The 72,089-nt window shown below is 40.5% G+C and overlaps 3 protein-coding genes, 2 long non-coding RNA genes and 2 pseudogenes across 6 annotated transcripts; 5 read left to right on the forward strand and 2 right to left on the reverse strand.

Annotated features, from left to right (window-relative positions):
• Positions 1 to 965: 965 nt before the first annotated feature.
• LOC117524874 lies at positions 966 to 7,163 on the reverse strand (annotated as a pseudogene).
• Positions 7,164 to 7,199: 36 nt separating this feature from the next.
• Positions 7,200 to 13,749, forward strand: LOC117525336 (annotated as a pseudogene).
• A 2,572-nt stretch (positions 13,750 to 16,321) lies between these two features.
• On the forward strand, positions 16,322 to 17,964 carry LOC117524875. The gene is made up of 3 exons (XR_004564887.1): positions 16,322 to 16,409; positions 16,602 to 16,689; positions 17,932 to 17,964. It is a non-coding gene; the product is annotated as an uncharacterized LOC117524875 (long non-coding RNA).
• A 3,236-nt stretch (positions 17,965 to 21,200) lies between these two features.
• On the reverse strand, positions 21,201 to 35,029 carry LOC117524544 (major facilitator superfamily domain-containing protein 9-like). Its single transcript, XM_034186347.1, has 6 exons — positions 34,804 to 35,029; positions 27,779 to 27,866; positions 25,155 to 25,198; positions 23,077 to 23,206; positions 22,687 to 22,896; positions 21,201 to 22,607 (listed from the first exon to the last, which is right to left on the reverse strand). The coding sequence occupies exons 1-6, from the start codon at positions 34,891 to 34,893 to the stop codon at positions 21,754 to 21,756; spliced, it is 1,416 nt and encodes a 471-aa protein (XP_034042238.1). The 5' UTR covers positions 34,894 to 35,029; the 3' UTR covers positions 21,201 to 21,753.
• Positions 22,805 to 41,077, forward strand: LOC117524545. 2 transcript variants are annotated; one of them, XM_034186349.1, is made up of 3 exons: positions 22,805 to 22,918; positions 38,745 to 39,091; positions 40,428 to 41,077. In XM_034186349.1, exons 2-3 carry the CDS (start codon positions 38,771 to 38,773, stop codon positions 40,830 to 40,832), a joined length of 726 nt encoding a protein of 241 aa, XP_034042240.1. In that variant the 5' UTR covers positions 22,805 to 22,918; positions 38,745 to 38,770; the 3' UTR covers positions 40,833 to 41,077. The 2 variants fall into 2 exon arrangements, with proteins under 2 accessions (XP_034042240.1, XP_034042239.1); XM_034186348.1 differs by lacking the exon at positions 22,805 to 22,918 and adding an exon at positions 36,720 to 36,866 and having other exon boundaries at positions 40,428 to 41,052.
• LOC117524546 lies at positions 26,801 to 42,292 on the forward strand. The gene is made up of 3 exons (XR_004564794.1): positions 26,801 to 27,187; positions 33,412 to 33,415; positions 42,281 to 42,292. It is a non-coding gene; the product is annotated as an uncharacterized LOC117524546 (long non-coding RNA).
• A 3,990-nt stretch (positions 42,293 to 46,282) lies between these two features.
• On the forward strand, positions 46,283 to 56,493 carry tmem182a (transmembrane protein 182a). The gene is made up of 5 exons (XM_034186428.1): positions 46,283 to 46,653; positions 52,482 to 52,605; positions 55,508 to 55,606; positions 55,694 to 55,831; positions 55,919 to 56,493. The coding sequence occupies exons 1-5, from the start codon at positions 46,495 to 46,497 to the stop codon at positions 56,143 to 56,145; spliced, it is 747 nt and encodes a 248-aa protein (XP_034042319.1). The 5' UTR covers positions 46,283 to 46,494; the 3' UTR covers positions 56,146 to 56,493.
• Positions 56,494 to 72,089: the final 15,596 nt, after the last annotated feature.

The following is a 72,089-nucleotide window of genomic DNA, read 5'->3' on the forward strand; positions in this document are numbered from 1 at the left end:
ATCTGATAGTGCCGTTTAATGCTGCGTTCACATGTCAGCATCAGAAAAACAATCATAGTGATCATTATAGCAGGAATTTCTGTCATCTGTAGCAGCAGACATGCAGCGTCATTTTTTTAACGCTAACAACATGGACAATAATTGGCTTAACTGAAAGATACAGTTTTAGTGTCATCTTAAAACCCTGGCTGCAATGGCAGCTTAAAAAGTTAACTTTTTGTGAGCTTATAAATTAAATCCTTTCTGTAATATCACACAAATTATTCACGTTACCCATTAAAACTATGTGACTGCATTTAAATAAACCATCTCTTGCTGTCCGTTTTTTGCTCCTCGTTAATGATGACACCTGGTTTGTCCTTGTCACTGCGGGAAGTGGCAAAAGTTGAAACTTTTTAACTTTTGAAGGCAACTGCTGTTTATGCACGGCTGCTGTGTTCACCACAAGAGGACACAATTTTCTGTCAACCTCTCATTGAAAACCGTGAAACATCTGGTTTTCTGTCTGTCGCTTACAGTCGACGTGTGAATGCAGCATTAATTCGGATGTGTTGTGTGTGAACCTTATTGGCCTCCACAGAAAACAGATGCATGGACAGAACATATTAAGGTGACATGATACTGCTGAGACTTAAAATGTGGGAACAAATAACTGCTACATATGAAGTGTCTTTACTTCTGTGATGACTTTTATGGGCCACATTGACTGACAGGGTCTCATTCCACTTGGGTACCAGACACACACCCAAGACAACTGAAAAATGTCCCATTCTATGACTGTTATGTTCACTCAGACATCAGCACAGCAGGAACCAGACCGTACTCTGCAGCCCTCTCCTTGGCACATCAGGTAAATTTTGAATCCCTGATAAGGAAGACTGCAGCTCCAGTGGTGAAGACCATTTTAACTGGTGCTTCAGCACACATACAGTTTTGCAGAGGTGTCACGTCAGAAAAGAGCCCGACTCTGCTGCTTTTTTTTTTTTTTTGGTCGACCTTCACCGAGGACAAAAAAGAACACTTCTCCAAATGGTGGAACTGGACCATTATTTAAAGTGAGTCGCTGACTTGTTGTCAGAGTGTGGCTGTTTTCACCTTCCCTCGCCCATCCCACTTTGGGAGTCGAATGAGCAGTAAACACACAGCCGCAAGAGCCAGGACCACTCCGAGGCTCGGGGTCCGCACGGGCTGAACTCCTGAGCCAGGCCAGAGAGGAGAGGTGCCACCACGCGACCCACAGCTGTAACCGATTGCCCGGCTCCGATTAGAGTCCCGCTAGCCTGGGCCCCGCCCCTCCTGCAGCTCCAGGTCTGTGATACACGTCCGTCCGATGGTGGTGGAAATGGCAAAGAAGGTGGAGGTGAGCAGACCTGCCACACACTGGGTGCAGTGGCGTAAAGGAAAATAAGGGAACATGTGAGCACCGTGGAGTGAAGCAGCAAAGCCGACATGTTATTGCCATAGAGTTTGGTGACTGGCCCCACAAGAAACCCTGCAAGGGCCCCTAAGGTGCTGCTGTAGCTGATCAGGTAGCCCGTCATCTTGGGCTTGAGTGAAAAACGCTCCTCCATAGCCAGGGAGAAGTTACTGTAGTAGAGCATGATGGCTATGGCCATCAGAAGACGCACTAACAACACGTCCCACATGTCTGAGGTAGCCACCATGGGATCTTGGAAGCCACTGACGACAGCTGTCTCCAGGTGGTTTGGGGAATAGACAAGTCTCTCCACCTGAAACCACCTTGATCCTTCAGCGAAGCTTTTGCATCCACCTGTGCTGCGATGGCGGGGTGGCAGGCGTTTGCATGAGAACCATTGTGTGTAGATTTGTTATTAAAGTTGTTGTCGTGACAGACTGTACTCGTGCTCGAGGTTAGCATCAGCACGGTGGATCACCATCTCGCTCCATGGAAGCATCCATACCAGCCCTGAAATGACCACAACACCCACTATGTTACACAAAATACTCAAAACATGTGCACGCTTCCAAGTGTTTCCTTCAGACCCACCAGCTTAATGAGGAAGATGGCTGCGCAGGTGAAGGACGCCGTGTAGAAGCCGCCTTCGTGCTCCGTGAGGTATCCGCCCACCACAGGGCCCAAGATGAAGCCAAACGCTAGAGGCTGCTTAAAATGTCCCATCACCAGAGGGCGCTCTGATGGTGACCCAAGTCAGGACAGCAGGGCTCTGCAGATGGAGAGGGAGTGCTTGAACAGCCCTGAGAGACAAAACAGCACAAGGTGAGGACCAGCAGCTGGCAGAAGGTGCATTCTTGCCCAAATATGTTGTTACCAGATTATTTATATTTTTTACGATTATTATCATTCAGTTATGACAGCAGCTGAATGTTTTGGATCTAAATGCACATCAGTGTTTCGTCTTGAGGCCGAACTCACCCACAGGTATCCGTGCAAGAACAAACAAAGTGATGCTGGTGGACATGCCCAGCAGACCGTAGCCTAATGCGCTCAGTAGGAGACAAGTCAGCAACGAGTACTGCCGTCCCACCACGTCGCTCCAGCTGCCCTGCCAATCACAAACATAACAAATGACAACTATGCTGTGTTCTCCAAAAGTGATTTATAGCGCAGACTAAATGTGTCTAACTTTTCTTATCAATCAACTGGGCAAATGTGTTTTTAGATACCCCTAGGTGAATTATACATTTCAAATTCACAAATAAAATGAAAAAAAAAAAGCCTCTTTGCAAAAACATTTTTAACAGTTATTCTTGATGTCAAAATGAAAACAAATAACTAGAACATGATATAAATTGGTGATTGTGTGTTGAGGCCCTCTGGTGGGCTGTGAGAGGTCATTAAAAGTAAATGAAAATGTCTCATTTCAAATTTTGTAACAAACTTTAAAATTACCCAAATACATTTTAATATGTAATCAGAAATAATAATTTAAAAAACCATGGGATTTAAATGATAGTATATAGAGCTTTAAAACAGTTTTAAAATGATACCAAAATCAGCTCTGTAGCTGATATATCTTTGGCAATTTGGGCATTTAAAGTCTCGACGGAGTGCTAATTTGATGAAACTTGGAAAGAATGTATCTCACTAAATAAGAGGGCAAGAGCAAATATGAGAGTTCTGAGCTTTACTCCTGAATCCCAATCATACCAGAAAGACTGACAAAATTCTAAGAGATGATGGCAGATTTGTCGATGATTTGACACGGAATGACACAACTACAACTTGTAAGATTCCACTGACCTGCCTACCAAGCCTAGATACCAATTTACTCAGGTGTGCCAAACAGTATCCTTAAACAGAAAGACAACTAAATCCACCTCTTAAAAATCAACATTTTGGAACAACAGACATCAAATTGGCCCTTTTTGGACTTCAGGAGACTACGTGCTAACACCATGTGATTATTAGCATGAAAAACGGGGTAACTCGAAACACCAAAGAGCGTGGCAACAGGTATGAGAGTTGTATCAAGTGTTTGTGGCTACAGGTACGATGCGTTTCCATGCAGCGCCGCACACCAACACTCTGAACGACTATGGGACTGAACCCAGTAGCTCCATGCGGTGATTAAGAAAAAAAAAGAAGGTATTTTTGTGAAACTTGTCTCCATTTTGGTTTTTGGCAGAAATCTTGCATGATATGGCAGAAAATTTGTAAGATTTTCTATTGTAGCCCCAGAGAGTTAAAAACACCAACCCAATAAGGACGATAACCACGTGGCATTACTGGCTTAGTTGTAGTTACACTGTAATATGTTAATGCTATGGGTTTTGTCAAAGCTGTGTGTCGGGGCATCACTGTTCAGAAATATCTCGCACCAACACCAAAACCCTACATTTACAGTTGTCCAAATCTTTATTACATTCTCACGCTCTGACTCACACACAACTGCCTGACAAAATAATCAAATTACGAACAACAGAGTGTGCTGTTGTGGTCATAATCATCATAGCCAGCTGTTCACGTATGCTTATCAGGATCCACCCAGCCTGCACAGTGGAAAGTAACAAATCATCCTTATCTCTATAATTGGTCGCATGACCTCTGAGAATTAAACCAATTTCAGGAGCCGTGGACAGCAGAGGAGAGACGCGGAAAGCCGAGAATCTCGCATCAGATACTGTGCTTTTGTATTACGGATTCTGAGTGATAACTATATGGACATCACTGTGTGAATCATCAGGGCCATTGTAAGGGGTTTGCCACAGATAAGACAAAAACGTCTTCATCCTCAGGTGGTCTAAAAAGAAAAACTTTCAACTGTTGTGTGCCAAACTTGCAGCACTTGTGATTGTGCATGTTGTTTAGAGCAGCGCATGTGTGTGAAAACATTGAGACTGAGCGTATTGTCTGACCACAGTCAGCCTAAAGTGCTTATTGTTTTGACAAAATTCCAGCGTTGACATGGAATGCAACGATTTTGTCCGCTATGTCAAACAGGCAACACTGAACAAGGTTAGAAACGGGAGGAAATGAAGGCATTACTTACAACTAGTGTGCTCGAGAACAGCTGTAAGACCCCATATGTGGACCCTGAAAGAGTTTCATATTATTGTTAATGTAAAAACACACGTGCAATACACATCATGTCCACTAGTCTAATATCTGACACATTAAAAGGTAATATTCATCCTTTAGAGTAGGTGGAAGTAAGACCTATACAGGCCCTGAGGTTCACTGGGCAGGAGTTTATCCCCAGTTACCACTGCATGAAGTGGATGAAAGTCTATGACTCCACCTGGATGGGACGTCAGTCCATCGCACGTTATTCCCTAGCCTTGGCTGTCCCAATTTACAGACAGACTGGGACAGTGTAGACAAAGTGTCTTGCACAAACCAAAAACACAGACATAGAAGTGAACTCCAATCAATATACAATACCAGTCAACAATTTGGCCACTTTCCCACTCAAGAGGTGAGACTGAGATGGTATGGACATGTGTAGAGGAGGGACCCAGGGTATATAGAGAGAAGGATGCTGAGGATGGAGGCCAAAGAAGAGGTTTATGGATGTGCTAAGGGAGGACATGCAGGTAGCTGGGGTGGCAGAGGACAGGGTAAGATGGAAACGACTAATCTGGTGTGGCAACCCGAACGGGAGCAGCCAAAGTAAGAAGAAATAAGAATAAATGCCAATTATAAAAGTACACTATAACATCGTGCAAAAATCCCAAATTAAAGAGCTGATAGAGGAAAAAAGGTGTAACTTAAACTGCAGAAATGTAGCAGTAGTTAGTCTCTGGCTGACACAGCAGCTTAGTACTTAGTATGGGAACCTCACACCAAGAAGGTCCAGGGATCGCTTCCCCTGGTCCATTCTTTGTGGAGTTTGCATGTTCTCCCTGTTTTTGCGTGAGTTCACCTCCAGATGCTCCGGCTTCATCCCGCTTTCAGGTAAGTGGAATAGGTGACTCTAAACTGACTGTAGCTGTGAGTGGTACTGTGATAGACTGATGGCCTATCCAGTGTGTACCCCACCTCTCAACCAATGACCGCTGGGATAGGCTGTAGCCATCTCACCACTCTTACCTGGAATAATCAGGTCAGAGGAATGCTGGAGCTCTGACAGAGTGATCATCGGGTTCTTGGTCACCTCCCTGACTAAGGCCCTTCTACCCCGATCGCTCAGTTTAGATGGGCAGCCAGCTCTAGGAAGAGATCTGAACTTCTTCCATTTATGGATAATGGAGGCCACTGTGCTCATTGGGACCTTCAAAGCAGCAGAAATGTTTCTGTACCCTTCCCCAGATTTGTGCCTCGAGACAATCCTGTCTCCGAGGTCTACAGACAATTCCTTTGACTTAATGCTTGAACCTCCCATAGTATCTCCCGGAGTGCCTGATCATACACCTTCTCCAAGTCCACAAAACACATGTAGACCGCATGGACATACTCCCAGGCACCCTCCAGCTTCCTTGTGAGAGTGACAAGCTGGTCGGGTTGTTTCACAACCAGGACAGAACCCACATCATTTCTCTTTTATCAGAGGTTCGACTATGAGCCAAACCCTCCTTTCCAGCACCCTGGAGTAGACTTTACCAGGGAGGCTGAGTACTGTGATGCCCCTGTAATTGGCACACACACTCTCTCGCCCCCCTTTTTTTTTTTTTTAAATATAGGGACCACCACCCCAGTTTGCTACTCCTTAGGCACTGTCCCAGACCTCAATGCAATTTTGAAGAGACGTCTCATCCAAGACAGTCCCTCCACACCCAGAGCCATCAGCATTTCTGGACTGATCTCATCAATCAACTGCAGAGTTATCTGACTACCTCAGTGACTTCCACCAGGGAAACTGATGATGATCCCCCATCAGCTTCCAGCTCTGCCCCTACTATAGAGGATGCTCTAGTCTGATGCAGGAGCTACTTAAAGTGTTCCTTCCAGCGTTGGATTACATCCTCAGTTGAGGTCAACAGAGTCCAGCTTACTGTGGACAGCTTGGCTGGTTCCCCATTTTCCCCTCCTGAGGTGCCTCACGGTCCGCCAGAAACACCTTGGTGCCGACTGAAAGTACTTCTCTATGGTTACTCTGAACTCCTCCCACCCGCTGCTTTGCCTCCCCACAGCAGAGGCTGCTACCTTTTGGCCCGTCGGTAGCTTGCAACTGCCTACAGAGTCCTCCACAATAACATACCCCGGAAGGATGACTCCTTCAGTCGTACATCTACATATGATCATAGGTTTTGTTTTTTTTTATAATAAATTTGCAAAAAATTCCAAAACTTTTTCATGTTGTTCTGATGGGGTGTTGTGAATAGAATGTTGAGGAGAAAAAATTATGTCCTCTGTTTTGGAATAAGGCTGTAACTCACTGGTGTCTAAAGTATTCCACTGACTGGAGTCAGTGGCTGCAACGAAAACCTGCACCCTCTGTTGGCCCTTTCTGGAATACTTCGGACACCACTGCTGTAACATAATAAAATGTGGAAAAGTGAAGAGCTGTGAATACTTTCCGGGTGCACCGTACACTATGGTTTACATCTTAATTGCAAACATCATCACAACTGTCGTATTTTTGATTATTGCTTGTCTCTTCATTAACAACAGGGTGATGATGATGTATTTCTTACTGTCAGTGCAGCAGAATTCTTACCTACAATCCCAGCCGCAGTGCGACTGGCTCCTAAAGACTTCACATGGTGGCTCAGCAGAGGGATGATCATGCTCACCCCAAACAGGTCCTAAACACAACACAGAGGGTGAAATCAAAATCATGTGGATTAAACACATCTGGTTCACTCTTGCCACCAAGCCTACAAAATTTTATCATACAACCCCTGGCAAAAATTATGGAATCACCGGCCTCAGAGGATGTTCATTCAGTTGTTTAATTTTGTAGAAAAAAAGCAGATCACAGACATGACACAAAACTAAAGTCATTTCAAATGGCAACTTTCTGGCTTAAGAAACACTATAAGAAAATCAAGAAAAAAGATTGTGGGTAACTAAGTTAGATTGCTAGTTACTTTTTTAGTTACTTTCCCCAGCTGCCGAAAACAACCCTCTGCCACCTCAACATGACAATGATACTTGTTTTGCCAAAACTCACTTCATAGTCACCCTTTCTTGACTTCAATGAAAATAAATACTTGTTTTATAAAAAGTAAAATAAAGGCCGCTTTCTTGATCTCATATTTAACTGCTGACAGCACTGTAACAGTAAAACTTAGGGGAGGTGATGGTCTAGTGGTTAAGGTGTTGGGCTTGAGTCCAGAAGATCATGGGTTCAAATCCCCACCTGACTGGAAAATCACTAAGGGCCCTTGGGCAAGGCCTTTAATCCCCTGTTGCTCCCCGTGTGTAGTGAGCGCCTTGTATGGCAGCACCCTGACATCGGGGTGAATGTGAGGCATAACTGTAAAGCGCTTTGAGCGTCTGATGCAGATGGAAAAGCGCTATATAAATGCAGTCCATTTACCATTTAAAACTTGCAGTTTCCAACCTACATTATTTATAAATGTAACTATTAAATTCTTTCTAACATTTTTCTAACATTTAAATTCTCTCTAAACATTTTACTTGTCGAAATTATTATTAGTAGTTGTAGTAAAAAAAAAGCCTTCAAAACTGGACCTTTAATCTAGGGGTGTTGTGGGGGGGCACATCCCTGCCCCACGCCATCATTCCATCTGGATTCACCCCTGCTTTGGCGTTTGAGGACAAAGAATGGATAACACTTATTTATGCAGAAAACATGACCAGATTTACAGGTAAGAAAGTTTTATTGTGTTTTCACATCATGTGGTCCTCAGAAAGAGAGTTTAGGTGCATTTGAGTGTAAAATAGTGTTAGTTGTTGACGCATCGTGGAGGATCAGCTGTTTTTAGCGTGCAGAAACGGAGCGGCTCAGCTCAGAATTATAAAAATAAAGGAGGAAAAAAAAGCAAAGAAATGTCTTTGTAAAGCTCAGTGCAGGTGTGCTGCTGTCACCACGCTTTAAGAGGTGAGGACGAGTCGTAGCTGCTGCAGAAAACTGCGGATGAAAAGCTCACAGCTCGTTTAAAGTGGGCAGTTCAGTCGAACCCCGACCTCCTGCCCACGGACCAAGTTTAATGCTGCTATTGACCCACAATGCAAAAATAATAGTAACGCACAGTGACATGGAGAAGTAACTTTAATCTGATTACTGATTTGGAAAGATTAATGCGTTAGATTACTCGTTACTGAAAAAAGTGGTTAGATTAGAGTAACGCGTTACCGGCATCACTGTTTATAAATCAAAACCATAAGTCAGCACTGCTTTATTTTCCAAGACCTCTGCTTCACTGCGACACTGCTATTGAGTAGAGAGTTGAGCTTCGCTGCTCCTCTCAACTGCTTCACTGCTGGAAGCTATTATAATAAACAGTGATCGCGGTGTTAAAACTCACAATCAGCTTGTTAGTAGTTGCAAGTGTACCGGAGACAATACTGGAAGTTATCGGTTATCAGTTAGCTGTAGCTTCCGATAAATTTTTGGGTGGTTTATCGGTTTATCTTTATAAAAGATAACTTTTCAGTTAGCTGATTATCTGTTATCAAAGCTAACTTTTTGGTTAGCTGTGCCCACCACTGCTCGACTGTCTGCATATCTAGTATACTATAGCATTTATACAATGACAGACTTGATTCAAGACTAAATTAGAGTTTATTTAACACTGTTTGGAGTGTGTGGAACTGTACTCCTTCAGAGTCTATTGTACTCTGTAATTACATTAGTTCATTGATGGCCTGACATTTTAAATAAATTGATAATAAAACACGTTAAAAGGAAGATCTTCACATCTTTATTCTTCTTCCAGGTGTCCTGGTGCTGACTCAGATCATTAACCCTTTCCGCACAATCCCATTTAACTTCAAAGATCAGTTTGGATTGGCCTATGGTGGTCTGAGAGGTGCCATCTCCTTCGCGTTGGCCTTCACTCTGTCCGACAATATTGGCCGCAGGCAGCTCTTCATCACCGCAACCATTGCCATCATCATCGTCACTGTGTTTATCCAAGTAAGTACATTTCATGCAGGTCAATATGAGGAAATAATTTTATTTTGAAATTCTTTATAACAGTGTCTTTAATGAAACTGGGAAAAAAAAATCCCAGTTTATATTTAGTCTAAAATGCTAATATTGGATTAAAAAAAAGGTTATGATAGATTAACAGCTGCACAAATTGTCAGATTTATAATCAAAAGCCCCAAATGAATATGTTTACAGTGATATAAAATAGAGAATAGCACCAAAATCTCAAAAGATTTTCTTATTTCTTCTTAAATTAGTGATTACCATAACAGAGTATCAGTCCGTGTGGATTTTGGCTGTGCATACTGGACACCAGACACTTTTAGGTCTCAGGGCCAAGGGGTGCAGATTTTCTTTGCAGCCACCCACTCCACCAGGTGATTTCACTGAGCAGATGGAATCAGTGAAATCACCCTGGTGGAGATTTAAGGTTCCAAAGAACACATTACTTTCTTCTCTCCTGGCTTCCATCCATAAAGACAATTAACAGACTAAATGCTCATTTTTTTTGTGGTGGTAACTTCTTCCTGAAGTGATGATCGGTGCTGCCCTGGATCATCATTGTGTCTGCTCAAAACTTTAATTGTGCAGCATAAAGGAACAGTGTTACGGTGGTCACAACACCGGCAAATAAAAAACAACAACACAACAACAAAAAAACACCTGCATCAATTCAGTGGCAGATTGTTGCATCAAGTCTTGCAAGCACAGAAAACATAACTATAACCTAAACTTTTCTATAGACCATATCTGCTGCAAATTCACACAATGCACGCAAAAACACAGACTTGCTGCAAATAGCCACAACAAACAGAGGCATAGAAAGATGTTTGTGCCTGGACAACTTTAACTGATTTATACTGTTAATGCATTCAAAATAATTAAATAAAATGTGAAATATAGCTATCTTAAGTAAACTCATCAATAAAGTCAAAGTGAATCACCTCTATAACAGGGACGCATTTAACAATCAGTCAGTAAAGTCCTCCAGGCAGCAACCTCTTTTTGTGTTGTAGTACTTCTGTTGTTGTGGTTCCTTGCAGCACATCTGTGTTTTTGCATGTATTGTGTGATTTGGCATCACATTAAATGTTGCCTGTGTTGGAGGTTATATTTATAGTCTCCATTTGCAAGCCGTTTCTTTTATTGATGTAACTCCATTTTGTTTAATTGATCCAGGGTTTTTTTTTTTTCTGTATTTGCTGGTATTGTCTTAATTTGAGATGCTGTGGCCTCTCTCAGCCACCATAACATCTCCCATGCACAGTCTGGTGTTTAAATGTCTGTGCTCAGTCACTTCATTTCCTGTCGTCTCTGCAGGGCATCAGTATTCGACCTCTGATTGAGCTAATTAATGTTCGCAGCACCAACCGTAATCTGGACACCATCACTGTGGAGATTCACTGCAGGGTTACGTATGCTGCACACTGGCGTTTGTACGCATGGTGGACAGAACATTTTCGTTATAATGGATTTGACTCTGTTCTCAGCTGATGGAGCCACACCTCGCTGGAATCGAAGGACCTGTGTGGACAGTGGAGCCATATTACTGGAAGGGACAAGTAGGAACTTTACCTTTTTGAATGACTTGAGCTCTATGAAATCGTAATAATCATCACGTGCTGTGCCATATTAACAGTGACCATCCTTCCGGTCATACTACATGTCTGTTGCTGTGTCTCAGTTGATGGGCTGGCATCGTTCAAAGGCTGCATTCGCCAACAGCATGCATGTGGTACAACTAGGCTGTCTCATTTCAAAGGCTCCTTGGAATGCAGCTGAGAAATGCAGCCTTTTTTTTCCCTCAAAAATGAAGATACACACATCTGGGGCACAAACCGAACGGTCCGCCCCTAAAAATTTGTCCACCCTGCCTCCACTGCGCATGCTCATTTTGGAGCTCAGCGGCTCGTCTGAGACAGAGTCTCTTCAACCAAAGCGATCACATGGTTTAATGGAATTATTAACCATCAGATGACAAGCCTCTTAAATCATTCTAAAGTCAGTTTTAAGCAGAAATGAGGCAATATTGGTGACTCTTTGAAATAGCCGACGCGCAGTGAATGCATCAGCTAGCAGTTCGTGTAGCCGCAGCTCTCTGATGGCTTCCTCCATCTTTTATGATGAAATAACGAATTTATGTGGAAATGATTGTTGTACAAATGCTTCAGATATCTGTCGCTGAGATAGATGATGACTGGAGTGCAGTTTGAAGCAGAAATGAGGTGATAATCCCTGAACCGCGGCTAATGACGCATGCGCAGTGAAGGCAGGGCAGACCAATTTTTTTTTTGGGGGGGGGGGCGGTTCGGTCGGTGACACCGGCCTTGGCTGGGGAACTAGCCTCCATTGGGCTGGCGTCCTGTCCAGTGGAAGTCATAGACTGCGTCCCAGTTCAAAGGCTGCATCCTTTCATAGCCCATGTAGCTTTCTGAGACGCTGTAAAAGCCAAATCAGCATTTTACGATTGTCATTAGCTGTTCCCGCCCCTACCTCCCTGTCTCCTGGCAACACTGACAGCTGCACGCAGCAAGCTAGCGTAGTTGGTGTAACCCTTCATTTAGTAATCATTTTTCATTACTTATTTATATTTTACTTATCAACATTTGCTTATTTACAATTGTACATATGGAGCTGAAAAGTGTCCTTTTATTTGTTTGTTTTTAAATTTACCAACAACTTTGTCTTGGGGGGGGGGGGGGGGGGGGCTTGCAATGACATGACATCATGGGATTGTTTGAGCCACGAGGGATACAGACGGCTGAGAAAGAATGGTGCACATGTAAACCGCATTCCAACGAGTCTTTGAAATGGGACAGGCTAGTTGAGACCAAATCAATGCGGTTTTCATATTTCTGGACCCCTGAGCGTTAAAACAACAAGCACATAAATGGATAATTTCTGGAGACCTGTAATTTTTTTTTTAAATTTCTTTATTTTTAAGATGCATCATCTCAGTGTCTGAGATATTTTTACCTGCAAGCTTCAATATGTTTTTTGAAGACCTGATAACCTACATTAGCATTCGCTGAAGGTGCACCGTACGACCCCTTTAACAATGAAGAGCCCCGCCCCCTGCAGTTAAACTGGAAGTGATTGTGACAGTTTTGGTTCATTTGTTCTTTGCGGTTTGTTTGATACCGCTTTTCTTCAAGGTAAGGTGGAATTTTGATGGTTAAAAAGGTGTCGTGTTCACCCTTCCTCCATTCAGCTAAAGCTCTGAAATGTTTTTAAATAAGTTCCTCATAAAATCTTCCTACTTTCTCTTTGTTTTTTTGTTTTGTTTTTTAACCTGCATGACCATTTTTAAATATTAGTATTTTTTGTTACATTTTAACAGCTTTATTACTGTAGTTTTTTTCTGTTTTAAATAATAAATAATTGTAATGATTTTATTATTTCATCCTTCGGGTATTAATGGTTTTATTCACTGTCGTTATGTTTGTTTTAAAACATGGTTTCAGTTTTATCCATTAACAGAAATAATTGGACAAAGTATTGTTGTTGCACCCTGTCTTGGTTTTTTTTTTTTCCTTTCTGTCCCTCCAGTATCATTGCAGTTTTTAAAAATCTTACACATATTTATTTAATCTGTTGCTTTGCTGCTATTCTTGACTTACATTTGCAAGGTGTGTTATTTTTTTTATATATATAATTTATCCATTTTTCTTTCCTAAGGATGTAGGTTTTTTTTATTATTATTTTTTTTTATCTAGATTTTAAATCCTTTCAATTAAACGAAAAGGCTGCAAAATATATTGCCAGCTGTTGTTTTCAAGCCTAGTCCTCGCCCACCCCTAAAGGTTTTTCCATTTTCTGCAACCTACACACACGTGTGCACGCAGACGCCTGCTTCGTTCAATACTGAATCAGTGTCCTCTTCCTTTTTACTGCAGGTTTATGAAGTTTAACAATCGGATCCTGCGTAAGATCCTGATCCGTGATAGCCGGGCTGAGTCCAGCATTGTGGCACTCTACAAGAAACTGGAGCTACAGAATGCTATGGAGATCTTGGACACAGTGGCTGGAGACATCAGTGCTGCTCCGTCCATCGTCTCTCTGTAGTATGACCCCTCTTTATTTCAATATTGTGTTTTCATGTTGGAAGGGAAAGTTCATCTCATGTGTTCTTTTTATTATTTTTCAAAGTGAGGAGAAGAAAACGCCTACTAAATCCAGGAAGAAGTTCATGGCTGCTGACCTGAGGAACATGCATGACATCCTGTCCAAGAACATGTACAAGATCAGGCAGCGGGTGAGATACTGATGGAAGGATGATCAGCACGCTTTGTCTTCTGTGATTAGGAATGAAATCAGTCCTGTAGGATTTCAGCTGGTGATGTGATCAGCTTTGATTGATCATCAGCAGCTTATTTCATGCATGCTTCACAATTTTAGGAATTCTTCATTCATAGAAAATGAAACCCAATGTTTAGAATACAATGACTGCTTTGAGTCAGTTTCAGCTGCAGTGCTGCCAGGATGATCAGCTTTCAGGCGTGGAAGTATCGCTGTTAATACTGGACACGGTGCGTTGACTACTGAAGGGCCGTATTAATGTAAACGGTAACTGTGAATCAGGGTTGCAGATGCAGTCATGATGCTCAGTCAGGACACGGCGGTTGTGACTGCTTATCCTGACAGTATCCGCTAATGAATGACCCACAAAACATCTGTTAATTCACCGTAGTTATGGTGCATCAGTAGTCAACACTGTCCGGTATAAATAGCAGTGGACATTTAATGGACATTTGCCATCTTTTCAGCATGTTAATATTGCTCACCTGATGTCTTAAAGTTGTCCTAAATGGCAATTTTACTCATTAATTTAACAGCCAGCAACTATTTATATAGTGGTTTATGGGAGTCTTGTACGTAGAGTGAAGCAACACTCCCTCTGTGCTCAGAGCTTTTCTGTCTCCTGCTAATATTTTTCGTTGGGCTGTATGTTCACTTTTAGTGTGAGAGATTTCAGCGTATGCTCATTTAGTGCATTGAGTCCTGCCCTGTGAAATTGTTTCCCCTCCCTGCAGAGGCAACAATGTTCAAATTGAGGACTTGTGACATAGCAGTTGAAATTTTTTTACCAGATTGGCAGATGGCAGCAACTTCCCAGAAATACATCCAAGTCACATTGAGAAGCTACGAATATTTCTGGCATAGAACATGGTCAAACTAGAATCCCCCATATATTTGCCCCCCCCCCCAGAAAGCTGTGAAACCTGTTCCTTGTTCTCAGTGCAGTGGAGGAGGGGGTTGTTGTCTGAGGGGGGAAACTTTGTTTACATCCTGACAGTGGTGGACCAGTGTTGTGGAAAGTAACTTTGACAAGTTACTTTTTTAGTTGCTTTATACAGGTGCTTTATGCAGTTACTTCATTAGCAGCTTTATGCAATTACTTTATTAGAATCTGCAGAAACCTTGCAACCTACTAAGTAATGTAGCTAATAAGGTAATGGGTAATCTAACTTGGTTACTCGTAAGATGAGCAATCAGAAAAGTAAACTAATCAGCAAAGTAACTAATAGTTACTTTTCTGAGTACTAAATCTTAAAAATAACCAAATTAGATTATGAGTAACTTTATTAATTACATTCAGCAGCTGCCGACAAGGTGTCTGCAGCTACTAATGAAGTAAATGTAAGAAGTAACTGTAAAATATAACTGTATAGATTAACTAATGAAGTAACTTTCCAAAGTTACTTTCCCCAACACTGGTGGTGACTTCTAGTGGCAGAAAAAAATCATTGCACATTTAAAATCAGACATTTAAAGTTCATTCATTCATTCATTTTCTATGCCCACTTACTCCAGTCAAGCATCATATGGGGGCTAGAGCCTGACATTTAAAATTTAAAGAAGAAAAGAGTAGTGTTCAGGTGTCTGATATGTTTCTGTACCTGTTGCTTCAAATGGAAAGGAGCTGGTCACCTCAATTTCTCCAGCTGAAATTTGACTTGTGGGAGGAGATTTTCTACATTTAGGAATATAGGTGTTTGGGGACTTAAAGATGTTTGTCTTGAAACTGTTGCCATATTTAACCCCAAAAGGCTGATTAAAAATTTATTTTGCATATTACAACCCCATTAAAACAAATATCCAGCACCTGTTTGTTGTATAATCATAGAGTTGGAGACTCTGTAAGAGCTCCTTGTTTTGTGTCGGCACAGACCTGGCGGCAGTAGTTTTCCATGTGTGACATCACCTGTGGAAAGACTCTGCAGAAGCTTTGATGTTGACAAACAGGAAATGCTCGCTTCTGTCCCGCTTGTACCTAGTAAGTAGTAAGTAAGACCCTTCGGCTGCTCCCTTGTTTTCAGTCAGGGGTGCCACAACAGATCCAAGGTGGGTCTGTGCGTTGATTTGGCACGTTTTACACCGGATGCCCTTCCTGAGGCAACTCTACATTATATGGAGAAATGTGGCAGGGGTGGGGTTTGAAATGGGAACCTTCCACACTGAAACCAAGCGCACTAAACACTTGGCCACTTCTTACCTAATCTCCACTAATTTACCATTTACTCTCAAAGAAATTAAACCTCATTTAGTCTTTCTTAGCAGGATAAAATTATTATATTATTACTATTACTATTATATAAAGGTGGAAATGTTTTATATTTTCATTTATTTCAGTATATGCTGGAAATCTGTTTCACTTTATGATAAAAAAGATAAAGTGTGTGTGTCTAACAGAAGGGGACAGATTTTTTTTTTATGAGCAGTCGAGTGTCTGCTTTGTCTATAAAGCTGTCTGCTTTTCTCAGACGGTCAGTTTAACAAGCGCAACGTTGTATCTTTCTTTTTCTTTGATCAGACGGTGGCATCACCAATAAGCATGCGCTGCCCAACGACAGGCAGACCAAAGAGATACTGATCAGACGTCACGCTAGTATACGCCGCAGCCTGAGGCCGGGCAGCTTTCAGATGGTAAGACGAGACGCTGTTGGAAGTATGACACGAATTTCTCTGTATGATTGTGGAAAGCGTTTAAAATGTTCTGAAAATATAAAGAATTAGTATCAGATACAACTTTCACAATCAAAGTTCTCTTAGAAACTATTACTGACTTTTTTTCTGCCTTGTTCTCATTCTGCTGCTTTATTTGATTTCTCTTCTCAGGTGGTTCCCAAATCCCATAAGTACTTCTCTCTTCCTACTGGGAAGAGTTTGGACTCAAAGTTTCCTGCCGAGCGGCTCAGCTACACACGTAAGCTTCTTCAAACTTGCACATCCACTTTTACTTCATTTCTTATGAATTAATTTAGAAGCAGCTGCATTTAAGATATATTTTTATCTTAATGGGATTCATCAAACCAGTAGATGATAGAGAATTTATTTGTCATTTGTACTCGCACGCATGGTTTGGATACATTGGAATTCTTGTGACGAGCTCTCGAGTAGATAAAGGTATGAAAGTATGAGGTATAACAGTATTAAAACATATAGCATATAAAAAGGATACCCGGTGCACCTGGAAAATTAAAAGAAATATATTACAATGTGATTTTTGTTCATCTGAGAACCTTTGTCAATTTTTTGTAATCTGGTTGCAGTTCCTGATTATTTTAAGTGTAGACATTATATTTAAAGCTACACTGTGTAGGATTTACGGGTCTTTATTAGCAAAAATGGAATACAGCATTCATAACCATCTGTTCAGTAGTGTATAAACTTAGAATCCTGTGTAGGCCCCAAGGCCTGAGGGTGCAGGTGTTTATATCTGGATTCCATAGTGTCAAGTAGATGAGAGTCTACAACGGCCCCCGGATGGGACACTAGTTTGAAACGGGTTACTTCCCCAGCAAAGGCTGGTACCCATTTTACAGCTTGGTGGACTGAGACAGTGTAGATTAAGTGTCTTGTCCAAGGAAACAAACAGGTAGCCTGAATGGGATTCAAACCCAGGTCTGTGTACTATGAGGTCCATCATATCCTCATGGGAGCAAGTGGAGACCCCGATGTTGATACAGTCGCCCATATGGAACACGCTTATCGCACTTGTCACATTTTGCAGCGTGGCCAGACAAATAAGTGGTTGCGTCCCTATACAATATCTACTTGTTGCTAGTGCAGGCTAACAAGTTCATACATGTTTTTTTTTTTTTTGTTTGTTTTTTATCACAAGAGAAAGCAAGACAGCTTGAATCCCCATCACCAAAGAAGGGAAAACATGAGGGGAAATAAATCATGACCTGTCACAATAAATAGGCATTGCAGGTTTAGCTGTCTTTTTATTGGTGTAAGTTATAAAATTTCAGTGTTATCATGTCAGGGTTTTTTGTTGTTGTTATTGTCTTAGTAAGAACTGATCAGAAGTGAGGGTCAGATATTGACTCACCCACAAATGCTGTTTGGTCCAGATATGAATGGAAATGAATTTTTCACCTTGTTTTTGGTGGTGGAGGTAGTTTTTTTTTTTTTTTTTTTTTATTTTCTCCACCTGTCCCAGGTGATGATGAAACCATGTCAGAGTTGGCCTACCTGCTCGGCGATCCAGATTTGGCCAAACTGGACGCCTTTCCTCCTGCAGGGCCATGCCTATGCACAGGCTGGACACGTTAAAGGAGGTGCCCTCTGCTGACGTGCTAAATGACAGCAGTGAGCCAAAGGACAAAACAAAGCATGGCATTTCCAGAATCAACTCCTCCTCCAGTGATTCTCGCCTTCCTGCTCGCCAACAGCACGTTGACCCATCTGTAGATGATGGAAGCAGCTCATCGTATAACCTTGAAAACGGGCACCATGAAGAAGACTTTGATGATCAGCCTTCACCTCCAGCCTGGGTTGCTGAACCCAGAGAGTGTGACAGTGGCGCAGCCGCGGCGCGCAACCCTCTGCTCAGATGGCCTCAGTGGAACCCAAAGATGTAAAAGGTTTGAGATCTGAGCAGCAGCAGCAGCTGGACTGCCATAGACTGTCTCGAGTTCTCAAGCAACTTTATAGCCTCTGTGTTGGCTGATTGAACCACAAACACTCTCCAAGTGCTTCTTTGGACTGGACATCCCATGATGCTATACTGCCAGCGAAAACCCTGAGAGTGCTCTGCCAGCTTTCTGAAGACAATGTGTGTGTGTGTCTACAAGAGGATGAAGGGGTCAAGGGTAGGTGGAACTAAATTTTATTGAAAATTGTTAATGACAGTTGTAATTGCGGTCAATGGAGCAACCAGCTTTGGACAAGTTTAAAAGTAGTTTCAGGTTTTATTTGCACAGTTGGATCAACTTTAACAATTGGCAAATGGTTGGTGCGTCACGTTGAGGTTGGACAGTAAAATTTAGAGTGTTTACTGATCTATTATCACCTCTGCAAATGCTATCATATTTTTGGAGCAGTTTGTTCGACTGTCAGTAGGATATCTGAAAAAGTCACAACCACATTTCAATGAAATTTGCTGGAGAAGTAGTTTGGGTCAAAAGTTGATTAGATTTTGAACCAAATGCAGCTTAAGGCCATAATCTATTTCTGGAAAAAGAAAAGAAGGCCAATTTATTATTACTTTTACTTAATATCTATTTAATTTTTAATTTTTTTTTTTTTTTGGGGGGGGGGGGGGTGTTACATGTTCGGGGTTTGGACAAACACTAGCAAACTGGTTACACAAGTTGTCTTTGGATAGCCAACAAAGCACTCTGGGAAATATCACATAATGTCAAGGTGCAACAAGGTTCCCAATTGAACCAACACTGCAGGTCCTGGGTTTCCTGTGTGAGGCAAACAGACGGCAACATGAGTCACGTTGCTGCGCCGCTGGTACGACCAGTCAATTGTGGTTGCAGCAGTATGAATGCACGGTCGCCACGTCAGGACAACCATGCACTCCAGTGACAAAGATGCATATTAAATTTTTTCTGCAGACTTGCACAGCTTTCACAGCAACACGATGTGAAAAAGAGGCGACCTGCTGTTGGGTTTATATTGTTCATAGGTAGTTTATTTGTAATTTTTAATGCAGTTTTTATGTACCGTTCGGCGTTAATATGTCCTTTTGTATGGTCCATTATTGAGGACGTGTTTTCGTCAGATTAGGTAGTGTTAATGTACAAAGTACAGTTTATGTGAAATTTTTCTCATCTGTTACAGCTCATGGGCCTCAGAAATTACCCAATTTGTTGCTTTTATTTCAACATTGAATTTTCTAATGCTTTGAAACACAAATCGTTCTGACTTAAATCATAGCTTTGAGTTTGTGAGCTGTAAAGATAATCAAATACTGAAAAAAATCACAAGCTTTAAAAGAAAAGTTTATTCACTGGCATGAGACCAACATGATGTTCATAAGTTTTAAATGCTTTACACAGATCCTTACATTTTCATCCATACGCAGATGTTGCTGTTTTTATCTAACACTCAATATAAAATGTAACAAATTAAATATACACACAAACTGTAACATAAATGTTAAAAACGTAAACGTCTCAAAGAATAGCAAGAATCTTTTATTAGTGCAGTTTTGAACCACTCTTGTGGATCACAAGAAGGGCATCAAAGTAAAGTGATTTAAATGACCTACTTGAACAGTGAGAACTGTTCTGTAAAAACAGTCCAAATTTCATCTAAAAAAAAAAAAAATCTTTTACCATTGTTAGATGAAGTCACAAGAAGCATAACCCTAACATTTAAAAAATGAACTGGAGGTATTTACTCACAAACATTCACCAAGAAATTATCAAATGTGAGTAAAAAAATATCCAGATCCAATTCGGTGACAAACATGTGAGACTTACAGTGGCTGATCGAGGCCACAAAACGTCCACATTACAACAAACACCAGCAAATGGGTGGGTGTGGGAGAAACACCTACATCAATTCATCGCTAGACAATTGGGGAGAAAAAAAAACCTTGCAAACAGAACACAAAATCTGCAGCAGATCCAACAATTTAGTGTAATAACATGTTGGCTGCAAATTCTCAGAGCACGTAAAAACACAAATGCTTCGCAAAGCTCCACAACAGAGGGGGAGTACTCACAACATAGACGTTATTGCCCAGAGGACTTTAAGTGACGGACTGTTCGGTGCATGTTTTTAGTCTGTCTGCTCAGTAGAGCTGACTGTTCAATGAGATTGATTTTACTCTTATGTTAGCCACCTTTTTAGGTCTAATGTATAGATTTGTGATGCATTCGACAGTAAATCAATTAAAGTCCTTCACATGTTTGCAAGATTTTTTTTATTTTGTGCCATCTGATATTTGATCTGATAGTGCCGTTTAATGCTGCGTTCACATGTCAGCATCAGAAAAACAATCATAGTGATCATTATAGCAGGAATTTCTGTCATCTGTAGCAGCAGACATGCGGCGTCATTTTTTTAACGCTAACAACATGGACAATAATTGGCTTAACTGAAAGATACAGTTTTAGTGTCATCTTAAAACCCTGGCTGCAATGGCAGCTTAAAAAGTTAACTTTTTGTGAGCTTATAAATTAAATCCTTTCTGTAATATCACACAAATTATTCACGTTTACCCATTTAAAACTATGTGACTGCATTTAAATAAACCATCTCTTGCTGTCCGTTTTTGCTCCTCGTTAATGATGACACCTGGTTTGTCCTTGTCACTGCGGGAAGTGGCAAAAGTTGAAACTTTTTAACTTTTGAAGGCAACTGCTGTTTATGCACGGCTGCTGTGTTCACCACAAGAGGACACAATTTTCTGTCAACCTCTCATTGAAAACCGTGAAACATCTGGTTTTCTGTCTGTCGCTTACAGTCGACGTGTGAATGCAGCATTAATTCGGATGTGTTGTGTGTGAACCTTATTGGCCTCCACAGAAAACAGATGCATGGACAGAACATATTAAGGTGACATGATACTGCTGAGACTTAAAATGTGGGAACAAAATAACTGCTACATATGAAGTGTCTTTTACTTCTGTGATGACTTTTATGGGCCACATTGACTGACAGGGTCTCATTCCACTTGGGTACCAGACACACACCCAAGACAACTGAAAAATGTCCCATTCTATGACTGTTATGTTCACTCAGACATCAGCACAGCAGGAACCAGACCGTACTCTGCAGCCCTCTCCTTGGCACATCAGGTAAATTTTGAATCCCTGATAAGGAAGACTGCAGCTCCAGTGGTGAAGAACCATTTTAACTGGTGCTTCAGCACACATACAGTTTTGCAGAGGTGTCACGTCAGAAAAGAGCCCGACTCTGCTGCTTTTTTTTTTTTTTGGTCGACCTTCACCGAGGACAAAAAAGAACACTTCTCCAAATGGTGGAACTGGACCATTATTTAAAGTGAGTCGCTGACTTGTTGTCAGAGTGTGGCTGTTTTCACCTTCCCTCGCCCATCCCACTTTGGGAGTCGAATGAGCAGTAAACACACAGCCGCAAGAGCCAGGACCACTCCGAGGCTCGGGGGTCCGCACGGGCTGAACTCCTGAGCCAGGCCAGAGAGGAGAGGTGCCACCACGCGACCCACAGCTGTAACCGATTGCCCGGCTCCGATTAGAGTCCCGCTAGCCTGGGCCCCGCCCCTCTGCAGCTCCAGGTCTGTGATACACGTCCGTCCGATGGTGGTGGAAATGGCAAAGAAGGTGGAGGTGAGCAGGACCTGCCACACACTGGGTGCAGTGGCGTAAAGGAAAATAAGGGAACATGTGAGCACCGTGGAGTGAAGCAGCAAAGCCGACATGTTATTGCCATAGAGTTTGGTGACTGGCCCCACAAGAAACCCTGCAAGGGCCCCTAAGGTGCTGCTGTAGCTGATCAGGTAGCCCGTCATCTTGGGCTTGAGTGAAAAACGCTCCTCCATAGCCAGGGAGAAGTTACTGTAGTAGAGCATGATGGCTATGGCCATCAGAAGACGCACTAACAACACGTCCCACATGTCTGAGGTAGCCACCATGTGGATCTTGGAAGCCACTGACGACAGCTGTCTCCAGGTGGTTTGGGGAATAGACAAGTCTCTCCACCTGAAACCACCTTGATCCTTCAGCGAAGCTTTTGCATCCACCTGTGCTGCGATGGCGGGGTGGCAGGCGTTTGCATGAGAACCATTGTGTGTAGATTTGTTATTAAAGTTGTTGTCGTGACAGACTGTACTCGTGCTCGAGTTAGCATCAGCACGGTGGATCACAATCTCGCTCCATGGAAGCATCCATACCAGCCCTGAAATGAACACACACCCACTATGTTACACAAATACTCAAAACATGTGCACGATTCCAAGTGTTTCCTTCAGACCCACCAGCATTAATGAGGAAGATGGCTGCGCAGGTGAAGGACGACGTGTAGAAGCCGCCTTCGTGCTCCGTGAGGTATCCGCCCACCACAGGGCCCAAGATGAAGCCAACGCTAGAGGCTGCATTAAAATGTCCCATCACCAGAGGGCGCTCTGATGGTGACACCAAGTCAGACAGCAGGGCTCTGCAGATGGAGAGGGAGTGCTTGAACAGCCCTGAGAGACAAAACAGCACAAGGTGAGGACCAGCAGCTGGCAGAAGGTGCATTCTTGCCCAAATATGTTGTTTACCAGGATTATTTATATTTTTTAAGATTATTATCATTCAGTTATGACAGCAGCTGAATGTTTTGGATCTAAATGCACATCAGTGTTTCGTCTTGAGGCCGAACTCACCCACAGGTATCCGTGCAAGAACAAACAAAGTGATGCTGGTGGACATGCCCAGCAGACCGTAGCCTAATGCGCTCAGTAGGAGACAAGTCAGCAACGAGTACTGCCGTCCCACCACGTCGCTCCAGCTGCCCTGCCAATCACAAACATAACAAATGACAACTATGCTGTGTTCTCCAAAAGTGATTTATAGCGCAGACTAAATGTGTCTAACTTTTCTTATCAATCAACTGGGCAAATGTGTTTTTAGATACCCCTAGGTGAATTATACATTTCAAATTCACAAATAAAATGAAAAAAAAAAGCCTCTTTGCAAAAACATTTTTAACAGTTATTCTTGATGTCAAAATGAAAACAAATAACTAGAACATGATATAAATTGGTGATTGTGTGTTGAGGCCCTCTGGTGGGCTGTGAGAGGTCATTAAAAGTAAATGAAAATGTCTCATTTCAAATTTTGTAACAAACTTTAAAATTACCCAAATACATTTTAATATGTAATCAGAAATAATAATTTTAAAAAACCATGGGATTTAAATGATAGTATATAGAGCTTTAAAACAGTTTTAAAATGATACCAAAATCAGCTCTGTAGCTGATATATCTTTGGCAATTTGGGCATTTAAAGTCTCGACGGAGTGCTAATTTGATGAAACTTGGAAAGAATGTATCTCACTAAATAAGAGGGCAAGAGCAAATATGAGAGTTCTGAGCTTTACTCCTGAATCCCAATCATACCAGAAAGACTGACAAAATTCTAAGAGATGATGGCAGATTTGTCGATGATTTGACACGGAATGACACAACTACAACTTGTAAGATTCCACTGACCTGCCTACCAAGCCTAGATACCAATTTACTCAGGTGTGCCAAACAGTATCCTTAAACAGAAAGACAACTAAATCCACCTCTTAAAAATCAACATTTTGGAACAACAGACATCAAATTGGCCCTTTTTGGACTTCAGGAGACTACGTGCTAACACCATGTGATTATTAGCATGAAAAACGGGGTAACTCGAAACACCAAAGAGCGTGGCAACAGGTATGAGAGTTGTATCAAGTGTTTGTGGCTACAGGTACGATGCGTTTCCATGCAGCGCCGCACACCAACACTCTGAACGACTATGGGACTGAACCCAGTAGCTCCATGCGGTGATTAAGAAAAAAAAAGAAGGTATTTTTGTGAAACTTGTCTCCATTTTGGTTTTTGGCAGAAATCTTGCATGATATGGCAGAAAATTTGTAAGATTTTCTATTGTAGCCCCAGAGAGTTAAAAACACCAACCCAATAAGGACGATAACCACGTGGCATTACTGGCTTAGTTGTAGTTACACTGTAATATGTTAATGCTATGGGTTTTGTCAAAGCTGTGTGTCGGGGCATCACTGTTCAGAAATATCTCGCACCAACACCAAAACCCTACATTTACAGTTGTCCAAATCTTTATTACATTCTCACGCTCTGACTCACACACAACTGCCTGACAAAATAATCAAATTACGAACAACAGAGTGTGCTGTTGTGGTCATAATCATCATAGCCAGCTGTTCACGTATGCTTATCAGGATCCACCCAGCCTGCACAGTGGAAAGTAACAAATCACTCCTTATCTCTATAATTGGTCGCATGACCTCTGAGAATTAAACCAATTTCAGGAGCCGTGGACAGCAGAGGAGAGACGCGGAAAGCCGAGAATCTCGCATCAGATACTGTGCTTTTGTATTACGGATTCTGAGTGATAACTATATGGACATCACTGTGTGAATCATCAGGGCCATTGTAAGGGGTTTGCCACAGATAAGACAAAAACGTCTTCATCCTCAGGTGGTCTAAAAAGAAAAACTTTCAACTGTTGTGTGCCAAACTTGCAGCACTTGTGATTGTGCATGTTGTTTAGAGCAGCGCATGTGTGTGAAAACATTGAGACTGAGCGTATTGTCTGACCACAGTCAGCCTAAAGTGCTTATTGTTTTGACAAAATTCCAGCGTTGACATGGAATGCAACGATTTTGTCCGCTATGTCAAACAGGCAACACTGAACAAGGTTAGAAACGGGAGGAAATGAAGGCATTACTTACAACTAGTGTGCTCGAGAACAGCTGTAAGACCCCATATGTGGACCCTGAAAGAGTTTCATATTATTGTTAATGTAAAAACACACGTGCAATACACATCATGTCCACTAGTCTAATATCTGACACATTAAAAGGTAATATTCATCCTTTAGAGTAGGTGGAAGTAAGACCTATACAGGCCCTGAGGTTCACTGGGCAGGAGTTTATCCCCAGTTACCACTGCATGAAGTGGATGAAAGTCTATGACTCCACCTGGATGGGACGTCAGTCCATCGCACGTTATTCCCCTAGCCTTGGCTGTCCCAATTTACAGACAGACTGGGACAGTGTAGACAAAGTGTCTTGCACAAACCAAAAACACAGACATAGAAGTGAACTCCAATCAATATACAATACCAGTCAACAATTTGGCCACACTTTCCCACTCAAGAGGTGAGACTGAGATGGTATGGACATGTGTAGAGGAGGGACCCAGGGTATATAGAGAGAAGGATGCTGAGGATGGAGGCCAAAGAAGAGGTTTATGGATGTGCTAAGGGAGGACATGCAGGTAGCTGGGGTGGCAGAGGACAGGGTAAGATGGAAACGACTAATCTGGTGTGGCAACCCCGAACGGGAGCAGCCAAAGTAAGAAGAAATAAGAATAAATGCCAATTATAAAAGTACACTATAACATCGTGCAAAAATCCCAAATTAAAGAGCTGATAAGAGGAAAAAAGGTGTAACTTAAACTGCAGAAATGTAGCAGTAGTTAGTCTCTGGCTGACACAGCAGCTTAGTACTTAGTATGGGAACCTCACACCAAGAAGGTCCAGGGATCGCTTCCCCCTGGTCCATTCTTTGTGGAGTTTGCATGTTCTCCCTGTTTTTGCGTGAGTTCACCTCCAGATGCTCCGGCTTCATCCCGCTTTCAGGTAAGTGGAATAGGTGACTCTAAACTGACTGTAGCTGTGAGTGGTACTGTGATAGACTGATGGCCTATCCAGTGTGTACCCCACCTCTCAACCAATGACCGCTGGGATAGGCTGTAGCCATCTCACCACTCTTACCTGGAATAATCAGGTCAGAGGAATGCTGGAGCTCTGACAGAGTGATCATCGGGTTCTTGGTCACCTCCCTGACTAAGGCCCTTCTACCCCGATCGCTCAGTTTAGATGGGCAGCCAGCTCTAGGAAGAGATCTGAACTTCTTCCATTTATGGATAATGGAGGCCACTGTGCTCATTGGGACCTTCAAAGCAGCAGAAATGTTTCTGTACCCTTCCCCAGATTTGTGCCTCGAGACAATCCTGTCTCCGAGGTCTACAGACAATTCCTTTGACTTAATGCTTGAACCTCCCATAGTATCTCCCGGAGTGCCTGATCATACACCTTCTCCAAGTCCACAAAACACATGTAGACCGCATGGACATACTCCCAGGCACCCTCCAGCTTCCTTGTGAGAGTGACAAGCTGGTCGGGTTGTTTCACAACCAGGACAGAACCCACATCATTTCTCTTTTATCAGAGGTTCGACTATGAGCCAAACCCTCCTTTCCAGCACCCTGGAGTAGACTTTACCAGGGAGGCTGAGTACTGTGATGCCCCTGTAATTGGCACACACACTCTCTCGCCCCCCTTTTTTTTTTTTTTTAAATATAGGGACCACCACCCCAGTTTGCTACTCCTTAGGCACTGTCCCAGACCTCAATGCAATTTTGAAGAGACGTCTCATCCAAGACAGTCCCTCCACACCCAGAGCCATCAGCATTTCTGGACTGATCTCATCAATCAACTGCAGAGTTATCTGACTACCTCAGTGACTTCCACCAGGGAAACTGATGATGATCCCCCATCAGCTTCCAGCTCTGCCCCTACTATAGAGGATGCTCTAGTCTGATGCAGGAGCTACTTAAAGTGTTCCTTCCAGCGTTGGATTACATCCTCAGTTGAGGTCAACAGAGTCGCATTCTTACTGTGGACAGCTTGGCTGGTTCCCCATTTTCCCCTCCTGAGGTGCCTCACGGTCCGCCAGAAACACCTTGGTGCCGACTGAAAGTACTTCTCTATGGTTACTCTGAACTCCTCCCACACCCGCTGCTTTGCCTCCCCACAGCAGAGGCTGCTACCTTTTGGGCCCGTCGGTAGCTTGCAACTGCCTACAGAGTCCTCCACAATAACATACCCCGGAAGGATGACTCCTTCAGTCGTACATCTACATATGATCATAGGTTTTGTTTTATTTTTTATAATAAATTTGCAAAAAATTCCAAAACTTTTTTCATGTTGTTCTGATGGGGTGTTGTGAATAGAATGTTGAGGAGAAAAAATTTATGTCCTCTGTTTTGGAATAAGGCTGTAACTCACTGGTGTCTAAAGTATTCCACTGACTGGAGTCAGTGGCTGCAACGAAAACCTGCACCCTCTGTTGGCCCTTTCTGGAATACTTCGGACACCACTGCTGTAACATAATAAAATGTGGAAAAGTGAAGAGCTGTGAATACTTTCCGGGTGCACCGTACACTATGGTTTACATCTTAATTGCAAACATCATCACAACTGTCGTATTTTTGATTATTTGCTTGTCTCTTCATTAACAACAGGGTGATGATGATGTATTTCTTACTGTCAGTGCAGCAGAATTCTTACCTACAATCCCAGCCGCAGTGCGACTGGCTCCTAAAGACTTCACATGGTGGCTCAGCAGAGGGATGATCATGCTCACCCCAAACAGGTCCTAAACACAACACAGAGGGTGAAATCAAAATCATGTGGATTAAACACATCTGGTTCACTCTTGCCACCAAGCCTACAAAATTTTATCATACAACCCCTGGCAAAAATTATGGAATCACCGGCCTCAGAGGATGTTCATTCAGTTGTTTAATTTTGTAGAAAAAAAGCAGATCACAGACATGACACAAAACTAAAGTCATTTCAAATGGCAACTTTCTGGCTTTAAGAAACACTATAAGAAATCAAGAAAAAAGATTGTGGCAGTCAGTAACGGTTACTTTTTTAAACCAAGCAGAGGAAAAAAATATGGAATCACTCAATTCTGAGGAAAAAATTATGGAATCACCCTGTAAATTTTCATCCCCCAAATTAACACCTGCATCAAATCAGATCTGCTCATTGACATTGACCCTATGCCATGACATTGACCCTATGTGCCTTTTTGCAAGGAATGTTTTTGCAGTTTTTGCTCTATGGCAAGATGCATTATCATCTTGAAAAATGATTTCATCATCCCCAAACATCCTTTCAATTGTCCAAAATATCAACATAAACTTGTGCATTTATTGATGATGTAATGACAGCCATCTCCCCAGTGCCTTTACCTGACATGCAGCCCCATATCATCAATGACTGTGGAAATTTACATGTTCTCTTCAGGCAGTCATCTTTATAAATCTCATTGGAAAGGCACCAAACAAAAGTTCCAGCATCATCACCTTGCCCAATGCAGATTCGAGATTCATCACTGAATATGACTTTCATCCAGTCATCCACAGTCCACAATTGCTTTTCCTTAGCCCATTGTAACCTTGTTTTTTTCTGTTTAGGTGTTAATGATGCCTTTCGTTTAGCTTTTCTGTATGTAAATCCCATTTCCTTTAGGCGGTTTCTTACAGTTCGGTCACAGACGTTGACTCCAGTCTCCTCCCATTCATTCCTCATTTGTTTTGTTGTGCATTTTTCGATTTTTGAGACATATTGCTTTAAGTTTTCTGTCTTGACGCTTTGATGTCTTCCTTGGTCTACCAGTATGTTTGCCTTTAACAACCTTCCCATGTTGTTTGTATTTGGTCCAGAGTTTAGACACAGCTGACTGTGAACAACCAACATCTTTTGCAACATTGCGTGATGATTTACTCTCTTTTAAGAGTTTGATAATCCTCTCCTTTGTTTCAATTGACATATCTCGTGTTGGAGCCATGATTCATGTCAGTCCACTTGGTGCAACAGCTCTCCAAGGTGTGTTCACTCCTTTTTAGATGCAGACTAACAAGCAGATCTGATATGATGCAGGTGTTAATTTGGGGGATGAAAATTTACAGGGTGATTCCATAAGTTTTTCCTCAGAATTGAGTGATTCCATATTTTTTTCCTCTGCTTGGTCTAAAAAAGTAACCGTTACTGACTGCCACAATCTTTTTTTCTTGATTTCTTATAGTGTTTCTTAAAGCCAGAAAGTTGCCATTTGAAATGACTTTAGTTTTGTGTCATGTCTGTGATCTGCTTTTTTTCTACAAAATTAAACAACTGAATGAACATCCTCCGAGGCCGGTGATTCCATAATTTTTGCCAGGGGTTGTAGCAGTAATCCAAAAAAAAAAGCAGAGCAAGTGCATTTAAGGTACGTTTAATTGCAGAGACTGCCTGCACAATTAAAGAGCGACAGTCTGCCGGCACTCGTCTAGTTTATCTGCATTGCTGAGATGAGTCAGCCGTACCAAAGTCCTGATTGAAGTCACACAGTTATCCACACTGTTCCAATCCTGCTTAATCAACTAACTGCGTAACTATTGGCAACGCCACATCTGACATGTCGCATGCAGCTTGTGTCCACTCCTGTCAAAATCCTGTGCTGGGTGGGTTTTTTACGTGCCTTTTTAATGTAGCAGGTCATCTGTGATGTGACTGCATACCAACCGTTTGAAAAACTAAAGCTTGACAAATATTTTGAATCAAATGCATTGTGCACAACAAACCAGAGAACTCCAAGAATGAAGCTCCACCATGTAATTAGGCTTAAGAAAATGCTGCTCCCATCTTCTAACAGATATTAGTGAAGCTGTGCTGCAGAGATCCTTTAACACACAAAGCCTTCAGCTAAACCCACAACACCCTGTTACACAGTGTCAAACTGATTAAAAAAAAAAAGGGCCAAGAAGATGCAGGGTTTTTTTTTTTTTGCATCCACTTACTCCATCAGGTGATTTCGCCGATTAACAGCACTTTAAATAGATGGGATGAATTTATCAATGAAGTCACTTGGTGAATACTCCAAAAATGTAATTGTACTTCCAGTACTGCACAAGGTATTAAGCATTTGATGTTTTTGAAATCTTTAAAACAAATAAAAGTTGTAAAATAGGTCATTTTTAAGAATAAAGTGCATAATTTTCTTAGGTGATAAAACTATACAATTACGTTTAGGTGTTTTTTTGTCACTTACATAAGACCATGGATATTGTTATGGTAACCCTAACAATGTATTGGTAGGTTATTATTACGACAGTGACAAGATATCCTAACCCTCACCCTCACCTTTATGGCCCACATAACCCAAACCTTACAGAGACACATGAACCCCAAGAATAACTGAAACAAGAAATGTTGGTTGATAGAACGGTTGTTAAGAAACAAAAAATATTCAGTCAGAGACTTGAACCCCTGTCTCTTGCATGACAGATGGGAACATGTAGCACTATACTAATGAGGAGCTAGCAACACACAGTCACAGAACATCAACAGCAGCTGCCATAACTCTAACCATGTTGTGTAAGAAAATATCAATCAATCAATCAATCAATTTTTTTATATAGCGCCAAATCACAACAAACAGTTGCCCCAAGGCGCTTTATATTGTAAGGCAAGGCCATACAATAATTATGTAAAACCCCAACGGTCAAAACGACCCCCTGTGAGCAAGCACTTGGCTACAGTGGGAAGGAAAAACTCCCTTTTAACAGGAAGAAACCTCCAGCAGAACCAGGCTCAGGGAGGGGCAGTCTTCTGCTGAGACTGGTTGGGGCTGAGGGAGAGAACCAGGAAAAAGACATGCTGTGGAGGGGAGCAGAGATCGATCACTAATGATTAAATGCAGAGTGGTGCAAACAGAGCAAAAAGAGAAAGAAACAGTGCATCATGGGAACCCCCCAGCAGTCTACGTCTATAGCAGCATAACTAAGGGATGGTTCAGGGTCACCTGATCCAGCCCTAACTATAAGCTTTAGCAAAAAGGAAAGTTTTAAGCCTAATCTTAAAAGTAGAGAGGGTGTCTGTCTCCCTGATCTGAATTGGGAGCTGGTTCCACAGGAGAGGAGCCTGAAAGCTGAAGGCTCTGCCTCCCATTCTACTCTTACAAACCCTAGGAACTACAAGTAAGCCTGCAGTCTGAGAGCGAAGCGCTCTATTGGGGTGATATGGTACTACGAGGTCCCTAAGATAAGATGGGACCTGATTATTCAAAACCTTATAAGTAAGAAGAAGAATTTTAAATTCTATTCTAGAATTAACAGGAAGCCAATGAAGAGAGGCCAATATGGGTGAGATATGCTCTCTCCTTCTAGTCCCCGTCAGTACTCTAGCTGCAGCATTTTGAATTAACTGAAGGCTTTTTAGGGAACTTTTAGGACAACCTGATAATAATGAATTACAATAGTCCAGCCTAGAGGAAATAAATGCATGAATTAGTTTTTCAGCATCACTCTGAGACAAGACCTTTCTGATTTTAGAGATATTGCGTAAATGCAAAAAAGCAGTCCTACATATTTGTTTAATATGCGCTTTGAATGACATATCCTGATCAAAAATGACTCCAAGATTTCTCACAGTATTACTAGAGGTCAGGGTAATGCCATCCAGAGTAAGGATCTGGTTAGACACCATGTTTCTAAGATTTGTGGGGCCAAGTACAATAACTTCAGTTTTATCTGAGTTTAAAAGCAGGAAATTAGAGGTCATCCATGTCTTTATGTCTGTAAGACAATCCTGCAGTTTAGCTAATTGGTGTGTGTCCTCTGGCTTCATGGATAGATAAAGCTGGGTATCATCTGCGTAACAATGAAAATTTAAGCAATACCGTCTAATAATACTGCCTAAGGGAAGCATGTATAAAGTGAATAAAATTGGTCCTAGCACAGAACCTTGTGGAACTCCATAATTAACTTTAGTCTGTGAAGAAGATTCCCCATTTACATGAACAAATTGTAATCTATTAGACAAATATGATTCAAACCACCGCAGCGCAGTGCCTTTAATACCTATGGCATGCTCTAATCTCTGTAATAAAATTTTATGGTCAACAGTATCAAAAGCAGCACTGAGGTCCAACAGAACAAGCACAGAGACGAGTCCACTGTCCGAGGCCATAAGAAGATCATTTGTAACCTTCACTAATGCTGTTTCTGTACTATGATGAATTCTAAAACCTGACTGAAACTCTTCAAATAGACCATTCCTCTGCAGATGATCAGTTAGCTGTTTTACAACTACCCTTTCAAGAATTTTTGAGAGAAAAGGAAGGTTGGAGATTGGCCTATAATTAGCTAAGATAGCTGGGTCAAGTGATGGCTTTTTAAGTAATGGTTTAATTACTGCCACCTTAAAAGCCTGTGGTACATAGCCAACTAACAAAGATAGATTGATCATATTTAAGATCGAAGCATTAAATAATGGTAGGGCTTCCTTGAGCAGCCTGGTAGGAATGGGGTCTAATAAACATGTTGATGGTTTGGATGAAGTAACTAATGAAAATAACTCAGACAGAACAATCGGAGAGAAAGAGTCTAACCAAATACCGGCATCACTGAAAGCAGCCAAAGATAACGATACGTCTTTGGGATGGTTATGAGTAATTTTTTCTCTAATAGTTAAAATTTTGTTAGCAAAGAAAGTCATGAAGTCATTACTAGTTAAAGTTAATGGAATACTCAGCTCAATAGAGCTCTGACTCTTTGTCAGCCTGGCTACAGTGCTGAAAAGAAACCTGGGGTTGTTCTTATTTTCTTCAATTAGTGATGAGTAGAAAGATGTCCTAGCTTTACGGAGGGCTTTTTTATAGAGCAACAGACTCTTTTTCCAGGCTAAATGAAGATCTTCTAAATTAGTGAGACGCCATTTCCTCTCCAACTTACGGGTTATCTGCTTTAAGCTACGAGTTTGTGAGTTATACCACGGAGTCAGGCACTTCTGATTTAAAGCTCTCTTTTTCAGAGGAGCTACAGCATCCAAAGTTGTCTTCAATGAGGATGTAAAACTATTGACGAGATACTCTATCTCCCTTACAGAGTTTAGGTAGCTACTCTGCACTGTGTTGGTATATGGCATTAGAGCCTTCATTTATTCAGAGTTTTAACAATTTTAATCATTGGCAACTATCTGCATTGTCATGTATTGGGCTGAACACATACAAAAATAAAATAAAAATTCCAGTATGTTTGTTTTGATTTGAAAATGAAGTTTGTAGCTTAATAACTGTGTAGTTTAATTCAATGGGAGCAAGAAAAAGCAATTTTTGTTTGGAAGAGGAATGTTTGGACATTTTACAGCAGGTGGGTTGATGATGTCCATCTCCCCTGAACATAAACACCTGATCATTAATGAAATCACCTGCTGAGGTGATTGGTAGCAAGGAAAACCTGCAGTGTCTCAGCTCTTCATGGCACATGACTGCCCACCCCTGGGTTAGACCTTACTTGTGTGAAGCACCTTAAGGCAAATTTGTTGTGATTTGGCGCTATATAAATGAAAGTAAATTGAAATTGAAACTACCGGTATATACAAAACAATAACTATGGCTGCAAGTAAACATTATTTCTATTATCAATTAATGTCTTCCTTTTGTCCAATTAATCATTTGTGATATGTCCTAAAATAATGAAAAAGTCAAAAATTTCCATAGTTCACAATAATGTATTTAACTGTCTTGTGTCTGACAATCACCCTGAAAACAAAAGATGTTAAAGTTATTGATTAGTTAGTTGTTGTTGTCCATTCAGCTGCTCCCATTTTTGCACAGGATCGCCACAGCAGAGACAGCCAGATCCGCATTCCCGCATTGGTATTTGGCACAAGTTTAACACCAGATGCCCTTCCTGACACAACTCCAGGGTAAACCTGGAGAAACACACACAGCTACTGGTGTTGCAAAGAGGTCTCCTATCCAAGTACTAACCAGGTTAATTTGACTGAGAAAAGCAAGAAATCTTCATAAGCAAAAACAAGACAAACAAACAAAAAAGATTAACTTTTTATTTTACCTGATAAATTGCTTACACGAAGATTAAATCGTCACAACAGATTATCAATTGCAACTGTTTTAGCGCCACATATAGTATACAATAACAATAATAATTTAAAAAAATCAACCCTAACATTATTAAACAGCCTTTTACACACACACACACACACACACACACACACACACACACACACACACACACACACACACACACACACACACACACACACACACACACACACACACACACACACACACACACACACACACACACACACACACAGAGCAGCGAATATTTTAGATTTGTTTACATGTCTCATTTCATTTTGAAAGTAAGGACTTGTGGACTTTTCGGAAAATAAATACATTATTCTCGTAAAGCACTTCCTTACCAATTTTTTAAAAGTGAAAACAGAAAGAAACTTGCGAAAAAGCCTTAAAAAACTGGGATAGTTTGGGAAGGCATTTGTGACCATTTAGCTTATTGTAAGTGAAGAAAAGTTTGATAACATTTTCTTTCTTTTTTGTAAAAGAAAAGTCTGTATGTTTCTAAAATAGTCTGTTGCGTGACATTTATAAAACATAAATATGGCATCTTGTTAATAAAGTTGGAGTTTCCATGGCAATAACCCGACACTGACCCTGAATTGTTCTGACTGAAGCTCAGCTCGCACTGTGAGCTTTTAAATGATTATGAACTCACCATGAAGCCCACCACATAGATACAATGAATAATCCATGTCCGCCTCCTGGTTTTTCTTTCAGTTAAAGAGCTACATGTCGCCTTGTTCATCCTCCCGTTGTGACAGTTCGGCTGCGGACGAAGCGGAAGTGTTCATCGGTGAAACAAAACCAGGGAGCCGACAGGTCCGGGTTGAGACCAACTCATCCGGTTTGAATGCCTGAAAGAAATAGCCTCGGTTTCTCCATTATAATGTTACAGGAGCGCGTTACAGAATGTTTACTTGGCGAAACACACAAACTGAACCGCAGCGAAATTTTCAATCGTTGATTTACCGATTTGTGCAGTCCGGTCTCCCCCGAGGACACGCTGGGAGTTGGTATCGTCCAGTGCGGTTGTTTTGGTTTGTTTTTCTTCATTAATTGTTATGGAGGATTGGAAATCAACATTAAGGTTTATACTGCCATCTAATGTCTAGGAGTGCTGGTGACTGGTGACGGTTCATCCCCGCCAGCTTGTGTTGCAATAACTCAAAAATAAATAATTAAAATCGCCCATTTTATCATACCTACCTTCAGAATCATACCTTCAGCATGGTCAATAGATACCCGGTGGGTATTAGGACCATCTGAGGTTAAGGTAGGAGGGCTTGATGTAGATTTCTGTATATATATATGGTATTGTGTGGTCTGAAAAAATTTAGAAGGGGTAGTTGTAGTAAATGTCTTGATTTTTGAGTTCAGCGTGTAGTCTTGACTTGAAGGTGTTGATGTTTTCAGCTGTTACTGTGTTGCAAGATGTGTAACAGATGGGGATGACTTGGGTGGCAAAGAAGTGCTTTCGTGGACCTGTTTCTGGTTGTACCTGTAACTTGTAGGGGTGACCTCGTGTTGCTGTTGCCAGGCTGGTTTCGAAAAGCACCTTGACACCACACACCGAGCAGTCTGTGACGGTGGTCATGTCGTCAATGCCTCTGATGACCTTGAAGCAGTGCAGAAGGTCTGCTCTCTGACGTCTATACAGTAGCATTGGTAGATTGAGGTGCTTCAGGTGATCCTCATAACTGAGGTGCCGAATCTCTTGTACCAGCTTCGTTGCCCGTCGTTGGATGCGCTCGATCTTATCCATGTCCTTCTTGTAGCATATCTTGCAATACTAAAAGAACACATAAATGAGTATGAAGTCATTTGATGGTGATTAACTTTGATGAACCGCATCAATAAAAAGGCAACTTTGTTTATCCTATGTAATATATACCATAGCCATGTCTGCCACCTGCTGGTGGCAGAGTGAGTGTCAGGTAACAATTTTGCAACCATGTGGAAAAACATGTTGCCCAGTGCAAGGCAGGACAAAATATACAACAACATGGAAAAGTGAAAACATAATTAAGCAAGTGATAGAATGTCTGGCTGGGCATGATACTAAAAACATGTTCATTCATACTAGAAGTTACCTCATGGCGCAGTCGAAACAGGGCATTCCAAAACTTTTGCTACACCCAGGTTTCAGAGCATTGTTCTGAGGTCCATGTGAAAATAAAGACATGTGCTGTGCTGCCACCTGCTGGACAACTCAGGAATGAGCATCCATATCACTATGAATTTCACAGTCAGGGTTTGTTGATGTAAGGCACCAGTTCACACATGTGAATGAGTTTGACCGTCTATATGTGCACCTCCGATATATTGGCAACCTGTCCAAGATGTACCCCCCCCCCCCCCCCCCCCCCCCCACACACACACACACACACACACACGCCCAGTGAATGCTGGGACCCCTGTGACCCCTATGAATGGACTGAAGTTTAGGGTGTAGTAAGATGGCTCGACTGGCTTGAATGTGTCATTCACCCTCCAAACCAGTCGATGGCGGTAGTGCACCGTTATGTTGTTGGCCAAAGAGGCACATAACATAAAAATGAAAGAAGACACGTACGTGTCGGGTACCTACGCAGAAGCATAAAAGCGGTTGCAACACGTTGTAAAGTTGAAACTTGTAAACTTAAAACATGTAAACGTCTCATCAGCGGTGGTATTACAGAACGAATTATTGTGTGGACTGTGCGGTGTTTACGTCAGCAGGTACGTTTTTGAGATTAAGGTGCTGCAACTGCGATGCTAAGTAGCTAGTCTGCTAAGTGACGGAGAGCGCTGGAAGGTAGAACGGAGACGTTAGCATGAATGCTAACAGCAGCAGACTTGACAGATCAGGTGCTGAAATAAAAAATCATTCATGGTTACTTTTTACACCTGCCTCCAACTGACAGAAAGGGTTTTAAAGTTGGTTTATATTTTATTTCCGGGTAAATTAATTCCAATCTTTTAATCAATACTTTTAAAATAATAATAATAATAAAATATACGCCTTCCAGTGATTTAAATGAAAAATTTGCTGTTTCCTCCTGTTTATGCAGACTTTCTCCCTTCCCCAATTTTTTAATTTTAATTTTTTTTTTTTTTCACTAATGCATTTTTCAGCCAGCAGTTCAGTCGTTCAGGGTCCCACAATGTATGTCAACAAACTTAACAAATACTGTAGAGAAATGTTTTTATCACATATGAACTGTTTTGTGTTCATGAATTTTATATCTTATGATATATGATATATTTCATGTTAAAACACCTTAACTATACATGTCTTTTCCACTCTGATGAGATTGATTTTCACACATCTGTTCAAGTGAATGCAGGCTGAGTCCGGAATTATGCCACATGTACAAGGAATTTTAGATTTCTGAAATCGGGAATTAATAAAGATGATTAGCAGAATCTCTAGAGATCATGGCATATCTGAAATGGCAAAAAAAAAAAGAAGAAAGAAAGATGCTTTTGTCATGTACCCCACTGTTTGTGTTGTAACCAGAAATGGCTATCTCTTGCAATTAATTTGTTGCACACACATAACTCAGAAGTAAATGGATACAGACAATACGATGAGATGACTGGCAATTTTGAATGTTACAGAAGGCAACACTTTTGTCTGCAGTTGGCACTTCAACCTAGATGACTACAGCTATAGCATTGCAACTGCTATTTTAATAACAGTCACTGTTGTAGTAATTGTGGATGTGCATGCTGTAGAATTGCAACCAGGACAAATGCTGATTACTACTATTAATATTCCTCCCTACTTCCAAATGTGACTGCAATCTATGATGTCTCATCTGCTAAGCCTCTCTGCAAATTACTTTGTCTTACATGGGATAGGGGTATGATAAAGGTTAGTGAATCATTTTTCTGAAATGCATAAATGTTTGGAAATTTGGAAAAGGTTTACTCTTTCAGATCAAGGCGTTGTGCCGTTCCAAAAGTCTTGTGCAGCAGCAGAATTTTGATATGTTCAGGTCCCACTTCAGAATATTTCCGATCCACATACTTAATGTTGCTTCTTCAGCCAGTGATGGTTAACACTGAGTCACAGCTGCGTGTCAGACTCACTCCCAGCTCCGGGTGAGTTAGATTTTACCATAGATATCCTTTGAGGTGATGAATGTGGCTGTGCAGTCTTTATGATTTTGCCTGTGCTGAACTTTGGGAGGGTTGAAAAAGAGGTCAGAAAAAAACTACACCCGTAGTTGCGTTTTCCTCAAGTTCAACGTTTGTGTTTTCGGTCAAACTGTGGCATGTCAGAAGAAATGGAAAAGTCAGAAATTAGACTGGTTCATCAATGTTTGTTCATTTACTGTAAACCATATCATCATCATCATCATCACAGTATTGAACTGTGATATCGCACACTACAAATATTACTCATATCATGCAGATGTATGTAATTTGTAATTTCATCAAATCACAGTGTTATGCAAAAGTATAAATAAAAAGTTCTGTTTCAGTCATTTGTGTTAAAATTGGTTAATTATTGCAATGAAATGAATGCATTTAATAATCTGGATGAGACTCTTCCTTGGCAGAGGTAACTGGTGTTATTTTGTCTCTCCTGGCTGGTTTGTGGCTTCGTAGGTGATTTCAAACAGCAAAGGCTACAGATGGAGGAGCGTCTCGCTAATGAAGTGAGAAAGTACAAGAATTTATATGATCCCTCTCACCACTACTATAAAAACACACAAATCTGCACCAGTTCTTGGATAGAGATCGGGAGAAAGCTGAACGAGGATCCGGGAAAATGCAAGGACAAGTGGAAAACCATGCGTGACAGATACGTGCGGATCAAAAGGAAGATTAAGCTCAAAAGTGGGGATTCTGAAGCTCACTTTTCAGTGCCGGCGCACTACACCAAGCTGTCCTGGCTTGAAGGATACGTTTCTCATAGAGAAAAGCAGATCAATTTCAGCATTAATGAAGCTGAGGTAAGACAATGTTTGCATTCTTTCACAAAATATTAAAGCAATGAATTGACTGTGGCTGATCAAAACAGAGAGGTCTCCAACATTAAGAAAGAATATTACATTAAATTTGAACTTGGAATGCGTTCACTAATAATGTAAGCAAAACCAAAACCTGTTCCCCCGGTTCCCATGGTGTCCAATCTACGGTATGTTGTCATATCACGTTATCAACTTGTCACTTGCAAACAGGAGGGTCTTTACCTACATCACTCAGATGAACTCATTTTACTCCACTCGCCAAGAATGTCTATGAAAACTATGCATCACTCCACCTACTTCAGTTTCTGTATACATGTAAACACAGTCTACTTATACCACCTGTGGAGGGAAAAAAAATAGAAAAATTGGTGGGTAGAGACTGTTCATTTATGCATGACTCTTACAAGCACAATTCCTCCAAAACTGGTTAATGGAATTCAGTGAAACGTCATGCAGTAGTAGCATGTCACATAAAGATGTGCATGAAGGAAAGTTACATTGAAATGGCTGTATTGTTTGTTATTGAACCTGTTATTGAACTGAAAAGCTGTTCCAAATTGCTCCTAGCTATGTCCAACAGTGCATTTCTTTGATGTCTACTATATTAAAGCTATAGGGCCTTTCAAATTTCACAAAACTGAGAAAGTTTAGTTTCAACCAAAATCTGAGCATTCTAATTAATGTAGGTTTATTTTTGTAATATGTTGCCAAATTACAGATCATTTTAATGAAGACATATTTATCTGGGGTGAAATTCCATAGTGAATATGGTCTTTTCCTTCACAACCAGCATGCAGATTAACTACAGGAGGAAGCACGTGTGCGCATGTGTGATGTTTTGAGATTACTTGTAACCTATCTACATTAACATCCATAAGTTTTCTTGTAATCCACTTCCAAATCTACCAAATGTTGGTCATAGCATCTGATCTATTGAATTTCTCCCCCTCAGGCGTTGAAATTCTAAATTGTTTCCAGACAGCATGATTTTTGATTATATTGGCAATATCATATTATGAATCCTTTATCTAAATGCTAAGGAATAAAATTATAGTGGTGCCAAAGAAAATTCTTCTTAAGACTTAAATCTTAAAAAGCCCAGTGGCACAATACCTATTAATGCGTGCATCATACTTTCCAGTAGCCCTGATATTCCTAACAATGTTTAATGATGTTTTATTTTGTGTAGTTATGTCAACACGAACTTGCATTAATAATAAAGATATTGTCAGTAATAAACATGTTGACAGATGCTTTCTTCTTTAGTAATTGCTAAAGTGTTTGATTGCATGTGACCATGTGTTTGGTGTCATTTAAGGCAGGTTCACCATTAGCTCTGCAGCGAAGTGCTTCAGCCCACATGCTCGTCTCAGACTCCACGGCTTCTCATGGGATGAGCAGTGACGATGAAGCTCCACCCACTGAGGTGTCCTCAGTGAGCACACCATTTTGCCAGCCCACTAATAAAAGGAGGAAAGTCACTGCGGGACACATACGAGTTGAGGACTTACTAGAGAGTATAGCTACTTTTCGTCAGGAGAACATGGCAAGATGTGAAGAACTCATTTCACAACTAAACGCTGCTGCAGTCACTCGGGACTATGATGAATACTCCACCTTTGCACGAGCTGTCGCCGACTCGCTCCGTAAACTCCCCCCGGAGCGGGTGGAAGCGACGAAATTTAAACTGTTTGCAGTGCTTGCAGAAGCACATTTGCCATAGCGACTTCATTTTTTTGTGTGTGTGTGTGCGCGTGCTGTTTTTGAGTATTTAAGTATTAAGTGTGGTTGATTATATTTTTTTCATTTTCAAGTGTTTTAAAATATATATTTTGCATTACTTGATACAGGGCTGAAATTTGCTGTTAATTTATACATTAATAATCAGTTGCACTGTTGTTGCTTTTTAAAAATTAATCATTTTGCATATATATCTGGAAAATGTAAAAAAAAAAAAAAAAAAAAAAAGTGTAAGACGCCAAACCCCCCCCCCCCCCCCCCCCCCCAAAAAAAGTTTGATTTTCAAGTTAACTTTTTTGTTCCCTTGTCCTGTTCACATTATTGGACTCATAGAAAACATTAAATTGCACTTGAATGCCCCCTCAAATCATAATTTCTAGTCAGAACAAGTTCCCAACTTGGTTGCAGTAATATTTTATTTATATAGCACTTTAAGTAAAACAAAAAATGACTAAGTACTCAACATAATAAAACATCAGGACAGTAATAAAACAGAACCCTATATCCATAAGAATGTTAGCTATCAAGTGCAAATAAAACTAACTAGCAGATATACTAAAACAAACTTAAAATTAATCATAGTAGAAAATAAACAGGTTTTAAGATTAGACTTAAAAGACTCCATGACTGTACAGTCTCACTAAGAGATGCTACATGAACAGAACAGCAGTGTGCTTGTAACGGAACCCTAAAGGCCCCGTCACACATAGCAAGAATGTGGAGGAACCATTCCGACACGGCAAATATTGCCATAATCTGACGCAGTTGGGAGGAAAAGAGGCGTGATCAGCCGTGGCCCGAATGCATCCAGACTGCACCGTGCACACCTGCAGGATGCAGCCCAAACATATTTCAGACAACAGTCAGTTGAGACAGACTGCTGTCAGACAGCACCGACATTGGAGCTATCAGTCACCCACTCACTCACCCACGCAATCAAATCTCTGCTTGTTCTCACATTCCAGCGCGAATCTGACCCCTCATCAGTGTGTGTCTCACAGGACAGAGTGTGTGCGTGTACGTGCGTAGAACAGGTGAGCCGAGTGATGAGTTGGTGTCCACTCAGCTGCGCATGTGTGTTCACAATGGTTGAACGAGCTGTGTGTGTGTAGAACAGGTGATCAAGCAGTGTGCGAGTGTGTGGCCGAAATGTTCGCTCACAACTGTCAGAACGTTTTGGAACTGAAATCCGACACCTTTCGGATGTGCGCCAATTCATAAGTCTGACGCCACTGCGTGATTCCGGTTACGTGTGACAGTGGTATAAGGTACGCTTTCATTGAACTTTCAGCCTCAGTCATAAATGACATTTAATTCTTTGTTTTTGCAGTTTTTGTTAGACATTACTTGTGTACATAATTTTAGCTGGTATGATACACTTATGTAGTCTGTGTACACTTGATAGAGAACAATACCATGTACCGAGTCGAGCTGCTGCTCCTCCACGTCGAAAGGAGCCAGCTGAGGTGGCTCGGACATCTTTTCCGGATGCCCCCTGGACGCCTCGCTGGAGAGGTGTTCCGGGCACATCCCATCGGGAGGAGACCCCGGGGAAGACCCAGGACATGCTGGAGGGACTACGTCTCTCGGCTGGTTTGGGAACGCCTCGGGGTTCCCCCGGAGGAGCTTGGGGAGGCGTGTGTGGATCGGGAGGTCTGGGTGGCTTTGCTTGAGCTGCTGCCCCCACGACCCAACTCTGGATAAAGGGGAAGAAAATGGAAGGATGGACCATGTACCGTTCAGTTCATAGCATAGTACTTTTCATCTGCCATTTTTTATTTAGCTGTGTGACACCAAATCATAATTCTGACTTCACGTGTGAAGTATCTTCCAACTAATGGGTGACGGCAGCATTGACCATATTAAAATTTTGTGAGCAGTCTCGTGCCAAGTTTTGACAAAGTTGTTGAAAATTGCAAATTGATGAAAATGAAAGTGCGGATCTTGACGGGACACTTACAGTAGAGTGCTACATAAATTTAAACCACATTTTTCCTGAACATTAAAAGTGCATACTTTAGTTATTTTCTGATTTCTTACAGCTGACGGCATTATTAAAATTTCTGTAAGGACTACTTATTGACATCTTCGGTAAATAAACTGGAACTGTCTTCTCACACGGGTACAGCATTGATATATTTGGGGGGGGGGGTGCCCTTGGCGAGCTGCCTATATTTCTTCAGATGTACCGCTAATGTAGGGTTGATTATGAAGTAGGTTGCTCGTAGTTTTCTTGCTATTTTAAGTGTACAGTGGGTTTTGTGACTCCCGTGTTGGTTTCCCGTTTGACCGTCATTCATTCCTAAAGTAATGTTTCAAAAAACACGTATTCTTACAAAGCAGTCATCAGTGGCCAGTGGAGCACTCAGAGGTTTGATTTAATTTGACTGAAGTTGTAAAAAAAAAAAAAACTTTTAAGCCTCTTTAAATCTCCTTGCAAAGTACTTTAAACTTATCTTTCCTTGGTATTTGAGTGTTTAAAATCATATTTTTTTCTGATCCTAAATTTAGCCAGATTAAATCTCATGTTCAATCATTTTACTAATGGTTTAGAGGTCTTTAGCACAAATCTTAATTCACACGTGAATAATTAAAAGCAAAACCAGTTTGTCTGGTAAAGCAAAAAGTAGCACCTGTTAACTCTGATAAAGGATCAAATGTTCAGATTTGAGGAGGCAAAACTTTCACACAAGCTAGTTTGCCAGATTTTCCTGTGCACTTGTCCTCCGCCCCTTCATTTTTTTTTTTTTTTTTTTTTTTTTTTTTTTTTTTTGCCTGTTTTCTGGTTTTGTTTGTTTTTTAGTTTGTCCTTTGTCATCAACCCAAACTTTCTGTTAGCCTGGTCGCTGGTTTTTCTTCTTGGATACTTCAGTAAAAGTGCTTCAATGGAAATCCAGTTCTACTTCTCTTCATTTTTCCAAAATGGTGATTAGAGTTTTGACGACTGAATCTGTATAACAGAGTTTATTATGGTACTCAGTTAGTAAAGCATTCAAACAGAAGAATCACATAAACTGCTAATAGACATAAACAAATTCATTCATTAATCTACCCCACTGACATGTTGAAGCAAACCCTTTATCAAATTCTGGTATGTAAACCATAAAATTACACAGATACAAATGAGCCCAGATATGTACTTGCATTAACACACACACACATGTTCCTGACTTGAAAATAAGCATCATGGGGCCTTGCAGCTGAGGCCAGTAAATGTGGTCTGCTCTCACTATAGGATCTATTGAGGATAATCCAAGGGTGAGTCTAGTTCCAATCCTAATTTACATCAAACCCTTTGTCCCTACTTTACAATTTATTCATCCTGGCAGGGAGCAGTAATATTACTGGGTATGATGTCAAATGACCACAGTTTATCAGCTGTGGCTATAATGGGTTACAGTGGAGAAAAAAAAATGCTTGTGGGGACTGTAAATCTGACGAGTTCATCCGACAAGCTGATCCATAGTTAGACAGGAAACCAAACAAGCCTGTAAATGAAATAGAAATATTAGTGTCTCTAGAAAAAGCATCCAATCTGTATGCTTATGTCAGTGAGAAAAAGTTCGTCGACCTCGATGTTGTGATGTTTGTGGCTTAAGGGACATCCTGATTGCAGCGCTTGAGCGGAGTCTGGATTAAGACTAACATCCAGACTTTCAGTGACTTTGTGGACTCGGTCATAAGGAGTGTTATCTGTGGTGAAAGTGTCAAACTTGTTGAGTGGTTCATTTGTCAGCATTGATTTTCATCTCTTTGGGAGTGCAGCTTTTGAGGTTGAAGGATGCCTGAGAATAGTTTATGGAGTCATGAGGTTCCATGGACAGAGACGTTTAGTGTTGCCAAGAGCTTTGCAGGAGAACAAAGGCTCCTACAAGTGCTTCCTGTCTGACTGCATGATCGTGAGTCCTGGACCCCAACCAGTAACTTAAAGGTAACAACAGGGTGTCTTTTCACAAGAGAATCCTGACACCCATGTGCCACCTGGCTGCTCTTGGGGGGTGGGTGGGTGGGTGAAGAAGTAGTCTATTTGCATGGTTACCAACTAGGACAGCAGTTTGCAGTGCACGCTCCCTGACCTGACATCCAGTTCACATAAAATACAGTAAATGGTACATTCATAGACACTATATAGCCGTAGAAATCAGCAGTGTCAAAAGGCCGTGTAACCACAAAAGTCTTCCAAGTTCAAGAGATCACCTGTCAGTTAAGGTCAAGAATACCTGATGGAACCCAAACTAAGGTCTGGCCATTTCCACTGTATTGATCTGTACAGGTAGTTGCAAGCAGGTTTCTGGTACCACTTAAGGGGACTAGACAATATACACAAAAATGTATGCTAGCTATCCCAGAGTGGCAGCTATCGCCAGAAACAGATTGGGTCAACATTGGCTTCAGGTTCGTGGAGTGAGGGGGTTACAACATGAAATGTAATTTTTGTAATTTTTTCAGTTTTTCACACTTTAAAGGCTGCATTTGTAAACCATGTGTTGGTATAAGAACAAACTACAATTAATTTCATTAATTCAAAAGAAAAAGTCTGCAATATGCAAATCTGGCAGCTGATGCAGAGAACCAGGGCTGGAAAGTGTTCTTGTGCCCAGTGGAGGTGGGCTGCAGAGGCTTCGTAGTTCCACCACAAGATTACTGAAGGAGGTTGGAGTCAGAGGGCAGGCTCAGCGGAAAACCATCAAGGAACTCTCAGCTGCTGCCGTAAGAAGCAGCCGTTGATTATGGCTGAAGAGAAAGGAGACACTATGGGCCACGCATGGAACCTCCAGTATGACACACACCCAGGTTTGATCAGCCTGTGGTGGGCCTTCCTCGGGCGAGGGTGTACTGTGATAAAGGCTGAAACACCCAATGACCCCGGGGTGCACAACTGATGATGTGGAGATAAACCACTTACCACCCAGAAGGACACCCCCAACCTACCTAAGAGGAAATCCCCATGATCATTACGGGATATGTAACACTTAGTCCTATTACGCATACATTCATTTATTTGAAGTTCCTGACGATTTTTTTTTTTCCGTAAAATCGCTGTGTCTGGTAGAAGCACATTAGAACCTCCAGCAGAGCTCCATGAAGAGCTCTGCATCAAGATAACTATCAGTCTCTCCTTGGATTATACCTATTTAAAAATGTAATTTCAGATACCCCACAGACCACCACGACACATCATCTGTTTGTGTTTGTGTTGTCCTGAAGGAAAAGAAGCTTTTCATTTGATGTTGTAGAGACACGTCTGTCCTTTCCATCCCACATGCTCGGACATTCCTGCGTGGGCTGTTGGTATCCAGTTGCCGCTGTCTATTTTTACGTGTATCTTCTCCCCTCAGACTGGCCCACAGTGAAATGGACGGGTCAAAGCAGCCGCACTTTAGTAAGACCCCAATAATAACCTGAGGGGGTGGGGGTGGGAAGGGCGCAGACCCCAGTAAGGTCCACACGAGTCATGTGCCCAACTTCTGTCCTTCCATAACACAGAGGGACAGGAGTCCAGACCCAAGTGGACTGGGTGGATATACTACAGAAGAGTGTGTGTGTGTGTCTGCCTGCACTGGTCACATGCTGTAGTTGGTGAAGAAAGTCATTCTGAGTGTGTGTATCTATCCAGGGACCCACGTCCTAGCCAGCTGTGGACCATGAAGCTGCGTGTGGCGCTGTTTTTTGCAGGGCTCTTCGGAGCGCTGGGAGCTGTTTTTATCCTGCTTTCATTTGGAACAGACTATTGGCTCCTGGCCTCGGAGTCTTGTAGCCCAAAACCAGATGGATCTGTTGGCCCGGGCGGTGTCATAATAGAGGTGAGCGAGCGTCACAGAGGCTCAGAAGATATGGAAATAAAGGTCACGCTGTTAACAGCTGTTCGAGCAAATGTTAGTTGCTGACCTATTGTGTTTGTGTTTTCTGTGCCATCAGCCTGAAAGCAAATGGGGAGTGGTGGTGGTGGGGGGGGGGGGGGTGTTACATTTGGACCATGAACAATTGTCCCTTTAAGTATGTATTAAACTACTGAAGTACAGCTGTGAACAGAGCTGGGACAAAGTCACTGTCAAGTCTGCAGACTAGAGCGACTCAACTAACGCTCATATTTGAAATTAATTAGTCTGCTGATTATTTACTCTATTAATCTAATGATTATTTTCTGATTTGTGGATTAATCCTTTTGATTAATTTCTCATAAAGTCACAAGTATAAATTCTACTAATAATGTTCAACCGTGTATTATCTTGTTATAAAAAATTCCAACATATAATGGAAATAAATAGCTAAAAACTAATAAAAGCATATATGAGGACAAAATATTAAGATTTTGCACAGAGCTTTGCCTTTTCATGAGGCACAAAACAACATAGAAAATAATATTAAATATTTCATAAGGCTGCAACCGCTGTAAACCAGTTCATTATTTTCTGGATGAATCAATTGTTTGGTTAATAAAATAGAGAAAAATGTCAGTCACAGGTTTTTTTTTTTTCTTTCTTTCTTTTTTTTTTAGTCTGTGTTGCTAAATCTTGTTTTGTCCACAACTCAAAGATAATTATTGTCAAAGAGGTGCAAAGAGATGGTAAATAGATTTATATAATGTTTTGATGATCAAAGCGCTTTACAGTGATGCCTCAACTTAATTTATTCACACAGCAATGCTAGGGTGCTGCCATGCGAGGCACTCGGCTGCACATGGTGAGCAACTTGGGGGTGAAGAACTTTGCCCAAAGGTCCTTTAGTGATTTTCCAGTCTGATGGGGATTTGAACCGAGGATCCTCTGGTTTGATTACATGAATACTGGGTTGTCTTGAGTTGGGGCCACATATACTGGATGGAAATCATGTACAAAATTGAATTGAGTTAATCAATAAGTCATTTTTTTGAGCGTCTTCAAAATAAAATTCAAGTTGCTTCTTTTATTTTGGAAACTGCCATCGTTTAATAATTGTTTCAGGAGAAGACCCGCAGATCAAACAGACGTGAAACCGTCTGTTGGAGTGAGTGTGAGGTTATGTAGTGATTGAGAGTATTTGATAGTGGGCGCTGTGGTATGATGGTGTATTAAATATCACCGAGTGGAACATACTGTAACCAGTTTATCACAGCAGCAACTGATCCTGGAATCTAAACATGAAATGTGCACAATAAAATCAAAGTGGCACTGCATAGAATATACACATCTCTACATTCTTATTGGTTGCATTTAGGGTTGTGGGGCGAATGGAGCCAATCCCAGTGCACACTAGGAGATACACTTAAGACTCATATACAGCTGGGTACAATCACTACACAGATTTCTTTAGTTTTTATTTGCACCAAATTTAATAATAAGAGCAACCCGAGATTTCTGACCTTCCCCAATCTGGATCCAGATCACCTCCAAAATTCAGTGGAGTCTTCTGTGGCCTAATATCTATCTGTGATGAAAATTTGATGAGAATACGTGAAGTAGTTTTTTTTTTTTTTTGCGTAATCCTTCAAAGCCTATATGAAGTGAAATCTTGATCCAGAATCTGAATCTGGATCACCTCCAAAATTTAACGGAGTTTTCCGTGATCTAATATCTATCTGTGATGAAAATTTGGTGAGAATACATGAAGTACTTTTTTTTTTAAATCTAATCCTTCAAAGCCTATATGAAGTGAAATCTTGATCCAAAATCTGAATCTGGATCACCTCCAAAATTTAATGGAGTTTTCCGTGATCTAATATCTATCTGTGATGAAAATTTGGTGAGAATACATGAAGTACTTTTTTTTTAATCTAATCCTTCAAAGCCTATATGAAGTGAAATCTTGATCCAGAATCTGAATCTGGATCACCTCCAAAATTTAATGGAGTTTTCCGTGATCTAATATCTGTCTGTGATGAAGATTTGGTGAGAATATGTGAAGTAGGGTTTTTTTTTTTATGTAATGCTTCAAAGCTTATGTGAAGTGTAATCTTGATCCAAAATCTGAATCCGGATCACCTCCAAAATTTAACAGAGTTTTCCGTGATCTAATATCTATCTGTGTTGAAAATTTAGTCAAAATCCGTGCAGTAGTTTAGACCTAATCCTGCTAACAGACAAATAAATAAATGCAGATGATTTTATTACATCCTTGGCGGACATAATAATATTTTTTGTTGTGTTTTATTTAGTTTTTGTTAGTATGACCAAAACAGATGGTCACTCCGCTGAGTCTGCTCTGCTTTAGGTTTCTTTCTATAATGAAAAAAATGCCTGAAGGAGTTTTTCCGCCCCACTTTTGTCATTGTGCTTGCTCAGGGGTTGGGGAAGGTTACATCTTACTTGTGAGAAGCAACTTGAGGTGACCTGTGTTGTGATTTGGTGCCCATTTGTTGCTGTAAAATAAATTGAATTGACTAATAATAATAAAAAAATAATTAACTTCAAATTTTACTGGAAATAACTGTTAAATTCTATATGTGAACAAAGGTTCAGAAGAAATGTTTTGCACATTATTATAAAATTAAGAGAGTGATGGAACAGCTGCAACGTCAGGGAATGCAAGAAGAGAGTGAGGAGCACTTTGGCATTCACAGTGGAATGAGATAAAGAGGGAAAACCTTTTTTATTGGTTGGGTTTTATGGCTCTGTCACACCAATGACTGCACGGAAAATGAGTATTGCAGTGGATAAAAACACAGAGTCATTGGAATTTTTCAAATTACGTAGTTGTTTTTTGATCTGTGAGGTGGATCTTTAATACTCGGGCTCTGCTTGAGTGTGACATTTGTGGCATACCATCATAACTAGAGGTAATTTATATTCAGCATCCTGCATGTCTTTGGACTGTGGCAGGAAGCCAGAGAGAACCAAAGCATGCGTGCAGTCTGCACACGCTACAGACTGGATTCAAACCCATAACTTTCTTTTTCTCTTCCATATCAAACCCTGCTGCAGTCCCATCATGCTCTCAATATACATGATTTCTTTTCACTCTAATCAATCTGAACTTTTAGAATAATTCTTTAAAATTACCTCAGGTTTAAAAGGTAAGTCATAAAATACCATAAGTGGGTGTGAACTTTGCAAAATGTTTCATAGTGTGCACATTTGAATGGGCTGCGTCTTGTCATCAGCTGAAGATGCTTTACAGCGATGCATCATATTCACACACACTCGCATGTCAGGTGCTTAACTGCACACCAGGAGCAGTTTAGGGATTAAGAACCTTGTCCAAGGGACATTAGAGATTTTCCCATGTGACGGGGAATCAATCTGCGGATCCTCTGGTTACAAACCTACCGTTTTAACATCTTTCTCTCATCTCTTAGAAAACAAATGGCAGAAGTATCTTATGTACAGTAGTGTTCAGAACAATAGTAGTGCTATGTGACTAAAACAATTAATCCAGGTTTTGAGTATATTTCTTATTGTTACATGGGAAACAAGGTACCAGTAGATTCAGTAGATTCTCACAAATCCGACAAGACCAAGCATTCATGATATGCACACTCTTAAGGCTATGAAATTGGGCTATTAGTACAAAAAGTAGAAAAGGGGTGTTCACAATAATAGTAGCATCTGCTGTTGATGCTACAAACTCAAAACTATTATGTTCAAACTGCTTTTTTAGCAATCCTGTGAATCACTAAACTACTATTTAGTTGTATAACCACAGTTTTTCATGATTTCTTCACATCTGTGAGGCATTAATTTTGTTGGTTTGGAACCAAGATTTTGCTTGTTTACTAGTGTGCTTGGGGTCATTGTCTTGTTGAAACACCCATTTCAAGGGCATGTCCTCTTCAGCATAAGGCAACATGACCTCTTCAAGTATTTTGACATATCCAAACTGATCCATGATACCTGGTATGCGATATATAGACCCAACACCATAGTAGGAGAAACATGCCCATATCATGATGCTTGCACCACCATGCTTCACTGTCTTCACTGTGAACTGTGGCTTGAATTCAGAGTTTGGGGGTCGTCTCACAAACTGTCTGCGGCCCTTGGACCCAAAAAGAACAATTTTACTCTCATCAGTCCACAAAATATTCCTCCATTTCTCTTTAGGCCAGTTGATGTGTTCTTTGGCCAATTGTAACCTCTTCTGCATGTCTTTTATTTAACAGAGGGACTTTGCGGGGGATTCTTGCAAATAAATTAGCTTCACACAGGCGTCTTCTAACTGTCACAGCACTTACAGGTAACTCCAGACTGTCTATGATCATCCTGGAGCTGATCAGTGGGTGAGCCTTTGCCATTCTGGTTATTCTTCTATCCATTTTGATGGTTGTTTTCGATTTTCTTCCACACGTCTCTGTTTTTTTTTTTTTTTTTTGTCCATTTTAAAGCATTGGAGATCATTGTAGATGAACAGCCTATAATTTGTTGCACCTGCGTATTAGTTTTCCCATCTCCAATCAACTTTTTATTCAAACTACGCTGCTCTTCTGAACAATGTCTTGAACGTCCCATTTTCCTCAGGCTTTCAAAGAGAAAAGCATGTTCAACAGGTGCTGGTTTCATCCTTAAATAGGGGACACCTGATTCACACCTGTTTGTTCCACAAAACTGAGGATTCACTGACTGAATGCCACACTATTATTATTGTGAACACCCCCTTTTCTACTTTTTTTTTTTACTAATAGCCCAATTTCATAGCCTTAAGAGTGTGCATATCATGAATGCTTGGTCTTGCTGGATTTGTGAGAATCTACTGAATCTACTGGTACCTTGTTTCCCATGTAACAATAAGAAATATACTCAAAACCTGGATTAATCTTTTTAGTCACATAGCACTACTATTATTCTGAACACTACTGTATAATTTGATGTTGCTTTTTTGCTCTCAGGCAAAAACAGTGACAGATATAACATAACGCGTCAGTGATAAGTGACCTGAAATTCCATGACTCCGCACGCTCGCTCGACACCAATCCAAACCTGCGGGAAGTAGGAGGTGCTTCCTCAGCTCGCCCTCTGATAATCTCTGTAGCTCAACTGTGCTTCCAAAGCCATTCCTGCACCATATCTCTGCATGTAAAATGTCCATTTAGTTAGTTAGTTAGTTAGTTAGTTAGTTAGTTTGGTTTATTACAAAATTCAAAGAATACATTAAAACATTCCATACAGTTTCATACAGATTAATAAATACATTTTGTAATTGGGACACCCTTAAAGCAGTCCATAGCTTATGAGCGGGGCCCATTAATATTTAAATACAGCAAATGTACAATAATTACAAATCTAAACCTACTTTTACCTATCATAACTAACCTACTCTGTTAAAATATCTACAACAGACTAAGACAATAATGTTCACATTTCTTAAATGACAAATATTAAAAGTATTATGACACATCAGTGTAATAAATTCAGACATATCAGCCTATGGGTTTTTCAATAGACATAAAGAAGACGTCAGCTGGTCGAGTTTTAATTATATTTTGCTAGTAACTCTAAGTTTCTTTTTGAAAATATGCAAAGACGGGGACTTTTGAGTATTCTCACTCAGGTCATTCCAAATCTGTGGACCCTTACCTGCCACACTAAAACTAGTACTTTTTAACTTCCTACTTTAACCCTTTAGGTGTATTTTTCCTCTGGTGTTATAATGATGAGAGGAAGTTGAAATGGGAATGAGCTGACAGAGTCTAGCAGTGAGCCATTGTTGTTTCCTGCAGGACGGAGACGTGGTGGTGCAAGGCAACATGAGTAATACCATTTATTACCACGAGGGTTTCTTCTGGAGGTGCTCCTTCGGCGAAAACTCAGATGATGACGATCTTCTGTGGAAACTCTGGTTCAGTAAGTGAGATGGTTGGTGCAGGTTTATCACCTCATGTGCATAAAACACACAGCTCAGGAAAATAAACAAAACAAAAAAACATATATGTAAAATATGTTGAAGTACACTTTATATGGTTAAATATAGTTGGGTGTCATGTTGAACTTTTTCAAAAACCCATAACTCTCTCGGTCCATGAGTGTAGAAACTATCCTGTTACCCTGTTTATTTTACAATATCTATAATGAATAAATCTTACTTCTGTCACATTCATATGAACCAGTTTAACTGATAAATGTGCCTTAAATTAAATGTATTAGTTTAGGTTAAAGCTGCAATTCAAACAGATGGAAAAAAAAATCCTCTCTGCAATTTAAATGGGTAAATCTTATAAGTATTCCTGAGTATCTTTATCAGTGCATAATAGTAAGAAATGTCACAGTGTTAGTGTTGTGACCTTCATATAGTAAGTCCCTTCGGCTGCTCCCTTGTTTTGTACTCGGGGTCGTCACAGCAAATACAAGGTGGATCTGCATGTTGAATTGGCACAAATGTTTATGCCGGATGCCCTTCCTGACGCAACTCCATATTACAGGGAGAAATGTGATAGGGGTGGGATTCGAACCGGGAACCTTCCGCACTGAAACCAAGTGCATTAACCACTTGTATGTATGTATGTATATGTGTGTATATATATATATATATATATATATATATATATATATATATATATTTCCTAATTTAAAATTGGTGTCTAATATCATCCCCTTATAGGCCTGTTAAAACATGAAATGCTCCAATTCATTTTTTTTTTTTTAAATAAAGTAGATGATTGTTGAAGGTAACAAACTGTTTTGTTGTTGTACTTTCTTGGAATCACAAGGAAGCAACATGATTGTGCAAAAGAAGGAGGAAAAAAGTAATTTGTCATTTCAGACTTGCGGCTATTTATTTTATTTTTTTCATAATCCCATAGTGACAGAAACTGTTGCATGTGACAGTGTACAGAGTGCACAACTACATGATGTTGTTCTGGTGCTCAGTCAGATGATTTTGTGCTGGTAGTCCATTATTGAAAATAAGGTCAACAAATGAGCAATCTCTTGAATTTCACAGTAGTTTACAAATATATTAGAACAGCCATTTTCAAATTTAAGAACATAAAAGAACATAATATCTGGAATCACAATTTTGATCGACGCATAAAACTAAGATGAATTATTTCCATTTATATAACAGCTGAGTGGATCCTTGTCAATTGATTGGTGCTTTGTGTCACATGACATGGATTATTTGTCCCATTTGTGTTGCATTGCATTTAGAGTGCAAATTTAGTTCCATACGTTTGGTACCATTGCACTCTGCACACACACACACACACACACACACACACACACACACACACACACACACACACACACACACACACGTGCATGCGCATACACATGCACGTGCACACATTTTCTGTTGTTTATAAATTAATAAAATATCAAATGACGAGCTATTTTAACTGTTATATAAAACAAATAATTAATGTTTTTGCATTCTTTCAAGGGTATGAATATTTAATTCGGTGAAAGCTGGAAATATTCATACCATTAAACTCATAAACATTCATTATTTGTACAATATACACCAGGTTAAACAAGATCCAATAAATGAAGAAGTTAAAAAGTTATATTCCATGGCTTTGTTTTACTACTTCTGACAACTAAGTTTCTTCAGCTTCTCCCTTTTTCACTCAGGAATGTCAACATGCAGATCCATCTCGGATCTGCATGTATAAACTGTATTACAAAATTGAAAAAAAAAACCTTTAAAAAATATATATTTTAATGACCTCTTCTGGTCCAGCTTCAGTGCCTTTGCAGCTCACAAAGGGGCCGTGGCCTACACATTGTGAACCACTGTAAAAAAGTAAGTAAGTCCCTTCGGCTGCTCCCTTGTTTGCACTCGGGGTCGCCACAGCAAATCCAAGGTGGATCTGCATGTTGAACTGGCACAGGTTTTACGCCGGATGCCCTTCCTGACGCAACTCCACATTACATGGAGAAATGTGGCAGGGGTGGGATTTGAACCCCGAGCCTTCTGAACTGAAAGCAAGCGCATTAACCACTTGGCCACCACCCCTGCACATTGAGTTGCGGAAAAATATACACAGGTCATGTCAAAGGGCACTGTCACTTTGGACGTCATTGTCTATTCTCCATAGTGAAAGCTTCAAAATGCAGAGAATCTTTTCGCAACATAGGTCATGTCAAGGTCATATATCTATGGTCAAGGCCAAATCAGAGGTCATTGTCTGAAATGGTCCAAGCCTGTGAGTTTGTTCAGGCAGACAATACCAACACAGTGACATGCTTCACTCCACATAATTACTACATACTTCCTATGAAAACACAGTCTCTCTACATTATTCACTAAACACTCCCTCCAAATTGGGCGGGTCATTTAAGATGCAAATTACCCAGTTCCCTCTCTGCCTGTCAAATTCTGCCACTGCTGTATCCACGTCACAGCGGTTGCTCAGCCCCGCCTCCACCCTCATATCAACCTGCGAGCTCCAACAGCAAAATGTGTCAGTGTCTAATATCACAAGCAACCATTTGCAGGGAGTGACGATGTCCCAACCTAGACGCCAAACTCAAACTATGCTCTGCTACTACAGTAAATATGCATTAAACACGAGTTGTCCAAATGAAATACATTAATGACCATATTTCAGGTTGGAGATGAAACACTGGAGTACGTTTTCTGCATAGGCACCTGCTCTCCTGGAACCAACAGACATGACCTCTGACATTAATGATGTCACGTGATGACGCCAAATGAAGCTGAAAAAATGATCAAGTGCCGCAATTATCTGGATACCTTGTTTCATTTCTGTATTTCTTGCTTCTTCTATTTATTCTTTCTTTCTAGCTAATCAGCCTGACGCAAAGGTGTGCGTACACTCCTACCTCTTCCCATTCCCGGTGTCTCCCCAGACCCACAACGCCACCGAGTACGAATCTGCTATAAGTAAGCGTCCGTCCCTTTTACTGTTTCTGTACACCGTCATTTTTCTGGTCTTCTGCCTGTTTTTTAAAATATCACTCCACTGTCCAGTCTACAGAGGCTTCTGGAGCATCTTCATGCTCATCGGCATGGTCGCCGTAGTTCTCGGCGGGTTCATCATTATCTGCGCCGCTCCGTTTTCCAGCCACTGTTTGTATAAAACAGGCGGCGTCCTCTTTGTTGCAGCTGGTGAGACTTCAGAATGATGATTAATTTGCCACTGTAATGTTGGCTGGAGATAAAGAAGGAGTAAATATTTGTGTTGTTGTGCACCAGGATTCTTCGTGCTATGCGTGGTGGTGATGTACGTGCTGTGGCTGCAGGTTCTGGGCGTGGTGGATCTCTACATTGACCACCAGCGCTCTGTCCTCTGTCCCAACTTCCAGCTGTTGCTCCACTACGGTTTGTCCTTCATGTTTGCTCCTGTTGGCATCTTCTTCTGCCTCCTGGCCGGCCTTCTCTTCCTTCTCATCGGCCGAGCCATTCGGAATCATTACCACTGATTCTTGGTGTTGGGAAAACGACTTTTAACCACCACTCCACTGGTACTTTCTAGAACTAAGGCAGCTCTATGGTATAAATCCTCCAGCATCAATATACATTCGGCACGCTGGAGGTCAGAAATGGCAGCGTAACCAGCTGGTCCAGAACGACCATCATTTGAGCTACATTACAGGCAGGACTTCCTTAGGTCGGCCACTAGAATAAATTGTTATTGTTGATGAAGCCTTGAAGATCAAACACATGGAGAAGCTGTTAGCACCTGATAAGTCTGCTTTAATTCTGTATCTTAATAATAAAAGGGTATTTAAAGGGGTGTTTACACAAAAATGGATTTTATCAGTCTTTTCGTGTTACAATAATGGTTTGGTGGTTTGTGAGTTATACCACGGAGTAGCTTAAAGCAGATAACCCGTAAGTTGGAGAGGAAATGGCGTCTCACTAATTTAGAAGATCTTCATTTAGCCTGGAAAAAGAGTCTGTTGCTCTATAAAAAAAGCCCTCCGTAAAGCTAGGACATCTTTCTACTCATCACTAATTGAAGAAAATAAGAACAACCCCAGGTTTCTTTTCAGCACTGTAGCCAGGCTGACAAAGAGTCAGAGCTCTATTGAGCGGAGTATTCTATTAACTTTAACTAGTAATGACTTCATGACTTTCTTTGCTAACAAAATTTTAACTATTAGAGAAAAAATTACTCATAACCATCCCAAAGACGTATCGTTATCTTTGGCTGCTTTCAGTGATGCCGGTATTTGGTTAGACTCTTTCTCTCTGATTGTTCTGTCTGAGTTATTTTCATTAGTTACTTCATCCAAACCATCAACATGTTTATTAGACCCCATTCCTACCAGGCTGCTCAAGGAAGCCCTACCATTATTTAATGCTTCGATCTTAAATATGATCAATCTATCTTTGTTAGTTGGCTATGTACCACAGGCTTTTAAGGTGGCAGTAATTAAACCATTACTTAAAAAGCCATCACTTGACCCAGCTATCTTAGCTAATTATAGGCCAATCTCCAACCTTCCTTTTCTCTCAAAAATTCTTGAAAGGGTAGTTGTAAAACAGCTAACTGATCATCTGCAGAGGAATGGTCTATTTGAAGAGTTTCAGTCAGGTTTTAGAATTCATCATAGTACAGAAACAGCATTAGTGAAGGTTACAAATGATCTTCTTATGGCCTCGGACAGTGGACTCATCTCTGTGCTTATTCTGTTAGACCTCAGTGCTGCTTTTGATACTGTTGACCATAAAATTTTATTACAGAGATTAGAGCATGCCATAGGTATTAAAGGCACTGCGCTGCGGTGGTTTGAATCATATTTGTCTAATAGATTGCAATTTGTTCATGTAAATGGGGAATCTTCTTCACAGACTAAAGTTAATTATGGAGTTCCACAAGGTTCTGTGCTAGGACCAATTTTATTCACTTTATACATGCTTCCCTTAGGTAGTATTATTAGACAGCATTGCTTAAATTTTCATTGTTACGCAGATGATACCCAGCTTTATCTATCCATGAAGCCAGAGGACACACACCAATTAGCTAAACTGCAGGATTGTCTTACAGACATAAAGACATGGATGACCTCTAATTTCCTGCTTTTAAACTCAGATAAAACTGAAGTTATTGTACTTGGCCCCACAAATCTTAGAAACATGGTGTCTAACCAGATCCTTACTCTGGATGGCATTACCCTGACCTCTAGTAATACTGTGAGAAATCTTGGAGTCATTTTTGATCAGGATATGTCATTCAAAGCGCATATTAAACAAATATGTAGGACTGCTTTTTTGCATTTACCCAATATCGCTAAAATCAGAAAGGTCTTGTCTCAGAGTGATGCTGAAAAACTAATTCATGCATTTATTTCCTCTAGGCTGGACTATTGTAATTCATTATTATCAGGTTGTCCTAAAAGTTCCCTAAAAAGCCTTCAGTTAATTCAAAATGCTGCAGCTAGAGTACTGACGGGGACTAGAAGGAGAGAGCATATCTCACCCATATTGGCCTCTCTTCATTGGCTTCCTGTTAATTCTAGAATAGAATTTAAAATTCTTCTTCTTACTTATAAGGTTTTGAATAATCAGGTCCCATCTTATCTTAGGGACCTCATAGTACCATATCACCCCAATAGAGCGCTTCGCTCTCAGACTGCAGGCTTACTTGTAGTTCCTAGGGTTTGTAAGAGTAGAATGGGAGGCAGAGCCTTCAGCTTTCAGGCTCCTCTCCTGTGGAACCAGCTCCCAATTCAGATCAGGGAGACAGACACCCTCTCTACTTTTAAGATTAGGCTTAAAACTTTCCTTTTTGCTAAAGCTTATAGTTAGGGCTGGATCAGGTGACCCTGAACCATCCCTTAGTTATGCTGCTATAGACGTAGACTGCTGGGGGGTTCCCATGATGCACTGAGTGTTTCTTTCTCTTTTTGCTCTGTATGCACCACTCTGCATTTAATCATTAGTGATCGATCTCTGCTCCCCTCCACAGCATGTCTTTTTCCTGGTTCTCTCCCTCAGCCCCAACCAGTCCCAGCAGAAGACTGCCCCTCCCTGAGCCTGGTTCTGCTGGAGGTTTCTTCCTGTTAAAAGGGAGTTTTTCCTTCCAACTGTAGCCAAGTGCTTGCTCACAGGGGGTCATTTTGACCATTGGGGTTTTACATAATTATTGTATGGCCTTGCCTTACAATATAAAGTGCCTTGGGGCAACTGTTTGTTGTGATTTGGCACTATATAAAAAAAATTGATTGATTGATTGATTGAAACATCCCCAAAGTCCCACAGTTCGATATCTGTCTATGATATTTAGAAATCCTCTTGTTAAAACCAAATTTACGCCTGAAATGGCTAATTTTAGTAGTACGTGACTCAAGTAACCAAAAGCCATATCTGGACTATTGATGAGACTTGAGAAGCAGTCCCAAATTTTTCAATCCATATCGACTTTTTGTTTTTTTAACAGTTCCACATTACACAACTTGTGTCATTGCATCAAACAAGACATTGAAAACCTGTGTAGACCTACATTGTTCCACACAGAAAACTAATCAGGAATTGTTAAGGTAATCAAAAAAAAAAAAAAAAAAAAAAAAATCAACATAACCGATACTGGCATTGATATTGATAAAGTCATATCAACAGAGCAGCGTAGTCTCATTTGAACCCTGCGTGATATCGCAGGATTTGACCACTTATGGGGACAGCCGTTCCCGTTGCGCAATATATACACAGCATAACTTCACACGGACAAATGGTGTACTGGTTTGTTTTCGGCTGCAATCACTGAAGCAGTTGTGAAAAGTGCAGTTTTTTTGGACACCAGTGGAGAAAGGGAAGACGAAGCAAATGGGAGACGTCATGTTGGTAAGTGTTAGCCTACACAGCTAGCCAGAGTAGCTACGTTGTCTCGCCTGCACAACCACCACAACACATTTGAGCTCTGGGTCATAAACAAACTGCAACACATGCCCACTTTGCCACCGCATTGTCACTTTTTCTTTGCATTTTCACTTTGTTTGCATGTAATTTGCCCAAAATGTCAGAGAAAGTGCCATGTTTCTGTCCCCGGAAGTAGAGAAATTACGTCATATGTGTCATATTTGACCCCTTTAGCGCCCACCCTCAAACGAGACTACGCTGCCCAATTTCCATGCATAATCTGGATTCCTGTATGCTTTTTGAGGCCTAGTCTAGCTGTATTCCACACACTCACATGGTCTGTGCTGAGAAAGCCAGAACCACACCCCCATGCTGAAAAGGGAGGGGGTGTGGCTGTCAGCAGCTCCTTTCAATTTAAAGCAACAATAACATAATCTGGTTCTTTTCCCAAAGAGCGAGAGTGAGAGAGATCTGGCGTTTTTGTGTGTGTGTGTGTGTGTGTGTGTGTGTGTGTTTGTTGTGTTATTTTAAAGGATCCCATATGGAAAAGAAATCTAAAAAACTTACAAGAAGTTACATCAATTCCAGTAATAAATCTTTATGTTTGACATGTCTTGTGCTTTTAAGTCTCAGTTTGATATTACACATATCTACTTAGGATTCTGTATGTGGAATTACTGTCATATATTGTTCTTTTAAGTTCCCAATCTATATAAGTTACATATTGTACAAATTTACTAATGATCTTATATCTGGTTTTACTGTCACATGCATTACTTACAAGTTCCAGATAGAACAGATACAAACTTTATAAAATTTATGTATATCTTTTCCATATGGGATGAATTAATACAATTAATGTTTTTTTTAAACACCCAGTGGCCTAAATTAGTGTGTTGAAAAGGCCTTTAAGCTTATGCATCAAATTGCCTTCAGTGAAATGTTTATGAGGAAAACCTTTCCTCAAAGCATTTTATGACACTTTATTTTGGTGTAATGTCCCAATGAAATGAAGCAAAAATAGATAGATAAATGCACAAATAAATAAATTATTAAAATGACATTTACTGCTTTTTGTTACCACTTATTGTAAAATGCATATTTCACTAGCATGGCATGAAAAAGACTCTTGTCCAATATGTGCAAAGCTTGGCATGACTGTGCTCTGTACATAACTAATTGCAGCCAATATTTTATTGGTGAGAAGCTTTTAATGTATCATTTTAATATTTGCAGCTTTTTCTGCATTTTTGTACATGTGCCAAGGATCTACAGTTTAATTTTTTTTATTATTATTGTTAATTTCTTAATTGTCTTTACAAATCCTGATTAGAAAGTTAGGTCTAACTTGGAATAGACATTTTCAGGAAGATCTTATCAAAGCCAAGAAATGTCAAAATGTTAAAATTAATTAATTAAAGAAAACAAAAACAGCTACATATGGCGGCAAGTTAATGTAACCAATTTTAATGAAATTTGGTGAAATCCTTTGTTCTTTCATGGAATAAATTTCATTAAATGTTTTTGGGTGAATCGGTGTGAAGGTGCAAAGGCAGGAGATTTTAAGACTATTTGGACATTTGATAGGGCACAGCCAAAAATCTGTAAAACAAACAAACAAAAGGTGTTTTACGAATTAGCTGAGTTTCACCAGCTGTGGTAAGGAAGTTTACACTGGTCATGACATTATTTTGTTGCAGTTGTTATCGTAATAACTGTCACTGTTGTAATAATTATTCCAGTCGTGGGTACAAATCACAGCTAGCTCAACCAGTACTGTAATAAATGTTTGTCATATCACTAATGTCTATTTCTATGAATTTAAGAGTTTGTCTGTAGATTCTTAGTCTGACAATCACTTTCCCAGTATCTTTTACAATAGTGGGTATAACTTTCCTATGCAGCGGAAACAAGCGATTATAACTTTGCATAAGCTGCGGATTGGTGCCTGATACTGTAGTCATTGTGACAGCAGTGACAGTTATAATTTCATTCGCAACAGACGTATACACACGTGCACGAATGCTTTTCTACTTTCAAAACTGTGTTCAAAGCATGAAAATGTGCAAATATTTTTGTAGCGTGTTTCCGATTGACCCCCCTCAGCATTGGTCTGTGGATATTAATGCATGACTAGGTTTTGCACCCATGTTTTTATTTCACGTATTTTAGTGCAGTGTTTTTGAATAGTTGGTAACATTCTGATGTTATATCACATTTGTATGAATAATTCAGAAATGTTTCTTGTGTGAGCCATTTGTCAATAAAAATGTAAATTAAAACACAAGCTACTTCTTTCTTTGGGTTTCGTGTTGGCTTGGGGGTCACCACCGTAGACTGTATATACGAGGTCTGTGATAAAAGTAACGTACCTTATTATTTTTTTCAAAAACCATATGGATTTGAATCACGTGTGATTACATCAGACATGCTTGAACCCTCGTGGGCATGCAAGAGTTTTTTCACGCCTGTCGCTTACGTCATTCGCCTGTGGGCAGTCTTTGAGTGAGGAATGGCTCAGAGACTGCTGCTTTGTTTGATAAAAATGTTTTCAAAACTGTAAGGCACAACTGAGTGGACACCATTCAATAAATTCAGCTGGTTTTCGGTAAAAATTTTAACGGCTGATGAGAGATTTTGGTCTGGTAGTGTCGCTTTAAGGACGGCCCACGGCGCCTGACGGTGATCTGCGCTTCGAGGCGGCAGCGTCTCGCCGTTTCAAGTTGAAAACTTCCACATTTCAGGCTCTGTTGACCCAGGAAGTCGTCAGAGAACAGAAGTTTCAGAAGAAGTCGGCACGAGGAGTTTATTCGGACATTCCATTGTTAACGGACATTTTGTAATGAAAGAACGTGCGGGCAGAGTCGCATGTCGGGCTGGACCCGACCGCGGGGGGTCCCGACAGGAAAAACACCTCCGTTGGAAACCTTAACGGGCAAGTTGGAACATGCCCAAGCTGTTAAACAATTTCTCAGTTACTCACTTGTTGAAAGCCATCAAAAGCCGCCTGAATTTTACAAATGGTTTTCAACACGGAGGTGTTTTTCCTGTCACGGCGCACACAGATTCGCCGAGTCGTCACGGAAACGACTCCGCGAATTTGCACGCACGTCTTTCATTACAAAATGTCCTTAAACAGTGGAATGTCCCCATAAAGTCCTTATGCCGGCCTGTTCTGAATCTTCTCTGTTCTCTCACGATGTCCTGGGTCCAGAAAAAATGTTGATAAAGCAACGCGCGCCGTCCGCAGCGGCTATTCAGACAAAGAGATTCCGACGGGCGGGGTGGAGCACTCCTCACTCAAGGCCTGCCCACAGGCGAATGACGTCACCGACGCGCGTGAAAAAACTCACGCATGCGCACGAGGGTTCAAGCTTGTCTGACGTAAAAACATATGAATCAAATCCATTTATTTTTTGAAAAAAATAAAAAGGACCGCATTTTTCATCACAGACCTCGTATACTGAACAAACCCTCCAAAATGTTGCCTACAGGTTTCCTGAAGAGATGGTTTGCAGCTTAAATGGGTGGTTCCAAATGTTGCCATCTTGGCAGCAACTGACTCCGCTTAACTCCCACCAACCCATAAATGGGTAAAGAGCAGAGACTGTATATGATAAAGAGGTGGAGTGCGGCCAAGACCAGTGCAACCAGGCCTGAATGGCAGTGAATGAAGGCCGAACATGCTCCCCATCTTGGAGTTTCTAAACAAGGTAAAGCTAACAGGCTAATGTTGGTACGGGTGTTTTATGAATGGGTATTTTTTTGTGGTTTGGCCATTGGGTCTCATAATTCGTGGTTTGAGGTACTAAAACTTATGAGCGGCTTATTGCCTCAGTAACTATGGAGTAACACTGAAGATGATGTCAGCAAACTCTGTACCTGGCTAATCAGTGCTAATGGTGCTAAAGTACAAACTATTTAATGCTAAAATTTCACTGAACAGAAATACAGGAGCACCAACGTCTTTGTTTATACAACTAACTGCACTGCAAATCATTGGTCTTTCAGATATTTGTAACAAAATGTCAAACATTGTTCCATCCACAACAGCTAGCTGCTGCTGTCATAGAGATTAATAATACTAGAATGGACATGGAGCTTGTTCCTGCAATGTTTTCGTCAGCCATCTTGGGAGAGGGATTATTACGAGTTTGAGACCCATCCCTGCCCTGACATTAACACCAAGATCCACAACTGAAGTCACAATAAATTTATTGTATAAAAGCCGCCATCTGGTGGCCGTGACAAATGCTACAAAAATCTGATTCAGTACAACAGTGATTAAAGAACAAACACAATACCAACAACACGCAGCACAAGCAGACACATCATTTTTAACAAGTGAGATGGTATTTAAGTATAGATAGAAGGATTAATGAACTTTTTTTTGGCCTGCCTCTCATTTCAATCACAATAACTTGTATTTTATAAACTGTTGTCAACCTCATTCTCGAAAGAAAGTATCACATGTAATTGTATTTTGAAATGAGTAACCATCAACAGTTGTTAATTATATGTTGTCAAACTTGCAATTTGAGATAAAATATAATTGTATTTACAAAGTGAATGTACGTATATATATATATATATATATATATACTATTATTTTATATTATTTGTTTATTTATTTATTATTAAATTTTATTGCTATATTTTTTCACTATATTTTGTATAGAGTGTAGTCCTAGAAACAGCTACGATACTGCACCAAATCATTCAAACTCCCAGGCCTCTGGTAGAGAACCTGAGCTTGAGGAATACATGCATCACCCTATATCCCTATATATAACTAAAGAATATAAATAATTGTTTAGGGGGTGTGGTTGGGAGATTCGAAACGCTTTATTGAAAATTGTGCAGAACTATCTGTATTTATTATTTTTTTCTTACATTTCTATCGATGCAAATAAATTTTAATACATTACAAGACTGAATAATATTTTTTGACACAGTAATATATCAGTGAGCCGCATTCATAATAACAGAATTCTCTCCCATCACAGACACAGCTGTTAGTTTCTTATAAAATTCTGTTATTAAATAAAATTTTGTTCTATTAAACATACAAATATCCACATAATAAATAGTAACAACAGTTCATAGAAGGATCCCCCTCCCTAAACATTTCTGCTGCTTTTGTGATGTTAAAACAAGCATGTTCCTTTGTTTCCATTATGTGACATCATTGAATCCTTTTTCCCAGTATGTGTTCCCAGACAGTGTTCCCGCTTGTCATTCTTAATCTCTATGGCAGCTGCTAGCGGGTAGCTGCTCGGGGCCAAAGATCCTGAAGCTATGCATAGCTCCAATATCTTTGGCCTGGACTTGCCGACACACACAATCTGTCACTCAAAGTGACCACACCCATAGTTATTTATAACTTTATGGCTTATTAATAGCTTAAACTGGTGAGTTATCATGTTGTCAGTTGTCATGAATGGGGGAAACTAACTATACAGACCTCAGCTTAAAGCTGAGGATTCTAACATGGGGGTCTACGGGGAGTGACTGCTTTTGAAGCCAACTTCAAGTAATCATTCAAGGAACTGCAGGAATTAGTACTTCCATGTTGGCTTCATTTTTCAGCACCGGAGGAGGTTGCTGCTTGTTCTCCACAGCAGATGCAGTGCGGATCCACATGATTTCCACCAGATGTCTTTTCCTGATGCAACTCCAGATGCACACAGAGAATGAAGCGCAGGCCTTCTTTAGAAGTAAGTTCTTGTGTGACCATGCTGCCCCAAACAGAGATGATCAAGGCTATGTGTCTAAAACAAAACTATTTAATAATTGGAGCTAAAGCAAAATGATCAAACAGAAGGCGCAACAAAAATACCACGAGAGGGCAGTGTTTTCACTTCTTTTGCTACATAACTCCACTATAAAAAGCACAAACACTTTTTTTTTTTTTTTTTGCCTAATCTGGAGTCAGTGTGGAGACTATGTGGTGTTATGCATTTAATCACATCTGCAGAAGCCGAGTCTGTAGATGAAAGAATTCACACCTTTTCTGACAGACGGATGGTAATTTCACTCCTGAATGGAGCATTTGATCAGGGTCTGAATGGATTCTCGTGCACCTCTATCCACTCGGTCCCATTCCGGGCTTTACATTATCGTTATCATACATAGGAAAGAGAATCCGAGCTTTGCTTTCGCATGCAAGAAGCAGCGGCACAATGTGAGGCGACGGCGTGAGAATGACTTTGCGGTGTAAATGGAGGCCACGCTTTCACGTTGCCGCAGCCTGACGCTAAACTTCACTGCAGCCATAAATGGAGGTCAAAAAGTTCTGCAGGTCACAAGCAGAGGTCACAAAGGTCAGACGATGTTAATATAGTTTTAAGATAAGATCACAGGATGAAACTGTCCTTGCAGTCAGCTCTCCCAGAGGAGGAAGATTTCTTATCAGGTGGACTTCCTGATTTAAACGGAATCTTAATAAGATTTTTTAAAAACTGTTTAATCATCTCTCTATACATATCCAAGTGATGGGTGCGTGAGCTCCTGCAGCAGTCAGTAATGTCATCAGAGAGGGAGTCCCGGCTGAATTCGGCACTGTTCTGCATGATTGCTCATGATAATTGTGTGTTGATAGGGAGAGCTGGAGATGGAGTGTAATTTCCACCGAGAGATTCCTAAACAAATACCTGTGCTCAGCAGAGGGACGGAGAGCAGCAGGAGGTGAGGTGGAGCAGAGCGTGCCAGAAGGAGCGGCCAAGAAAGGAAAAAAAAAAGCACACAAAGAAAAGGATGAAAAAAAAATCTGTCCTTCAATTTAAACTGAAGAAAGGTTAAAAAGGAGCAGGACAGAACATGATGTTGCAGTGTGAGGAAATAAATAATTTATTTAAGCACAAGACGTAACTGTTCGTATTTCAATTGTGCACTCATTTGCATTTCAGAGAGGAATATTGCACCGTTTAATACGCTGCCTTAATTCAACTTTCAACTGCTGAATTTATTCTGCACGATTAAAATTTTGCATGAAAAATGTGATCAGTTCAGAAAATATCATTTATGATAACCAGCAGCCAATTCAGTAATAAACCCAGTTGTGTGTGTGTGTGAACTTTTTCCTTTCATCTGACCTGCATTGAATAGAAACAGTAATAACAACAGCACAGGGGCGTAGGTTTGCATATGGACCATAGGGACAAGTCACAACCAATATTTTGGGATGGCAAAATAGTCCCTACCAATATTTAGCATTTTTGTTTATATAACAAAATCATTCACTATTTTTTTGCGAACTCGATACTATAATTTTAGTCGTCACGTTTTGTGTTTTCGACGTGCCAGAATGACAGGGTTACCCATGTTGCAATTTCACTGGCTCACGTTCTTCTCACATGGACGTAAACAAAGCGCATCTCGTGGCAGGCAGTGCTTCATTTGTAAAGTGGGAGGTCCCGGAGCGCAGAGGATGGGTGGCTCCGGTGCAGTGTTGCCAGATGTACGATAATTATCGTATTTGTACGATAGTTTTGCCATCTATCTGTACGATGTACGATCTATAATGGGAAAAAACCCAATATGTACGATAATTTCAGTTGGTTGCCCAAACACGCATCTCTCTCTGACACCCAAGAATCATTTTGCAGGCGTTGCACTCAGGCGGCATCAAAGACACAACACACACAGGGCTGCTGCAGGCTTTGGGCTGCCGGGACAGTCATTTGAAAGCCCGCCCCCTCTCATACAAAGTAATGAGTTCCCATCCAATCCCTGCAGGACAGGACAGGAAGATTCCCCAACCAACATCTTTTTTTTTTTTTTCGAAACTGTATTTCAACAAATGCAATAACAAACGAACAAAACACAAGAGCAAAGAGATATACAAGAAAAAAAAAAAAAAAAAGTTCAAGTTCCTTATGGAGGTGTCAACATTTTTTCTGTGTTCAACAAAATCTGCACAAGTGGCATCGGATGACGACAGCGACCTCGAGGTTGAATTCGACTCTTTCTAGTCTGGTAATTAACACGTTTGTGTTACTTCACAGTCTTGCTTGTGCATTTGCGTTCTTTTTGTGCCATAGTTTCCCCATTACTATAATTACTGTTTAAAAATGTGACATAAAATTCTTTGTAAATTAAAAAAAACGTTAAAATAGCTACGTTGTATGCGTTTTGTTTGTGTACGATAATTTCTCCCAAAATACGATAATTTTGAGGTTTTGGTACGATAGTTTCATATTTCATATCTGGCAACACTGCTCCGGTGCAGAAAAACAAGAAGGGCGGGGGGGGGGGAGGGGTTGCGAACAATGCTGTGCGCCACACTTAAAATAAACTGCACACACCTTCACAAATGACACTAACATCCTGCCTTTTCCTCAAAAAATATTACATTTATGTTTGCTGTCTGTCTATGTACTTTTCTGTCACTTTTGCGCTCTTTTTCATACTTTTCCCTCGTTTCAAAAGTCACCGAACGCACTTTACTGTAATATATGCAACATATAGCACACTGTTGGAAAGCACGGGTTCTTGGCTTGCTGTCAGTGTTGAAATTTTTCAGAGTGAGGGCTTACATGAGAACTTACGGTAATGAGAATCAGCGGCGCACTAATGTGAAACTTCCGTGTTTTTCCTCTGCGTTATGACATCACAGGCTTACGTTTACCGTAATACACCATATATATCATTAGAAATCCCTTTTTTTTTTTTTTGGCAAATTAGGTTGCCAGATACCTACAACTGCATTATTGATGAAGAGAATAGATTATACATCTTGTTTGCAAAAACTTTTTTTTTTTTGTTAGCTCCACAAGTATTTTTTTTTTTTATTGTCTTGTTCTCTCAGGTGTAGGCCTATAGAATAGATTTGTGATTTTGGGTGCAATTTTGTTATTTAAGCTATTTGTTTGTTTGCCTACACACTTAATATTGTAAATAAAGTGTTAAATTATTCAGCATTATGTCGTCATATGTTATGTATTATGCTGTACTTGTGCGTCTAATGGTATGAGTGTGTTAGGGGGTGATGGTGGTGAGCAGGGGGGCCGGGGGGGGGGGGGGTGTGGTATTGTCCCTACCAAAGCTGAGACCAACCTATGCCCTTGCAACAGCAGTTATAATAATAACAAGATCAGCAACAATAATAATGTGCATACTTTACTCACACTAATTTCTTTCAATCACATTTTTTTTTTAGATAATCATACAAAACGTGTTAGCAAAGTTGAATCAGCTGAAACTGGAGTCACCAACCAACCCAACTCCTGGAGTTCACCTGCCCTGCATGTTTTCCACATGTACCACCTGTAACCAACACCTGACGAGTCAGTTCTGGTGTTTTCTTGGTTTATTCCCATTTTGTCTACACTGAAATTCCCATTACGTCCTAGGCCAAATTCCCATTTTGTCAACACCTATTTTGTCTGCACTCATTTTCACCACTATTCCCATATCGTCTACTCCTAGTTGGTCTACTACACCAAAGTGTTGAACTTATAAATTAAATCAAAGAAGAGTGATGCTGACACATGAAATTTTGTCAGCATCACTCCTAAATAAATATAAATAATAAATATGATAAATACTAAATACATGTGTTGTTGTCATTTAAGACACAGTGGAAAAAAAAACATAATAAAATAACGTAAGTAAAGGTAGACAAAATCGGAAAACTCAAAATCGGGTGTAGACGAAATGGGAAGTTACCGTTTTCTAGCTCTTTATTGGTTGAGCACAGTTGACTCAGTTAATTAGCAGTGGATGGACGCGGGAGACTTGGAAAATATACACGACAGATGATCTCCTCTTAAGAGCTGGTCCCACCAAATAATGAACAGTGAATAATGAGCCACGCAACATGCTTTTTTTTGGTACGAGTCCAGTTGTTCAACAATCGTGGGAGAATAGTGGCTCTGAGAGGCTCTTAGAGGCAGAATATTTGGCTAACAAGGCTCATCTGTGAGCGTGGCGCTAATTTGAAGAAGTTCAAAATTTAGCAACAACAGCAAAACAAGGATTTTAGAGGCATGTTTGTGGTGAGGATGAGGCTGTTAAAAGCCCATTATCCAAACACCTGGCAGCTACAAGGACAGGACAGGCTGTTTTGGACAGGCTCAGCCCTCTTGCACACTACAATTCCACCTGCTTTGTGCGCCGGACGTTGTATATAAAATCATTATTTTGTAGCGGATTAATCACTTTCTGTCAGAGCTTGACAGTTGAAAACACCTCTAATCACTTTTGGAATCACAGAGGTCTGTTTCATCTGGACCCTTTTTTCCCCTCTCTCTCTCGTGCACTGAGGTGGAGAACATATTTGGAACAGCCTAAAAGGTAAGTATTTGTAATGTTTTTATTGTAATAGCATGGTAAAACAGTTGCATGTTCATTCTTTCTATATAATCAGCTGTAAAAGTATGTTTATGATAGATTTAACATCTTGTTATGGATCAGATGAGCTCCGCTGTGTGTGCACTGATGCAATGACTCACGCTCAAGATGAGCATTTATGCAGAACGCCAGCTCACAAAAGAGTGATTTTGCAGTCAATAATGGACAAACACAAAGTGAAAAGTTGGATCACGGTGTCAAAATGACTGTAAGTTGCAGAAGAAATGAAGCCAGCGAGATGAAGCACAGAGCGACTGTCCAGGAACGCAGAATGCCAGTGCACAAAAGTCACAGGCATGCTGGGACTTAAAAACAAAACAACAACAAAAAACAGCTTTCTTGAGCAATAAACTAGCAGACTTAATATGATGTGAAATCATAAATACTGTATTTCTCAGAGTATAAGTTGTAGGTTTTTTTTTTTGTTGTTTTTTACTCATTTGGGAGGTCTTGCGACTTATAATCCGGTGCAACTTATATCCCGAAAAACCACACATTTGTTATTAATAACAAAAACTATAATTATATTTATATAGGACTTTCCCAGGAATCAAAGTGCTAAACAAGATAAACTAATAAAATAATAAATGCCAAAAATAAAAAGTACACTACAACAATGCCAAAAAAAAAAAAAAATGAAAAAGCAGCCAATACAGAAAAGGTGTGACTTATGCTCCATTGTGACTTGTCTCATACGCCAAAAAATATGGTAATGCTTATCTAATATATACACTGTGTGTGTGTGCGTGTTTGCTATGCACAGCCACAGTAATTAAGCAATTGACACCAAACTTGCTATATTGACTGGGGGCACCAGTGGGGAGGCCACTGGTGCCCTTAGATTGAAAGCATATATGCACAAACACACACACACGGTCACCCTTATATATTAGATCACGACCCGCTCACTAGCCCTTATTTTCACAGTTCATGTGGTACTCAGGTCAGGTTGCAAGCATCACACTTACTATGTAGTAGCGGCTAGCTAGGGTGCATTTTAATTACAATCTGAACGGGCCAGTGTGCACTGCGTGCAACTTAAGGCACACGTTTTTTTCAATTAAAACGTACCTGCTGTGTACGGCTGCCAGAGCATTGCAGTGATATGACATGCTGTTACTTTTTAATCATCATGCACTTGGGTCTCATGAATGTCATAAATTGCTCTATGATGACAACATACACAAAATGCTATACAACTTACTACACCTTAACTAAAGTGACATGAAATATACAATGACGTTGATAAATTCATCTCTATTACTCGTGCGTAGAAAGGGAAACTCAGCTAGTTATCTACAAACAAGAAAAATGTTTACAGTGATTTTTGTGATCAGCAGCCTAAAATCTTAAAATACCCCAAAAGCGATGAGGAAGCAAAATCGTTCTAGTGTTGGTATGTGAAAAAAAGAGTGAAAGATAGATGGAAAGAAAGAAAGCAGGAAAGAAAAGAGAGGAAAAAGCTCAATAGAAGAAGGAAAAGCAAGAAAAGAAACAAGTAAAGAAAGAGGAAAAAGAATGAAAGAGATTGATGGATATAAAGAAAGACTGTTGTTAGTGTTTATTGTGCTTCACAGTGAGGTGTAATTTACTAAATGGTAAATATTAAAGAAATGTAATGAGATCTTCTGATGTGTTCTTGATATAAATTCAGAAAAATTATAAGAAAAAAAAATTCGGACCAAATTTAACAACAGTAGTTAAGCACGTTGGAGTTCCTTATGAATGTGGCTCAGTGTCTAAATTTAGACCTCAGCTTGGGTAGTTTGAAACCCACCAGATGTTTTTCCACATTGAGCTGCTCGAGTCTTTCACTCGTCTGCTTGAGAAAAAAAGTTGGACTCTCAGTCAACACTTGTATGTTTAACCTTGAGGGAGGTTTAAGTTAATTGGAAAACACACTCTGCCTGAGTGCTCTCACCTTGTGGCATGTGGTGCACTTATCATATCTTATCTCCAAATGTATCACAATCCCACATGACATGCAAGTCAGAGTTCATTTAAATCCGATTACTTTCAACTCTTACAAAAAAGCAAGTATTTGAATTGCATGAACAATATGGCAAGTCATATTACACGCTGCTTTCCTCTTTAGAGATACTTTTACATAATTTCCCATTCGTTTTGAAATAATGAATAGACAATGGGCTGCATAATTATGAGAATTTACAATTCAGAGGACTGGGTCGTATAATCACCATGCATAATTCAG

The sequence above is a fragment of the Thalassophryne amazonica genome, chromosome 14 (assembly GCF_902500255.1).
Source record: "Thalassophryne amazonica chromosome 14, fThaAma1.1, whole genome shotgun sequence".
Lineage (NCBI taxonomy): Eukaryota > Metazoa > Chordata > Actinopteri > Batrachoidiformes > Batrachoididae > Thalassophryne > Thalassophryne amazonica.

Coding starts and splice junctions, on each gene's coding strand:
- LOC117524544 (XM_034186347.1), bottom strand. CDS start 34,893: ATGAACAAGGCGACATGTAGCTCTTTAACTGAAAGAAAAACCAGGAGG. Junction 25,199..27,778: donor CACTGCGGCTGGGATTGTAG/GTAAGAATTCTG, acceptor AAACTCTTTCAG/GGTCCACATATGGGGTCTTA. Junction 22,608..22,686: donor CATCTTCCTCATTAATGCTG/GTGGGTCTGAAG, acceptor TGTTCATTTCAG/GGCTGGTATGGATGCTTCCA.
- LOC117524545 (XM_034186349.1), top strand. CDS start 38,771: ATGGAGGAGCGTCTCGCTAATGAAGTGAGAAAGTACAAGAATTTATAT. Junction 39,092..40,427: donor TCAGCATTAATGAAGCTGAG/GTAAGACAATGT, acceptor GTGTCATTTAAG/GCAGGTTCACCATTAGCTCT.
- tmem182a (XM_034186428.1), top strand. CDS start 46,495: ATGAAGCTGCGTGTGGCGCTGTTTTTTGCAGGGCTCTTCGGAGCGCTG. Junction 52,606..55,507: donor TCTGTGGAAACTCTGGTTCA/GTAAGTGAGATG, acceptor CTTTCTTTCTAG/CTAATCAGCCTGACGCAAAG. Junction 55,607..55,693: donor CGAGTACGAATCTGCTATAA/GTAAGCGTCCGT, acceptor TCCACTGTCCAG/TCTACAGAGGCTTCTGGAGC.